This window comes from Sitophilus oryzae, unplaced genomic scaffold, assembly GCF_002938485.1.
Source record: "Sitophilus oryzae breed Bouriz unplaced genomic scaffold, Soryzae_2.0 scaffold_578_pilon_pilon, whole genome shotgun sequence".
Taxonomy (NCBI): domain Eukaryota; kingdom Metazoa; phylum Arthropoda; class Insecta; order Coleoptera; family Curculionidae; genus Sitophilus; species Sitophilus oryzae.
The window spans coordinates 470085-542173 of record NW_022147171.1 but is presented as its reverse complement, the minus strand read 5'-3'; the positions used below and the strand labels follow the sequence as shown (position 1 = coordinate 542173).

General features: G+C 31.4%; 2 protein-coding genes across 8 annotated transcripts; one reads left to right on the top strand and one right to left on the bottom strand.

Annotated features, from left to right (window-relative positions):
- Positions 1 to 43732: 43732 nt before the first annotated feature.
- On the bottom strand, positions 43733 to 63374 carry LOC115887587 (MAGUK p55 subfamily member 7). Of its 7 annotated transcripts, none has more exons than XM_030907048.1 (13): positions 63243 to 63374; positions 62862 to 62935; positions 62619 to 62772; positions 62412 to 62550; positions 59627 to 59758; positions 59427 to 59456; positions 51467 to 51634; positions 51205 to 51401; positions 49654 to 49775; positions 48485 to 48784; positions 46933 to 47064; positions 46661 to 46872; positions 43733 to 44837 (listed from the first exon to the last, which is right to left on the bottom strand). In XM_030907048.1, the coding sequence occupies exons 2-13, from the start codon at positions 62923 to 62925 to the stop codon at positions 44661 to 44663; spliced, it is 1827 nt and encodes a 608-aa protein (XP_030762908.1). In that variant the 5' UTR covers positions 62926 to 62935; positions 63243 to 63374; the 3' UTR covers positions 43733 to 44660. The 7 variants fall into 7 exon arrangements, with proteins under 7 accessions (XP_030762908.1, XP_030762910.1, XP_030762911.1 ...); XM_030907050.1 differs by having other exon boundaries at positions 62412 to 62544; XM_030907051.1 differs by having other exon boundaries at positions 62880 to 62935.
- Positions 63243 to 70117, top strand: LOC115887586 (isoleucine--tRNA ligase, mitochondrial). Its single transcript, XM_030907047.1, has 15 exons — positions 63243 to 63318; positions 63398 to 63659; positions 63723 to 63845; positions 63906 to 64053; positions 64106 to 64304; positions 64358 to 64471; positions 64526 to 64725; positions 64793 to 64962; positions 66356 to 66592; positions 66648 to 66820; positions 66874 to 67000; positions 67057 to 67352; positions 67415 to 67628; positions 69379 to 69816; positions 69874 to 70117. The coding sequence occupies exons 2-15, from the start codon at positions 63507 to 63509 to the stop codon at positions 70111 to 70113; spliced, it is 2832 nt and encodes a 943-aa protein (XP_030762907.1). The 5' UTR covers positions 63243 to 63318; positions 63398 to 63506; the 3' UTR covers positions 70114 to 70117.
- The last annotated feature ends 1972 nt before the right edge of the window (positions 70118 to 72089 follow it).

Genomic DNA, 72089 nt, shown 5'->3' with positions numbered 1-72089 from the left:
GAATTAGACTATCGAATGGTTACTGAATGAATGATTTGAACTATCGAATGGTTTTATTCGAATAAAATCATTCATTCATTTGTATACTAAAGCATATGTGACAACCTCGCCGTGCGACTAAATGGTTATCGTTGAGGCACGACTATCGAATGTTTTTGATAAATGAAATATTTAGTATTCGTTTGATTTTGTTGCGTCAGTGCATTATTAGTTCTTCCAAATTTTTATAACTTCGCCTTATAAATACTGTGCTATTTTTGCGTTTATTAAAATATTTAAAATACTAAAATAGTAGTTTTTTTAATTGACGATTGTGTGCGTGTGCAGGTGGTCAAAATTTTTCCGAAAGTTTGTGTGATTTTCCGTAGCCCGATCTTTCAATTATTTAATTTTATATGGTATATGGTCTATTTTTTAATGGGAAATTTTGAGAAGTAGCAATTTTTAAGAGAGATGAGATGAACTTACAATTAATTTTAAAAATACATATTTGTATTTTAGATGTTTTAATAATATGAATTAGTTGAACTTAATAATTATATTAATTAATGTGGTTAAGTAAATGGTTATCGAACTCAGACTATGGGGTGAGAAAATTAAATTAAAAGTTTTACACGTGCCAATTTAAAAAAAAGTTAACGATGTTTGTATTTTGTTTATGCTAATTCTCTTACATGTAGTTTTTTGCGAAGAAATATTTCATTTATTTTTTAGTAAGTAAATACCAGTAAAAGTAAATATTATTATTATTAAATAGTAATATAAAGTACCGAATATAAATAATTTTGATTTCTAATTTTTATTTATATTTTCCTTGCATTACACTGCACGCTTAGAAAATTAATAAATGTTTATATTTCATGATTTTAAAATTTGTTGTTAATATAACAAATTAGTTCTGTAATTATTATTATTTAATAAACCAACGTTGCCACAAAAAATTGAGAGACTATATTATTTTTAAATAGGATCTAATATAAATAATTTTGACATCAAATTTGTTGTTTATATTTTGCTACTACTTAAAAAAAATGTTTATATTAAATGATTTCAAATTTTGTTGTTAATAGGTATAACAAATTATTACTGTTATTATTATTTATTAAACCAGTCTTTGCTTAAACACATTAAAAATAATTTTCCTACATCCAAAATAACAAGTATTATTGCAGTGTAACAACAGAATATTAATAAAAAAATATAAAATATATAGACATACTGTCCCTAACTAACTAAAAGCCAAACAATAATATTCTTGGCTAATATCAATTAATACCGAGACTAATACCAATATATGGCAACACCGCCCTTCATAATGTATTTTCTGTGTAAATACTAGCACCTCAATAAAAAAATAATGTCCTTATCATAGGTCCTTATCTTTATCTGACTCCACAAAAAAATCAAAGATGCCGGCTTCTTTCATAGCATTGCCACCGACCGGGTTTCTCGGAAAGAAACCTAAAATCCAGTTAATATTTTATTATAATCGATCCTGACGAATAAATGAATTTTCTAAATGAATGAATTTTATAAATGAATGGTTTTTGCTGCCGAATTACTAGAATACAAAATTAAGGCTGATGACGCATCTATTCGATAATTTTTATTCGAATAGTTTTCAACGAATGTTTTCTTACTAGCTATCGAATTATTCGAATGAATTGCAACTATCGAATGTTTCGATAGTATTCATTCCCACTACTACTTGAAATGAACTATTTTTATTATAATTTATATATTTTATTAAAATTTTTATTTGATTGAGATGTTCACACCAGTCGTATAAATTGATTGAAGATATACTGTGATATAGAAGGTATTTTGAATAAAAAAACTTTTCACACTAAAGTTATAATTTCATATTTAAAATTTAGTACATTTTTCTCAAGAGAATTTCCTACAAAATCTTCGTTCTATGAGTGTTACACTATAATGTATCACACTCTAAGTCGATTTTTAAATACCTATTTATAGACTAAATTTTCTGCAAATTTATAAATTCTCTATAATTATAAAATACATTTTTTCACATTTTTCAATCGGAAGTATTTTATAACTGTCCCTTTTAGAACTACTTATAGTAATATACACTATATTGCGTGGTATATGTACACAGGGTGAGTCAAAGTAAGAGAATTTGTATTTCGCTCAACTATTTCAAAAAGAACACCCTCTATTTTATAACATAAATGGACGTAGTTTTCATCTAACTTCGTGTTTTAATAAATAATAATTTTTATATAAAAAAATCAATGTTTTTCACTATTTTTTTTTATTTCAAGTGTAAAGAAGTTTCCTTATACAGGTCGCCCTCTGTTGTTAATTACATCCAATTTTTAAAATAAAATTTAAAAAAAAATGTGTTATTAGCGATCTAGCGAAAAAAATATTAATTTGAAAAACAAGACACTTTGAATTCCCTGACTTACAGTTTTAAATAGTTTGGATACTGTGAAGGGAAATTCGAAACAATAAGCCTACGCTCCATGAAAATGTGTTCTTTTCACTTTTCCAACTACATAGTCGGACAACTAAAAATTACAGTTAGTGGGTACCCTAATTATCCCAAAAAACTCACAAGAGAAAGGCAGAAAAATGCATGCTTCATTTAGAAATATGTAATAATAACCTTTATTCAAATATGCGATAATTGTTTTGAGTAGTGTATTTGAGAAAAGTGCATTCTTCAATTTTGGTTTTTCTAAGGTGGATAATCCCGTTTATATTTTTCCAAATATCCATACCATTTTACTGAAAAATAAAAAAATATATATACAACTATGGTTGATTTGTAAAGTTCTAAAGCCATATTTTTATATGTTTTCTGAAACGGTAGATAAATTTGTAAGAGTATAAACGAACTGAACCATTTTAGGACAAGCAAAAATTTTCATAAAAAATGCGCTATTCTCAAAAAGATAATAATAAAAAATGTTTCCTATTGTAAAGTCGATCCGCAAACATACTGCATTTATTTTAACATAACAAGTGAAACTTAACAAAACTTTTAAAAAAGAATCGACAAACACTTACCCTTTCTTCAACGCTCTAACCCCATCAAAGGCCAGTCAACGAGCTTTACCAAAAACCGCAAGAAGAAGCAAAAGCGGAAAGTTCGAGAAGTCAAGAGAAGAAAAAACGAATCTCGCGCGCTGCGGACCGCGGAAGACTGGAGGGAGTACGTCAGCGGATGCAATCTACTCGTCGCGACGCGCCTACCGCTACTGAAAACCGAAAAGCTGAAAACTTCGGTGCGAACTCCGCTCCTCGCTCGTTTTGCAGGTTGCTATGGAGTTGGACCGCGCGCCGAAGAAGTTGCGGTTTGGTCCATCACCTGGAGGAGGCTGGGAAAGTTTCAGCATAGTATAAGGAAACTAGTAGCTTTACTCCTTGTCAAATCCTTTGTTCATTTTCTGCCACTTTATACGACCTTATTCTCGCATCCCGTGACCACTGACGTAGCTGTATAGTCGTGGTCTATAACTAGGCAAAGTATAGTCGTGGCACTCGCCATAGTTTCACAGAGATGTATTTAGGAAAATATGAGTTATTACAGTTGAGGGCTGGAACCTTTGGTGTTACACAGCAAAATAAAACACTAAATCACCACAATGCAGATGATTATAAACTTTAAAAGTTTATAATCATCTGCTGATGATGCTAACATGATTAGCGAAACGCGCGTCCAGTGTAAAAGTAAAAGTGTTTTGGTGTATTGTGGTGATTTAGTGTTTAATTTTAAATATGAGTTCACAGTAAAATAAAATAAAAAAAATTGATCATCGAATAAAAATTTGTTTGAAAACAGAATATTTTCACATTTCGTGTAACTAACAATTTTTCTGTATCTTAAAATCTTCTGATGGGAAGAAATGCGGAAAAAACATATAATGACATATTTTTATATTATTATCTGTTTCAAAGATTTTCTACAACTTTTTTTTTAATTTAAAACAAGTTTAATTTTAACATTGTTTGTTTTGTAGTAATATATTGGTTAGGTGATTTTCATTGGATAACTAATACATTGAACAACACATTGTACTAAATAATAAAATAACATATTTAAACTTCAATAATTGCTAATAAAGATTACATAAATTTCAAAAGAGAAAAGAAGCAAAAACAATGAGAAAAGCATCACTACTTTCTCATGTAATAAAAGAATAATTTTTTTGTTATTGTTACCGAGTTCCGAAGGTACCGAAAGAACCGGCAATTAATAATTTCGAGTCCCGGTTCTTTGATATCTCAAAAGAACTGGGAATTTCCGGTTCTGAGCCCTAGCTACCATATTATCAAGAAATTATGTTTTTTAACTAAAAACAAAAAAAAATCCAGATTTTGTTTCAAAAAAAAATTGCGCAGAAAAATCCTCATATTTCTGGGGTCAAAATATACTACCCCTAAAAATATTTGCACTTATTTCAGATTCACCCTGTATAGGGCGATTCACGGTTACGGTACGTTATAGCGTTTCCGGAACTGGAGCTGTTTTTCGGAACCGGTAGTTTCGGTACCTAAGGAACCGGGATTTCCAGTTTTTTTTTCGGTACTTTCGGTACTAGCAAGTTTTTAATTACCTTGTTATACCTTCCTAAGAGTATTATTAATATTATAGCAGCGACTCTTCCCTTACTCGATACCCAATTTACCAAATTTTGACTCCAATGAATGAAAACTCGAAATATTCTCGTATAATGATAAAGAGGTTAGCTCTGCAATATAATTTTTTTTTAATTTGGAAATAATAAAAATCTAAATGAACCAGAGAAAGAAAGATTTAAACACTTCAAAGAACTTCTTACACTGATATTCGGTAAGTTATTGATGGATCAATATACAGATATGTTTAATATTCAATAATCAGTTTCATATAAAATTTAAGGGTGAGATTGTTAATCTGGAAATAAAATACAACAAAGTCCAACAGAGTGCTCGATGAATGAGTATGCTAACAAACCAACTGCTTGGAGGGAAAAGAGGAGAAAAAAATGACTAAACGAGGTCCACCAAATCGTGGCGATATATCAGTGTTTACTATTTTAGTATGTTGTTATACTAGGTACTTATATTTTTAATACATTTTGATACAAGTTCTGTTCTTTTACAGTGTTTTCTTACTTCTGGTTTCTGCAGTGTAAATAATAATTATTATTGTGTTATTTGCGCTATTGCGTTCCATGATATAAAGAAATATAAGAATTTTATTTTTTAACCACTTAGTCCATTTTATGGAAGAAAAATGGTACATTTAATACAAAATAAAAATGGAACAATTTTAAGGCTACTTCTCTTGAACTTACGATCGAGATACTTTTGGAAAATACAAAGTTTTGCCTTCCTAATTTTCGTTCTAAAAAGATATAATTGGTGTCATTGAATAAATATTTCTTAAAAAGAACGAAAAGTTAGGCATCAAAACTTGTATTATTTCCTAAATTCGTTCATAAGAAGTAGTTTTATCTAGCACAAGATGTATATACGAAGCAAAATATATACGTATACACGCGGTAGTCACAACTGTAATGTGTAAACAGAGTTTAAACGTAATACACAAGCACTGTGTATCCTACGGTACACTGTGTATCCCTTACTTTGTGTATACGTAAATGCTATACTGTGGCTACATTGTGAGGCGGACGTTTAACCTTTGTGCATACGTGTTGTACTACAATGTGTAAACGTAGCATATTTACATCGGGGGAATTGTGTCATCCTGTGTCTACGTCTAATAATGTAAACACATCGTAAATGTGATTTGATGTGCTGTATGGGACGACGATGGGGAAAAAGAAAATTGTGGTGTGAAGTAGGGTTTTCGCTCGAAAACATTTCAAAAATAAGTTACATCATTCTCAATCATCATCATCATCATCATTCTCTTAATCTTAATTATTTTCTGATGGTTGCTTGGGACAAAATAAAACTTCTATCATGGCAGCAGCTCTCTTTTACAGTGTGATTTTGAGTCTGTTTTTTTGCCAAAAACCATTGTTAGAACAAGCTAGACTCTGCACAAAGCTAGGTATGCAAAAGATTGTCCAAGAATAAATGGCCAAAGAAAAATTGATCGAAAGCAACAACAAAACGAAAATTGCCCTAATGGAAAAATTCCCGAAATTACAATTTCCCTAAGAACATTTTACCGAACCAAAAACTTGCCCGAAAAATACAATAATTTTTATCTCATTATCATTGTCAGGCCATTATGGCATTGTCATCCCTGTCAATTTTTGGAAAATTTTATTTATTGTGCCTATCATCATCCTGCATAAACACGTAGAATGGAAGTCGAATTTGTTATCATTGAACAGGGAAAACAGAAACTGTTAGTCCACAGTTATTTGTATCAAAAAGGCACGAATGAAGAAACATGTTTTGTTTTTGTTTAGTTTGGTTTTTATTAAATGGACCGTGAGTTTAAATGCCTTGTATTAATGCCCTCAATTAACTGAATAATTACTAAAAATATATTCGTTAAAAAAATGTATTTTTGTATAAAAACAATATTATTAAAATAAGCTAGATAAGTGTATTTTAATTGATTATTGTCTTTGCTTCTGGAATGAAAATTGTCTTTGTTTTCAGTTGATCTAATCCAACGCGAATAAAAGTATTTAAAAATATTTGTTTCTGATTTTTTGGTGATTTTCATATTTTTCTGTATGTATGTATTGTATTTTCTTGTATGTATTCCATAATGCGAATATTGTATTTTTTCCTTATTAAGAACACTTTACCATCATTTTTAAATTTATTTTACATGGGCGTATGTATACTATTCGTTCGGAAATAAATTTATTATTATTATAACAAAAAGACCTATCTCTATTAAACAACTAGAAAGAAATTATTTATTAGAATTTACGCACAATTTATCTTCAGAACGTTTCCTCAATGTCTCCGTTTAAGTGTTAATACAAAAAAACTATTAAAAAATTAAAGACTTTACATTTATTGGCCAAATAAAGTAAGTGATTTTCTTTAAATTGCTCTCCTGAAAAGTAGCAAAAATCGAGATACGCCTTTTCGTCATAAAGCCGGCGATATGTATATATTCTTCTACTATTTGTGTACTTCTACTTCAGTATTTTATTATTTATTAGAATATATTTTCTGTCTAATAGTTCGTTGGACATTACTTTAGTTTTTGCTAAATTTATTTTGAGACCCACTTTATTGCTGGCTGTATTTAGTTCATTAATTTGTGCTTTTAGTTCTTCAGGACTATTGTCAATTGGGACTATGTCATCAGCGAATTTTAAATGGTTAAGATATTTTCCATCTATTTTTAATCCTTATTGGTCCAGTCCAATTGACGGAAGATTTCTTCTAGTGTTGCTGTAAACAGTTTTGGGGATATCACGCCTCGTCTCCCTGTTGTACTCCTTTGCTATTTGGAAATTCTGGGGTTGTTTATATATCATTACCCTTGCTTTTTCTTTGTATACACGGTCTCCCACCCTGAGCGTGCATTAGAAATTTCTAGAGAGCTATAACATCTAGATCGGAGATTTTTTGCACATTATTGTTTCACAATGAGATCTATCGATTAAAAATATTTTCAATGTGGCGGCACTACCGGAAATACCGGAATTTGACAGAAATTTGCTTATTTTAAATGGGCACACCCATTCTTTATTACATACTTAAATTCTCTGTAAAATTCTATGAATATTGATATTACACTCTATACCTAACATTAACCGTTGTTGAGAAAAAAAAATATTTAAAATTTTTGGACGAAAAAGACTAGATGTCAAAAAAAAAATGTATAGCCTAAAAGTCAAATTTAGTGATTACCACAGATACTGTGACATAAAGAGAAAATATGTGACTATCTATTTCAAAAATTAAATTGTTAAAATGTTATATAATAATGACGGTAGCTTTCATGGAATTGAGCGATTAAAAAATTATCATAAATCATTTTTTTCAAATGGAAATTTACTTTTTTTACTTCACTAGTGAAAAGATTTTTAATTCGTTACTTTTTGATCATACATGTTCCTATACCTAAAATAAATAGTTTTTCAGTTACTTAAGATTTACTTTTAAAGAGTAAATTTTTCTTGATTTTATCTAGCTTCCTTAATGAACTTTAAACTATCCTCCTTCAAACTAACAATTAAAAAATCTAGTAAGGTTGCTGGCCACTCAAAAACTCCGTACACACGTCTTTAGAGTTTCAGTTAGTTTCGAAGTGAATAACTTTATTCCAGATTAGTTCACGTTGGCGGCGTCCTAGAGGGCGCTGCTACCACTGGGCGTAGTTTTAAAGTTTAATTAGTTATTTCTCAAATTAATCGAAGCTCGGCATTTCGGCGACCGACATGTGGAATTGTTGGAGAAAATTGACGTAGTAACTCAAGAGGGGGTTACAGGGGGATTGTACTATAAAGGGAATATATGATCGAAAATTGTGCGCAGTAATCGCTAGTACATCATATCTTACAGTAAAAGTTCAACTTCAAAAGTGATTGTCGTATTTTAAAGAAATGTGTCGACTTTTACTAGTAATTGTGAGCAATCCCTAGTGGGAGTAACATTTACTAGAAGTTGTCAGTAAAAGTCATTCTAGTGTACAGGGTGGGTCAAATTCGACCCTTTTAAATGGAAACACCCTTTTCTATAGGAGATAGACGAAAACCAATATCGATGTCTGGACCTCAATTTTCATCAAAAACATGATTGTGAAAACCGCACATCAATATCTTTTACTGTTTCGGAGTTACAGGGTGTTTTTCAAAAATGTGCATTTTTAACAAATCGCTGTAACTTTTTTGCTATGGAAAATTTTGTATTTCTATGAAAACATTTCCAAAGCACCTTTTTACGTAGAATTTAATGGTTTAAGTATAATTTTTTTAAAATTGATAATTTAATAGTTATCAACAGAAAAATTGATTTTTTATTTGGGACACCCTCTATATTTTTAATTAACTGTAAAGAATTTTAAATTACTTTTCCAAAAATATAGCACACTTTATATTTTGTTATAATCCCCTTCGAAATACAGAATTTTTAAAAGTTCGCCACTTTTAACTAGTAGGCTTTGGACCCCTTATTGATGATATGCCTTTAATGGAACTCGAAAACATATTTTTCCAGCAAGACGACGCACCGCCTTTGAACGCTGAAGCTATCAGCAAATTTTTGCAGCTTATTTCAAGAATAATTGAATAACTAACCAAGACTCAGCCGTTGGCCGTCGAGGCCGCCTGACTTAGTGCCCATGGACCTAATCCTATGGATATATTTGCGGAAGAATAAAGGTTCCTTATTCCGTATAATCTAGACAAGAATTAGAAATACTTAGCAGTTATGAGAGGGTATCTTTCACCCCTACTGAGTTTATGAATTCCGCGAGAAATGTTCAAAAACTGCCCCGTCTGTCCATAACAGAAGACGGTCGATATGTCGAACACCTGTAGCAAAATCTCATGACTTGGTTTGCTATTTATATTTATTGTTATTAGATATAGTTTAAATGTGTTGATGTTGGTTAAATATATTTTAAATTGTTATAAAATTCTGCATCTCTCATAACAAATATTATTTTCGTTTTAATTGATGCTCACAGCTTGAATTTTTTGCATTATAGCCGGTGCCTTTCAAAGCCTACTCATTTAAAGCGGGCAAATTTTTATATACTCTATATCTCGAAGAGGAATCGAGCAAAATATCAAGTGTGTTATATTTTTGTAAAGGTAATTTTAAATTATTTTCAATAAACTTAAAATATACAGGGTGTCCCGTATAAAAAATCAAATTTTCTGTTAATAATTCTTAAATCATTAATTTTAAAAAAATTATACTTAAACCATTAAATTCTACGTAAAAAGGTATTTTGGAAATGTTTTCATAAAAATACAAAATTTTCCATAGCAAAAAAGTTACAGCGATTTATTAAAAATGCATATTTTTGAAAAACCCGTAACTCCGAAACGGTAACAGATATCGATATGCGGTTTTCACCATCATGTTTTTGACAAAAATTGAGCTCCAGACACCGATATTAGTTTTTGTCTATCTCCTATAGAAAAGGGTGTTTCCATTTAAAAGCGTCGAATTTGACCCACCCTGTACAATAAGGTGTGAGTTAATAGAAGGCCCTCACACTCGACAGTAATTTTATAGAACTACAAATTTAATTTCTGTCGATAGAGTCTTATCCTGGCCGGTTAAAAGATGCCCAAATCGTACTTTTAATCATATCTCAATTTTTTCAAATGGAACGAAAATCAAATGGAATTTGGTACCACACACTTGGTTAGGTTCACCATCACATCTAAATCATATTTTTGCTCAGAGCGTGGTTTGAGCTCAAACCAAACCAACTGTTTAGAAGCTTAATACCCTGTGATCACAAAATCAAATTCTGAATGTGTGTATCTTCACGAAATAACATAATAAAATTTCTCTGAACGTGTTTTTCGAAAAAATAAAAAATAATTGAAACAGTCCTGCACAATCCCACTGAAAATACAGCTCGGAGAAAGAAGAATTCGAAAAATTCGCATTATATAGCCGAGTGTACAAGTTATGGCGACGGGCGTTGCCGAAATAATGAACAAATTAATGAGGAAAATTTGCAAATTATGTCTTCCAATTAACGGGACAAAGTTCGTACGTCAAACGCGACAATGTAGCCGAAATTGGTTTTTAAATAAGCGGGAAGTGACGGAAAATAACGAGGGTTGGATCCGCAAACGTAGTAAATTTCTACTTAATATATTGACTTCTTGGTTTTCTATTTAGTTATGTTTAGTTTATTTCTATTATTGTTGTTGGTTTCCTGTTCCGTGTCTAGTTTTTGTCGGAAATTTTTGAAGTGAATCTTCTTTACGCGCGTTAGGAGTAGAAATTCAAGGCCGTGATACACGGACTAGCGGGACGGCCGTGACTGGTACCAACCATGATGTGTACCAATAGTCTAATTGTGTGGGAGGATATAAATTTTCATGCACATTATCATCGATAGGTTTGTTTATCATCGATTGCTTATTATCATCAATGGTTGTTTGAATAACAGTCTAGATAAAGCATCTAGCTCATTTGCCAGCTCAGAATTAGAATTTAGAGTTAGTAACTCGCATTTTTCAAACCAATAATTAACGAGAATAATCGTATAATTTAATAAACTTACTGTAAATCACTATAAATAATGAATTGTTTGTAATTGAGCTGTAATTTCCGTATTATTAATCCGGTAAATGATGGAGAAAAACAATTGTGATTGATTAAAATTTTATTCTAAGATGAAACTTTTGTTAGCAGCATTTACTGTCCGCCATTCATGCAGTTGTGCAGCTCTGAACATTGAACATTCAATTCATAAAGTCATAAAGTTCAGAACTGTTCCGTGCCATATGAAGGCACCAAGCTATCGCGCACAGCTCCTTTCAGAACCGTTCTGAGTAGCCCAGGGTGTAAAGCTCTGGAACTTTAAATTCGCGAATGGAGGACAGCAATTCTGAGAATTCGAATAATGATAAGACAAGTGACATCTGTCTAAAAGAGATAGCAATTTAGAGTGACAATATGGTTATGCAAAAGAAATACTGGTTGCCTAACGATTAACATTAATTTAAAAATAATTTCTCAACATGAATAATAAACAAAACATTTAAACAAAAACAAACCACAGACTACACAAAAGAAATTGTTAGTTAGTAGTAGTTAATAGTAGTCAGAGTTATAGATGTAGTAGTATTTTGATTTAATAACCACAGCTGTTAGGACTATCCGGTCGGGTAAAAGAATTATCATTTTTTAATAAAAATTAAAAAAACATTATAAAATTATAAAGCTAGAATAGTATACGGTTTTATATTAACTCTATTTTTTAAAGTTTATAAAAAGCATTTATAAAAATATATTTTTTCTGCAGATCCTTCAATTTAATAGCTGTTAGTAAGAAGTTTTATTTCAAATATGCTCAGGTAGTGCACACACAATTTTTTTTATTATTACGAAACACAGTCCCTGAAAAATAACTATCATTATTGTCACCAAATTAACCAGCGCAAAATGATTGGATTCATTTGTCAATCATATCTCATTCAATCTCTATTTTGTTGCAAAAAAACTTTAAATGTCTGACTAGTTTAACAGTTCCCATTATATGAAAGAATGTATGAAAATAGCATATTACTACAGATGTAATACAATATGATCGAAAAAACCGCCTCAGGGATCGCTGTCATTTTATATGTAAAAATAATATAGGGAACGTCATCAATGTTCAGTTCCAAGCCAACTGTGGACGCCGTTTTTTTTTCGATCATACGGTACAACTTGTACCATATAGCAAAAACCTGGTGCAGTAAATTATAAATTATCTCATTTACCCATCCTTGAAAATGACTGTTTTGAAATCGGTAGGGTGCATACACGTGTTTAACCCGGTGTAAAATCATTAAACAATTCGACATAACAAATTTTGAAAGGCAAAAACAATTAAAACTTTTCTTATTTGGATCGCACGTGTCCCAATAAGGATTTGAAATCTAAAATTAACCTTTTTTTTGTTCGGTATTGTAAAATATTATTGATGGAACATCTGTACCTATTGGAGTAAAGTTGAAACTTTCAGAGTAATGCAATGAGTTTAACAGTGGGTTTATAATCAGGAAAAATAATTAACACTCTATATACAATAATATATTAAGTGAATTTGCCTATCGTTTGCCTCTATCTTTGTGTAATGCGGTAATTTTATTTTTTTTTAGTTTTTCTTATATTAATTATTCTGTTCTCCTTTTATTCTGTTTTATTTTAGTAGATAGAGAATAAACTTCCCCTAGAATACAGTCAATCAAGCCATGTTAATAAAACTTCTTTTCTGAATTTATTCCCACATTTTTCTTCTTCTGTATTATTCCTCTTTGTTTGGTGTTTTCCGAGGTATTTTTTTCATTTTTTTTCTTTTTTTTTAAATTCCTCACTTAAAATATGTAAGAGATTTCAGTACGGCAAGCGATCATCAATTCGAAGTTGGTCTAAGAATGCCTAGAGAAGCTCAACAAATTAGGTGAAGAAAATAAAGTACTCCTACTCTGGGTGCCTGCTTACCAAGAGATAGAAGACAATAAAAAGCAAATCACCTAGCTAGAAAAGGAGCGAATACTCCACTAATTGGACCAGAACCGTTCTGTTTCCCAAGCGGGAACCAACTGAAAGCAGAACTGAAGAATCTAGAAGACCCCATCCGTAACTTGGCACTCGGTGTCCTCCAACCGGTCTAAGACACTCGAAAAAGTTCCTCAGAACTTACGACCGAGAAAAATCAAAGATTTTCCTTGATTTAAGTAAAAACAATCTTCGAATTGTCACGGGGTTTCTAACAGGACACTGTCTCCTCTTAATCTAAGGTCTCCTCAACGAACACCTCAGTAGGCTCAAGCTGAGAAACAACGGCGAATGCAGATTCGGTGGGGAAAATGGGGAAACACCAGAACACCTTATCACTGAGTGCGCCGAGACGACGACCGTTCGTGCCATGAACTTTGGTACGACTGATGTCGAGGATGGAGAGCTGGCCTCTGTGGAGCCGTCTCAGATACTGGCTTTTGTTAAAGCCCTGAGACTGTATGATGAGTTATAACTCGTTATAACTCAAGAAAGGGACACGCAATAGATCTGTAAAGTCGCGGTGATTCACTCCCCTCCTAAACATTCTACATTCTACATCTACTCTACTTTTTGCGGTCTTTCTTGGTTATTCCCAGCATAATTTCGTTCCATTGAGCATTCTGCGACCAAGAAAGGGGAACACACAATAGATCTGTAAGGTCGCGGTGATTAACTCCCCTCCTAAACATTCTACATTCTACATCTACTCTATTTTTTGCGGTCTTTCTTGGTTATTCCCAGCATATTTCGTTCCATTTAGCATTGTGCGACCAAGAAAGGGGAACACGCAATAGATCTGTAAGGTCGCGGTGATTAACTCCCCTCCTAAACATTCTACATTCTACAAAGCAAGCAATATTTATAGATAAATTTTCCGTATTCTACCATTTTTGTGTTTTTGTGATCAACACCAATACTTTGTAGATAGTCCCTTACCATCTTCAAATGACCCTATAATTTTTATATTTAGTTTGTTTTTCTCTCATTTTTTTTTATTTTTTTTTCTTCTTGTTTTTTCTTTTTTTGTTCTTTATTTTTCATAAACACTCTGGGTAAGTAAAATATAATCGAAATGCTATGAAATAAAGATCGCTGTCATTTTATATGTAAAATTATATGAGGAATGTCATCGATAGTCATTTTCAAGCCAACTGGATGCCGTTTTTTTCGATCATACGGTATATACCTAATAGAATGTACTCACGGCAGCTATGTTAACAAGGATGCTGTCAGATCAAGAAATATTTAGGTATATTTGTGACGATTAAGACTAGAAACTTTGTCTCAATTTTTAAACGTCCCTATCCTTTTAATTTTTTATGTTTTTTATTTGTTTTTTAACCTTTATTTCACCATTTTATTTATTTTTTTATTTACAACCACATATGTAATACTGACATTACTGACTTTTAAAAAAATTGAAAGTGTCAAATTATCTACATTTCTTCCCTCTTTCCCATTTCCCTCGCCCATTTCCCTCACTCGGTTTTTCTTATTTCTCGCCTCATTTAATTAAGTAAAATATTCTTGTAATATCTTTATTAAATACTTATCTAACATCAACAAAAATAAACAAGAAGATTAACAATAATAATTGAAGGTTTTAATACATTTATTTGTTGAAAGTAAAAATTACTTCTTTGGTTTAAAACCTACATTCTGGCGTTTTAAAAAAGCGACGAGTTTGTGCTATTTTAATATGTCCGTCTTTTCTCTTAATTCTAGCATTTTCCGTATCATGCTGTACGTAGCCCAAAGAATAGATGTTTTTTTCTGCCTTGCCATGTCGCTAAAATATGCCATCAAGACTGTCACCATTTTTCGTATACTTTCAATGTTTTTTCATATCGCCCCTCTTTTCTCTTTTTGCAGCTTTTGTAAGTTCTGGTGGAGTACCAATATTAAAGTAGTCTTTATTATCAGAACTTTCCAACAACATTCTGGCTTTCTATATTATATAAATTCGAAAAAGCAAACGAGAAATCCAAAACTGTCACTTAGTTGTTTGTTTTGCTGTTGAAGGTTTGCGCCATAACAACCACTGGTACCGGTAACTATAGATATATGGAAATGCCAAAACAGAAAACGACAAATTTTTGCATATTTATATTTTTTTCAAAATAAAATACTGTCCCTATTTTTTAATTAATGATGTGGTTGTAAATAAAATAGTATACAAACCTCGGAGGAAAGTTTTCATTATTGTCTCGAGATTTAGTTAATTTCTCGACAGTAATGAAACACTTCACTCCTCGGTATATAATATACTATTATTGTTTTTCTTGGTTCTGATCTTGATTAGGGGATTAGCTACTAAAATACGGTCAAGCAAGCCAAGTTGACTTGGAACGCTACCCCAAAAAGAGCGCTGTCTGTTGTTGGTTGCATATTTTTTGTATGTTCCATCCACAATAATTATTCAGTTTGAGTATGATCGGTAACGGACCTAGATTATTTTTTCGGGAAGAACCCAATTTTACTACAAAATACGAAAAACAGTTTTATTTCTAATGTCAATCTCCTACAGATTTGGCATTCTCACAACGTATTATCTGTTTTACGATAGAGTATATAGAGTCACGTAAAACTAGACCGGACTTTTTATGTTTCTAGATAGAACATTCAAATAAAGCTAATGGCTGCTTGAACTAAATTCGTTTAATGTCGCCCGAATCTAACGCCCTTCTTACGATGTTATCTGGAATTTTATCGCTACCGCAAAGTTGTAGCCTACAATGTCCAATTTTCTGCCTCTTAAGAGTTGAGTAATTTAGTGAAATTTACTTTGTCGTCGAGATTTTCTTTTATAGCTTTAGTTTTGTTTTCTGTCGATTGTAAGTTTATTCGTTTGTTATTATAAAGCTAGTTGACCCGGCTAAGTTTTTAATTTTATTGTTATTTTTGTATTCAGTACTCCAAAATTAGCTAAGAAATACAGGGTGGCGCCTCTCTCAAAATCAAATGAAATTTTGTTGGCATATCTCGGTTAGTTTAGAGCATTTTTTAAAAATATAGAGTTCTAGAGGGTGTCCCCAAAAAAAAGTTACGCTTCAAAGTTATGTTTTTAGTAATGGAATACCTTATATATTAATTAATTTTTGGATTCTAGAGGGAAAATAAAGGTGAGTTTTATTAAAGAAGTATATGACTAAAATGTAAGGTTTTTGACACATCTAACATTTTCTAAAAATGAAGAACAAATTTCAAATTTCAATAGAAGCAACAGCCGTTGTATGTTAAAATTAAAATTTAACGCAAAAAGTTTTACAGGGTGGGACAAAATTAATATTAAACATTGGTCACTTTTATAAGCAAATTACTCCTTTATTTCAAATAGAACACCCAGTATATTATGCCGATATTCAATGGAAAATTCATATATCTTCAAAATATTCTTAAGGTTGCCTGCCCCTTAGTCAAAGGTTTTCCTAGATATTTTTATTTTTATGATTTTGCGTCAGTAGATCTTTATTATTTGATTAAATCTAGGTGGCTGGTGATATATCTTTCGTTAATTTAACAAAAATTAAAGGATCTTGATTAAAATATTCAACGGTAATAAAAAGATACACGTTTAAAATATATTTTAATTATTACAGAATTAAAACTAGATATAAGCGTATAATTATGTGACAAATTTTAGCTAGTTGAAATATAATGCTCAAAATGCTTCTTTTCCTGTTCACTGCATAAAATAATTCTCTTTTCAAAAGATCTTTTTATGTTAAGAGGCATATGTGCAGTTCTACTTCGAAAAGCAGCCTCATCCATTTCTCTCCTGTTGTCGATAATAGTTGTTTGAGGTTTGTAAGACTATTTGACAGCTATGTTGAAGTAACGTAGGGCATATCATATCCACCTAGATTTTATCAAATAATAAATATCTACTGACACTCAATCATCAAAATGAAAATATCAAAGAAAAATTGTTTGAGAGGTAGGCAACTTTTATAATATTTTGAAGAGACATGAATTCTCCATAAAATATCGGAAGAATAGACTAGGTGTTTCATTTAAAATAAAAGAGTAACTTGCTTATAAATGTGACCAATGTTCGATATTAATTTTGTCTCACCCTGTATAACTTTTAAGTTTTAATTTGGTTTAAAATACAATAGTAATTTTAACTACATATTAAAGCTATACCGGGTAAATTCCAATTTAGGAAGCTTTTATTGAAATTTAAAATGTGTTCTTCATTTTTAGAAAATGGTAAATATGTCAAAAACATTACATTTTAGTCATACACTTCTGTAATGAAACTCACCTTTATTTTTCTCCTAGAATCCGAAAATCAGTTAATATATAAGGTGTTTCATTACAAAAAACACACTTTTGATGTGCAACTTTTTTTGGAGACACCCTATAAAACTCTATATTTTTAAACAGTGCCCAAAATTTCATTTTGATATAAACTACCGTTCTCCTTGGAGCCTCCGCGTCGTATGAGAGGCGCCACCCTGTATACTTTCTATACAAGATACTACCAGCAAAATAAAAAAAATTGTCGAGTGTTATCAGTCAAATTATTATTGCGATTTGACAACGTAATAACAAAATTATCATTTAACAGGGAATTTACTAAATCATTATTTTCAAATATCCTCCATTTTCAACAAATAAAGCAAGATTAAAATTTTAACCAGCTCGAATAGTAATTTCCTACAAAACAACGCCAAAGAGAAGCCACATAAATCCCGAGCTGTTGGATCTCCGATATAAGAGGTCATAATAGTTAAGTGGTTTTTCATAGAAAGTGACCTATAACAAGCAAAGTTCACTACCCTTAGATTTAACTGGGAGTGGAAGAAAATTGATTTTTAAAATTTATCTTTTTCTTTATCTCAATCACAATATCTATCTGCTATTGGTGATTTTCGTGGTAAAAATTCTGATTTGTTAAAATTAAATTAGTAAATTTTAGGATTTATTCTATTTATTCTATTTCTACTCTTTTTTAGAATGTCTTTAATTATGATTAAACATTTGAAATAAAATCAATAAAAAAAAATTATATTACAGTTGGAGGCTCAAACCTTTGGTGTTACAACAGCGTAATAAAACACTAATTCACCACAACAAACCAAAACACTTTACTTTTATGTAAACCATCAGCAGCAGATGATTAAAATTAAACTAATATCTACAAATTAAGCGTTTATTAATTATTATATTATTAATTGAACGTAACAATTACTAATTACCGAAAGTAGAGCAATAGAAGCAGAGAACTGGAAGGAATTGGACCATTATCTCTGGTCATATTATCTTTACATTTATTAATTTTGACTCTTTGTCTGAAATATTTATGCATCTAATTGCCTGTAATTTGGGACTTGTCTAATTAATTTTAAATTATTAATATCTATACAATTATCTCTATCAACAATATGTTGAGTAACGCAAGATTTATCCGATCTTCTAGTTTATATACAAATATATTACAATATTTTTCACAACTTATCTGAATATGATGAACATTTTATATCGTATATTTTTAAATCAGATAGCATAGAGGCAACGATCGAGCCACATTGAAACATCATTGCCCGATCGTTCGCCAAAGTTAAGCGATATTAGACGATATGAGTATATGGACCGGTGAACGTCTGGAAGCTCTGTTGTACAGTTGTTCAATGGCAAACTGAGGTTAGAGGCCGGAAGAGATCAAAAAGATCGGAGTCGATTTAAACACTCATCAAATCAGTAGACTGTTATTATATAAAATTAGCATCAAGTTTTTTGAGAAAATCAAGACAATATTGTGATACAACAAGGCATTATCTTTCAAACCAAAAACAAAATCAACAAAATGTCGACGGTTAGTGAATTTGAATATACGAACCTGACTAGCGGAACTCACATCAACGTGATATCACTATATAAGCTACCTGTAATATACAGCGTGTTTCGAATTGTATTCAGGAAATTTGGTAACATATTCTGTAGATTAATAAATAATTAAAAAAAATGTATATTGTGTCTGGGTGTTTTTGACATAAAAAATTCGATTTTGATGTCAATATGACTCTTCTTACTAGTATGGGGCGCCACCTACATGTTTTTTCATCCATACCTGTATAATACACTATTGAGAAAAAACATACATTTTAGTCATTTTCTACGTCAAAAAGATTTCTTTATAAAAACCGCTATAGACAACTGTTATTAATAGATATTTGAAATAAAAAAAATCAATATATTTTTTCTTTTCAAATTAATCATATGTTTTTAAAAAATATAAGATTTTCTATTGAAACGTTTGCATAAAAAAAATTGAAATTTATTATTTCAGTCTAATAACTATCTAGTGAACATGTTTATCTTTTGTCAGTTATGACTTGTATTGATTATTTCGATTCAAAATATCTTTAAAAAAAATAAAAAAAACAATCGCTCGTAGAAAATTTTACCAAGAATTTCAGTAATTTCGTGTAAAAAATATTGGAAATATGTATTTTTTTACTCACTCGTGTAACACAGTTATGGACAAAAAAAGTTATTGCTCTTCAAAACAGTTAAAACCATATAAATGAATCTACATATAAGTAGAGTCATACTAATATTTAAATCGAATTTCGCATGTAAAAGCACACCCAGGCACCAATTTTCATTCAAATAGTGACGTTAGCTCAGGAATTATTTTAAAAAAACTAAATAAAAATAAAACTTCTACACCCTGTATCTCCAAAACGATGCATTTATGGACATAAACTTATACAAACTTTTTACGTAATTTTATCTGAAGAATATTTTGTCGAAGTTTTGTCGATTGCAATTCGGACCACCCTGTAGATTATTATTAAGAATATGGTTCTAGATATATTTAATTCTAAATCATAGTGCACTAAAACTTAAAAATGTATTTTTAAAAATATGGAATAATTTTTTGTATTTTAGATAGGTTAGGACATTTAAGAAACATATCTAATTTTTTTCACCACTTCAAAAAATCGGGTTTTTTTTTAAATATAACTAAATAATTATATTATTTGTCATATTCTTTAATTAAAAAATATTATATTTATCAAAACAGAACATAAGACCAAAAGAAAATAGCATTTATCTATCCATTCAATTCAAAGTTATAACAGAAGTAAATTTATTAAAAAATTAATAACTTTAAAATTATTGGTTAATACAAAACTATTATATTAGAAACTGAAATTGACATCTTAATTTGCAATGTATAATTAACGTTGCTTTGCCGTACTCCCACGCACAAACGTTAACTCAAAATTAATACAGATTTATTTATTATAACTTTCAATAGTACGCTTTAACATATCAAACTTTCGTAATTATCACGTGACACTTTAGGCTAAATTTTAAAATTATTAATTATAATAGAAAATTTTCTGATAAATAGCTATTAAAATAAAAATAAAGAAATCAAAATATACAGGGTGGTCCGAACTGTATTTAAGAAACTTCGGCAGCATATTCTGCAGATAAAAATAAGTAAACAAGTTCGTATAAACGTATGTCCTAAAATGCTTAGTTTTGGAGAAACTGGGTGTAGAAATTTCATTTTTATTTCGATTTTTTCCAAATAATTTCTGAAGTAACATCAATATTTGGATGAATAAATGGTGTCTGGGAGTTTTTTGACATGATAAATTTGATTTTGATGTCTATATGACTCCTACTTGTAAAGGGCACCACCTACATATTTTTTAACTATAGTTTAAGAGTAATAACTTTTCGTCCGTACCTGTATAAAATTACTGATAAAAAAATATACATTTACGGCGTTTTTTACGTAAAAAAGGTCTCTTGGTAAAAATCGCTACAAGTAATGGTTCTCGAGATATTTGGAATCGAAATTATCAACGCCTCATCATTGACATAAATTAAATATGTTGACTAAATAGTTATTAGACTGAAATCATAAATTTGAGATGTTTTTGTGTCAAAAGTTCAACAAAAACTGTTTTATCATCATTTTTTTGTAGGAAAAATTATGATCCTTTTAAAAAAATAAAAAGTTCTCAAATTTATCATTGCAGTCAAATAAGAGTATCTACAGGGTGTTCCAGGCTGAGCGTGCATTAGAAGTTTCTAGAGAACCACAATATATAGATCGAAGATTTTTTGCACATCACTATTTTACAACGAGACATATATTAAAAATATTTTCAATATGGCGGCACATCTGGGAATACCGAAAGTTGACAGCAACCAAGTGCCGCCATATTGAAGATATTTTTAATCGATAGATCTCGTTGTAAAACAATGATATGCAAAAAATCTCCGATCTAGATATTGTAGTTCTCTAGAAACTTCTAATGCACGCTTAGCCTGGGACACCCTGTATACTCAACATGTTTATTTTTTGTCAATAATGGCATGTATTGATTATTTCCATTCTAAATATCTTGAGAATAGTTGCTCCTAGCGATTTTACCAAGAGACATTTTTTACATAAAAAATCACTGAAATATATATTTTTTCACTCAGTAGTTTTATACAGGTACGGAAGAAAAGTTATTACTATTCAAAACAGTTAAAATTCATGTAGGTGGCGCCCCCCACAAATGGGAGTTAAATTGACAACAAAATCAAAATTCTTATGTTAAAAAACTTCCAGACACCAATTTTCATCCAAATATTGACGTTGCTTCAGAAATTATTTGGAAAAAATCGAAATAAAAATGAAATTTCTACACCCTGTAACTCCAAAACCAAGCATTTTAGGACATACATTTATGCGAACTTTTTTACTTAATTTTATCTGCAGAATATGCTTCCGAAGTTTCCGGAATACAGTTCGAACCACCCTGTATATTTTTTCACAGGTTTAAAAATTTACAGATACCAACGTTCCCAGGAATTTTACCTCGAGCTGATTTTTTTTATAAACCAATGTAAAAATTTAATCCAACAATATTTAAAATAAAAAATGATCTCCCTCAGAAGTCCCCCCCCCCCAATAAGTCACTTACAAAATATATTTCAACTAGCGTGTACCAGCGACTTCGTTCGCGTCGAATTAATCATTTTGTAATGGTGATGATAAAGCAAAGCAAGAATTTCCATTAACATACAAACTGTATAAAATTTTCTCACATTTATGTCAGCATGAGAAAAACAATATGGCGATATTATTATATAACTTGGTAATATTTGAGGGGTAGTTTCATCTCGTTGGAATTTGACTTTCGAAAAATCCGTTTGCCAGAAATAAGTTTTTTACGTCAAGCAGTTTAAGCAGAATCGTGGTTAAGACATTACCCAACTTTTTGGAACACCCTGTATGAATTTTTAAAAAAATTCAAAATATGTAAAAAAAACAAATAAATTATGCTTGTCCAAGCGTTTTCCCGAAAGACTAACCGTTTTTTAAATAACAAATATTGTAATATTTGAGGGGCGTTTTCACCCTCTTGGAATTTGAGATTCGAGAAACCCCTCCTTATCGAACCTCTACTACACCCCACAGTCAATCCCTTTGCCAAAAATCAGCTTTAAACGTCAAGCAGTTTAAGCACAATCGTGATTATTCAATGATCATATTTTATGAAACACCCTGTATAAATTTATAAAAAATCTTAAAATATGTAAAACAACAAAATAAAATATACGTGTTTAAGAGTTTTTCCGAAAAACTCACCGGTTTTTAAATAAAAAATATTTTAATATTTGAGCGATAGTTTCACCCCCTTAGAATTCGAGTTTCGAAAAATCCCTTTTTATCGAAACTCTACACCCTAAAGTCAATCTGTTTTCCAAAAATCAGCTTTTTACGTCAAGCGCTTTAAGCAGGATCGTGATTAATCAATAACCAGATTTTTCGAAACACCCTGTATACATTTTTAAAAAATCTTAAAATATGTAAAAAAACAAAATAAAATATACATGTTTAAGCGTTTTTTCGGAAACTTGACCTTTTTTTTGGAACTGGAATTTCGAAAAATCCCTTCTTATCGAACCACTACACCAATCAACCTGTATGCCAAAATTGAGCTTCTTACGTTGAGTGGTTTGAGCAGGATCGTGATTAATCAGTATGTCAGTCACTTAAGGATTTTATATATTAGTATAGATTTTAATTATATCTGCTAATGATGATAAAGCTCGACAAATACAGGGTGTCAAAAAATTGTCTATCTAACCCTTGTTCTGTGGGTGATTCTACAGATAAAAATAAGACAAAAAGTTCCTATGAATATATGCCCTAAAATTCTTCCCGAAGAAGTTACAGCCCTCGAAAGGGTAAATAAAATAACATATTTTGTTTATTTTTAAGAACAATCGTAAACCGTTTTTCTCGAAATTTGGTACTCTTACACACATTTTAATGCCGGAGCGAATGGCGGTAGTGTAAGATTATGTAACAGCCCTGAAAGGGTACTTTCCATTAGGGTAGAATGTAGAATGTAGAATGTTTAGGGAGGGGAGTTAATAACCGCGACCTTATAGATCTATGTTCCTCTTGTCCTTATATATAACGAGTATGATGAGTTATAACGAGTTATAACCCATCATACAGTCTCAGGGCTTTAACAAAAGCCAGTATCTGAGACGGCTCCACAGAGGCCAGCTCTACATCCTCCACATCAGACGTACCAAAGTTCATGGCAAGAATGGTCGTCGTCTCGGCGCACTCAGTGATAAGGTGTTCTGGTGTTTCCCCATTTTCCCCACAGAATCTGCATTCGCCGTTGTTTCTCAGCTTCAGCCTACTGAGGTGTTCGTTGAGGAGACAGTGTCCTGTTAGAAACCCCGTGACAATCCGAAGATTGTTTTTACTTAAATCAAGGAAAACCTTTGATTTTTCTCGGTCGTAAGTTCTGAGGAACTTTTTCGACTGTCTTAGACAGCCATTCCAAGTTACGGATGGAGTCTTCCCGATTCTTCAGTTCCGCTTTCAGTTGGTTCCCGTTTGGAAAACAGAACGTTTCTGGCCCAGTTAGTGGGAGTGTTCGCTCCTTTCCTAGCTAGATCATTTGCTTTTTCATAGCCTTCTATTCCTTGGTGAGCAGGCACCCAGAGTAGGAGGACTTTATTTTCTTTGCCTAATTTGTTGAGCTTCTCTAGGCATTCTTTGACCAACTTCGAATTGATGGTTACTGAGTTGATCGCGTTAAGTGCTGCTTGACTATCGGATAGGATGGCAATTTCCTGTTTTCGATAGTTCCTATCTAAGATAAATTGTACGCCATCTTTCGATAGCGTAAATTCCACTAGGGTAAAGATCTTCTCTCCTTAGAGATTCAGTAATTTCAGCAAATGATATAAAAAGCCAGGACTTGTTTACGTAAAAAAGGTGCTCTTCCTTTAGTTCAAACAATGACCCGTTTTCAAGATATTTGCGTTTTAAAGTTGCGATGCATCGATTTTAGTATTAGCGAAATCAAAGGATTAATTTATTTCTAATTTCTTTACATTTTATCATACTGCACTATAGTATTAAATTCTAATAGTTTTTTTATTATTAATTGATAATGCAGATAATATAGGCATATATTTTTAAAATTAAAAATAAAATAAAAATAAAGATAAATTTATTTTTAGTTATGTTTATCTCAATAATTTTAACAGCTTTATCTAAATAAGGATTTCTGTGTGACAGTGAAGAAGATTTATTATTGTATTTCTGTTATAGGTATACTATGTCAATATTATGCATCTAATCAGTTGTTTCTATAATTGTTGAGTATCTATAATTTTATTAAAAATAGCTAAACTGATATATTTATTTTTTATTAATAAATAATATTTTCTTGCCTTTAGCTGTGTATTTTTTCTAATTTCAAAAAATCGAAAGTAGAGAAAAAAAAATAAAAAGTAAAAAGAAAATGGTTTTGCTTGTCGTAAAGGGGGGAACCAAGCTCCACTCCCACAACTGGTTTCTGGGCCTACCCTTCATCAGGTGGGCTGCCCAGAGGCTGGTTCTCACCGATACGGCAAGTAGAACTTCTTCTATATCAACACACGATGTCGTAAAGTGTCGGTGAGAATATATATGAAATGAACGAAATTCTTACAGCTTTAGTGTATATTAATAAATAATATTTTCTTGCCTTTAGCTGTGTATTTTTTCTAATTTCGAAAAATCAAAAGTAGAGAAAAAAATAATAAAAACTAAAAAGAAAATTTTGCTTGTCGTAAAGGGGGGAACCAAGCTCCACTCCCACAACCGATGAGCGGGCCGAAAAACGCTCTTTACCATCTTTTGACGGAGATTTCTTGCACATCATTGTTATCCAATGTGATCAGTCGATTATAAATATTTTCAATATGGCGGCACTTTCGGAAATACCGGAAGTTGACAGCAACTTCCTTATTTTAAACGGGTGTCCCCATTTTAATTACATACTTAAATTCTTTGTTAACTTCTATGAATATTGATGTTAAACACTCTATACCTAACATTAACCGTTCCTGAGAAAAAAATATTTAAAATTTTTGGACGAAAAAGCTACCTGTCAAAAAAAATTGTATAGCCTAAACGTCAAATTTAGTGTTCACCACAGCCACTGTGACATAAAGAGAAGCCATGTCTGTGATAATCACTAAATTTTCAAAAAAATCCCTAAATTTGACGTTTAGGCGATATACATTTGTTTGACAGGCATTTTTTTTCGGCCAGAAATTCTAAATATTTTTTTTCTCAAAAACGCCGCCATATTGTAAATATTTTTAATCGATAAATCTCGTTGTAAAAGGTCTCGTTGTAAATAAAGTGCAAAAAGTCTCCGATCTAGATATTTAGTTCTTTAGAAACTTCTAATTCAGTCTAATGCTCCTGGAACACCCTGTATATCCATAAATGGAACACACGATTAACGTTTCCATGTATACCTATACTTAAAGAAAACTACAGTTTGCATATTTCAAGAATATTAATTTATTTTATAACAAATAAATTTTCGATTAATGCTATAATATCCCAGAAGTTTTGTTCACACACATGTTCTTATAATATACAGGACGTTTCAAAAAACATGAGCCATCTCTCGTGGGGAAATTCCTCAGGTAAAAATAAGATTTATTTTTTATATCAACATAGGTCCGATTCTGCTTTGTTTCGTAGCTACAGGGTGTAAAAGACTTAATATTTTTTAGATTTATTATAATTTTCTTCCAAGCACTTTTAGCGTTTCGAATGATATTTTGAGGGTAAAAGTTGCTATAGATGGGACATATTTTAAAGCTAAAAATGTGTCGATAAATTTATCAGGGACGTGCATATGGGTTATCACTGGAATAGTTTTCAAAAAAAAACATGTGCGCCACTGACTTTTTTCTCTTGTTAGCGAAATAGTGTAGGCAGTTTAATGCCGACAAAAAGTTGTCTCTTGATATTTTGTCGATTTCGGCCTCCTTTATGAGATAAACGCATTTGTATTAATTTGCCTCGAGAAAATTTTAATTATCATTAACTTAACCTAACCTAACTTGCAAAAGTTTTAAATAAGTACTCATTGATTCCTTATCAAAAAATATGAAAAAACTTCTCTTCTCGTTCTTATAAACATGGGTATGGAAATGCATAGTTTTAGAGTTACAGGATGTTAAAACATTTCAACATTGGGTTTTTTGTAATTATCTTAAATACCATTATTTTTTTATTTGAAATTGCTGTAGGGGTTGGCCTAATAGTAATAATAACTAATGGTAATAATATTTAATAAAAAATTTGGTAAAATATATAATTTATTAATTTTATTTTAATCTTAATTTTATTAATTGTGATTAATAAACTTGCGTTTATCTCATCAAGGAGGCCGAATTCGACAAAATGTCAAGAGATAACTCTTAATTGGCATTAAACGGTCTACATAATTTTGATATTAAAAGAAAAAAGTCAGTGGCGCACATGTTTTTTTTTGAAAAATATTCCAGTGATAACCCATATGCACGTCGCTGATGCATTTATCGACACATTTTTAGCAATAAAATATGTAGCACTTTAGTAATTTTTACCCTCAAAATTTCATTCGATTCACTAAAAGTATTTGGAAGAAAATTATAATAAATCGAAAAAATATTAAGACTTTAACACCATGTAGCTACGAAACAAAGCAGAATCGGACCTATGTTGATATGAAAAATAAATCTTATTTTTATGTGAGGAATCTCCCCACGAGAGATGGGACATGTTTTTTGAAACACCCTGTATAATTAATTAGTAGTAATAAGACAATTTAGAACATCGAATATAAAAGTTTACTTACAAAAATATGACAGATAATGAGCTAATGTCTTATTTGAATACAATATAACATAAGATTTTATTCTTGATTATACACAAATTAGCCGTTTAGTGTACATCTACCACCACTGTATCTTCCACAACACTTAACGATGCAGAATATGTCTTATTATCGCCACCTTTACGAAGTTGTGCCTCGCGTTCCCTATTCTGGAATTGTGTATATACAACATCACCAACACTAGCTACACCATTTACGACTCCACTTATCCCAACTATCTTATTAACAATATCAGCTAATCCTTGAGGCAAGTACTCTGCATATGTCTGTTTGCGACCCGATGCAATACCTTGATCTATTCTTAAAGTGATGCTTGTCAGATCTTCGAAAATTAAATCCAGAGTGAATAAATTTGCGCTTGCAAAAGTATTGATATCTTCTGGGTGTTTTGCTTCACCGTTTGCTTCGATCACTATATTGTGAAAATTGTTGTTTGGTCTATTGGCACTTACCCAGTCGAAATGATCAATATTGCTTACTTGTGTACGTATTTTACTTGGTGTATTATTTATCACTTTTAAATACGTTCTAGTTGAAGGCATATTGGTCTAATATACGATAGTAGGTATCATCTAATAAGTATAATCTCTTCGCAGATAAAATAGGAAATGCTGATATATTTATAACAAATATTGCACCTTCTGATGCATAAGACGCCATAGTAACCAATGAGATAAAAGGTAAAAGGTATTCACAAGCTGAAATAATACGAGATAAGATAAAATACAATAAATATTTCCAAATAAGATATATGAAAAGGGCCCTACACGTAACGATATCTAGGAGATTTGAATTGTACAGGGTGTTGTCCCATTTTGGTGGAAATCATAGGGTATCTCCATTATTAGTGAAGATAGAAGGGTGCGGTTTGCACAAACCTGTCCCATTTTTTTGTCAAACCGAAGGTGCTATTAGCAACATTTTAATAGCCCTCTTTGTTTCTAAGGTACAGGGTCTTTTCGAAAATTTTGCAGTTTGGGAGGGTCCCCCTATCTCCGTTATTGTGATAAGGTGAAAACTAATTTTTGTAGAACTTTTTAGGTAGAATACAGTGGCGTATAGTCTGTTTTTCTATGAATTATTAATTATATTTGTAAAAAATATTTTGTAAAAAAGTATGAAGTTATGTATAAAGTTATGTTTTTTCAAACGGAACACGGTGTATATTTATAAATCATATTTATGTACCGTCTTGCTATGAGCTTCTTAAAAATATACATATATCACTCTATATTTATTTTCACTATTTACTGCAATATTTAAAATATATCATTTTCTTATAAATAACCGTGATAAATAACAAAAAATAAAAATGGTATTTACTAAAATAGTCATACACATATTAAAATTTTATTTGGGATTGAAATATTTTACTGTTGACCACTATAAAAGGGCCCACAGACGATGCAATCGGTTGTACTACTGATCGTACGATAGGTTGGACGAAAAATCGTTCAGACAGACCGTATAGATACTTTTGGCCAGAAACGTAACGACATTTTAAAGCGACTTGAAGTACATACGATTAGTTAAACGTTTTAAATGAATTAGTTCAGTGACTCAGTGTATGTTTGACTATGCCACAAACCATGTCAAAAAAACTTAATTTTCGCAGTTCTAATGTTGCATCTGGATGTATTTCTTTCATTTTTCTCAGCAACACTTCGTAGCTGGAGTTGTGTTTGTGTTTATTGGAATATTCCCCACTTTTAACATTCCATAATCACGAATGGTATAAATTTCAATAAATTCTGTCCAAAACTGCCTATTTTTCTCCATGATGAAACACCACAATCTCACTACACGATGTATTTCTATATTAATATTAACATAGTAGCAACAAGTCGGTGAAAAAGCCACAGATCCAAGCAAGTTGTACGACAGATTTTTAAACATGCTGAACTACCAAACGTTCCAACCGCCAAAGTTTTTCAAATTTCAGACAATTCAAACAGTTGGATCAAACCAAATCATCCAACTTGTAGAACAGATTGGATCGTCTGTGAGCCGTTTAAATATCTAAATATATGTTTGTTTTGTATCGGAATTTTTTTTTGTATCGGAATTTATTATAACGGGATGGGTATATGCAAAAGCTTGCTTTATTAAAGCATTTTTCAGGTGTCCGACATTGTTATAGTTGCCACGATACATTTCATATTACAAAAATCCCCAAAATCAAAAATCGAGAACGGACAAATCCGGGAAGCAGGGAGGCCATCATATGTGTCTATTGGTTCTAATTCGTTGATTTGAGAAATAATAATTTAACAAAATTCTAATATTTTGTTAAATTGTAAGTTTAGTCCCCCATCTTCCTGAAAGTATATTTCATGTAAATTAGCTAAAGGAATATTTAAAAGTTCCGATACGATACCTTCCAAAATTTACAAATAGCGGTAGAGAGTTAAGTTTCCCTAATATATAAAGAATTTATTCCGTGGCTCTCAAAATAAAACAAGAGACAGATAGATAGATATATATATATATATATATATATATATATATATATATATATATATATATATATATATATATATATATATATATATATATATATATATATATATATATATATAAATTCGGGTCAGAACGTCCTACGACGTTGTCCGATGCCTAACTTCCACCCTGCATTTAATATGCAGAATATATTTAATATATTAAGGTGTTCCATTTGAAAAAATGGAATACTTGATTAACTTTAGTTCATATTTTCAAAATTTTTTTTTTCGTAGAAAAACAGATTACACCACTGTATTCTACGTAAAAAGTTCTACAAGAACCAGTTTTCACCTTCTCGATATCATCCACAATAACGGAGATTGCAAAACAAATTGCAAAATTTTAGAAAAGACCCTGTAGTTCAGAAACCAATAAGAGGGCTATAAAAATTTTGTTTACAGCATCTTCCGTTTGACAAAAAAGTGAGACAGGTTTGTGCAAACCGCATCCTCCTATCTTTACTAATAACGGAGATACCGTATTATTTCAACTAAAATGGGACACCCTGTACTGTTTCTGTTGAAACATTGGCACAAAACCATTGCCAAATTTGTTATATCAGTGTAATAACTATCTAGTCAACTTATTTAATGTTGGTCAATGATGAAATGCATTGATTATTTCGATTCCAAACATCTCGAGAACCATTAGATATTTCACAAGTTGGCGTAGAATCAACGAACGTTTTATTTCTGTTACAAATTTTAATACATATTATAAATGAGAAAAATAAAACGACTTTCTAAAATTAGATAATTTATTTAATAACTATACAAAAACGTTTTCAATACAACAATACGTAACAATCAGCAAGAAAGTAAAGGTACAATTAAATGCCAGAAGTGGAGATTCTAAACGAAGGCTCTAATCGCAACTCGTGTCGATATATTGATACATCGCTACGTTTGCAACAACTTTATAACAACTATAAAACTACAATATAACCGTCCGAAGGCGTTCTTTATTGCCACTTGAAACATACGTGCTCTATGTATTATGTGCCTCGAAGAAAATAAAACTGATCCTTTTCAAATTACCCAGTAATTTGGCCAATAGAAAACGCCTTTTTGCCACCGCTATGTACGAGGGGAGCAAGCAAAATACAGTAGTTCATCGGCATATTATACCGGGTGTCCCCGGGTTGTCTTTAAAGTTTTTGCTTGTTCTAAAATTGTTAATTCAGTTTTTCCATAAAGCTTTAAAGAAAAATCAAAAAAAATATATATTCGAATAATTTGCAGTTTTTGAAATCCCAAAAATCAAAACGCGTTTAAAATAAATTTACCCTAATACCATAGACACGCGTTTTATATATTCCATATTTTCATATTTTATTTTTATTTTTATTTAAAATGGTATGAAAATATAAAAAAGTATAATCGGGATTAACCATTTTAGAACAAGCAAAAGCTTTTATAAAGAATAATTATTCTTCAAGTTAATGATAAAATTTTATTCCTCTTGTAAGGACAGTCCGGGGACTGTAGAGAAAAATAACCTATATTAAAAAATAATGTTATGAAAATAAACACCGAGCATTTTTAACTTCCCCTGAAATAACAATTTTTGATGAACTACAGTATTATATGTCGTATCCAAGAATTTTGGACACATATGTAAAAATAAATTAATATTTTGTTCGTCTTTTGGGCTACATAACGGAGTCGGGGATTCAATTGAAAGACAACAGACTCGCTACGCACGCGTAACACGACAAATAATCAAAATCGATTCCGACAAACTAACATTTTATTTACTAGTGGTATTGATCATTGTTTTTTTTTATTCTGCTGCTAAGAGTTTAAAAAGAAATGCTGCTGTTAAAAATGTATCATAAAAATATACAAAAATCTGACTTAAGCTTTTTATAAAAAGACTTCAATATTTTTCTATTTCGGAAAAAAAGATTTAAATAACAAATGATTTTCAAAAAGACTTAAATTTTAAGTCTTTTAAGTCAGCTTACGAAAAATGACTTAAAATGCTTAAGTCATTAAAATGATTTAAATCAAAAAAAGACTTAAGTTTTCTGATCTCTTGAAGTGTGAGCTTGCCGCTCTGTTATTAAGTACCATAAGATCGAAAAAAACGGCGTCGTAGACGGCTAGGGAATGACAATCGATGATAAGTTTAGCGAGGTCAAACCCTAGATAGACGTCCATTCACTCGTATCGTTCTCTTCTTTATTTTTTAACGGCGCTTACTGCTAGTTGGCTCTAAGAAGATTGTGGTTTATTTTTATACTGAGTAAAAATGATTTTTAAATAGTGTTTAAAATTCGAGAAAAAATTGTTTTTTCTTAGATCCAGTTGTATATTTTTGAACGTCACCCGTATAAATGAAATACTTCAATATTGACTTGTTTATTAGGAGTTAGATATGATGCAGAAACTTTTTATCAAGAATAAAAATTTCTGACAATTTAGAAATAAAAAAATTATACATATGTATCGAAAATTGTTGGACACACTGTACAAATATTTTATATACCACTGTGCAATTTTCCACCTCGTAACATTCAAGTCTTCAGTGAGAGAAATGTATTAAGGCTACTTTACACAAGAAACCTCGCCATATTGGGTCTACAATAATAAACTGTCGATATCTTTCGAAATGACCAACACTAAACTCTAGATTTCTATGACGTAATATATTCGGGCGAATGGCATTGACTAGTTCGCAATTTCCTAAACGTCAAAAATCACAAAACGTCCAGTAAATGGGAAAGATTCGAGTACAAAGCGATAATCTACAAATGGCAGTGAAATTTTTGACTTGCTGATCAACAAAATGTCGGATTTTTTAACATACGGTAATCGCAAAACATTTTCCGATGCACGTCATCAATCATATCGAAATTAGAGGTGGGAATTCTAGTTCCTTGGCAGGAACTAGTTCCTTAGTTCTAGTTCCTCCCGAAAAATAGTTCCTTGAACTAGGTCTTTAGTTCGCAATAGTTCCCGACCAACATTGACATCCCCGTCGCTTGCTAATGGGTTTCGTTGTCAGTCAGAACTATTCACAGTATGATCAGTATAATTTTTATAATGTACGAAATATAACGAGACGTGTAATTGTGTATGTTAAAGACATATAGGTAAGTTTTATTGCAGATAAAAAAAATAAAAAAGAAACTCAAATCAGAGTTTAAAAAACTATATTACAAATCAATTAGAGCAAATAATACGAAAATTTTACGAAAAAATGCATTTTTCCGCACTTGAAACATTCCCATAAAATATTTAAAGAACAAACTAAAAATCAAAAACAGTATCCACGGCAATTTTCTGTGGTAATTACGCCGGCTACGAGTCGCAGTCTCGATCCCGGAATAGGTCCTGATGAACTAGTTCTTTGAGAAACCGGGAACTAGTTCCTTTCATTCCGGGGTCGGAATAGTTCATTGGAACTATTTTGTTCACGAACTACACACCTCTAATCGAAATTGACACTAAAGCCTATAAACCTGACTTAATGAAATTTTGGCAAAAATGGTTAAATTTGTTATATAGTTTAAGATACCGATCAGCTCTTCATTTTAGTCTATAGAGCAAATGATTGTAACAGATATTTTATTTAGATTAAAGCTGCAAAAATTAGTTTAAAGCAATTTTTACTATAGCCATGTTGGTCACATTGCGCCGCGATCAGCAACGTTGTCGTTTATTACTTTACAATTATATCATAATGTTAGTTATTATTTGGTATAATATCGTGTAGTTGCAATTTTCATAGTTCTTTTTGATTGTACTTTTAAGCATAAACAGTTCTTTTAAGAACTAAATTTTCGAGTTTTTGTATTGCTTTTCTTCAAATTGTGTATTGAAAATATGCCAAAGCATTTAAACAGTCGAAGCAAAGAATAGTAGCTTTTATGATAAACTATTTTGAACGAGAACGTGACAATAAAGGTCCTTTATTAGCCTTGACTGCAGTCAGAGAAGTAAGTTTGATTGATAAGCACATTATACCACTTTCAAAGTTATTTCTACTTATTTCGATTTGTAGCAAGTAGCTGCTGTCTTAAATTTACATATTTCTACTGTGAGTATTAGTAACTACTGTTAATAAATTAATTAATTACTAAAATATTAATTATTAAATTAAAAAAAAGTATATAATGAATATATTGTTTCCCAATTTTACATTAAGATTCATCTCATAAATCCATCACAATCTGGCAGCGCTGTCGCCATCGCTTGTCATTCAAAGTTGATCAGGTGCATCGGAAATAGTTTTGCGATTACTTTATCTGCGGTACTTAACAAATTACAGGTTAATATTATTAATTACATATTAATATTACTTCAAAGTATTTTAGTAGCCTCCGTACTATATAATACTGTTTATTTTTCTTGTACTTATACACACATTTAAAAATTAGATGGCATCAAATTAAAATATTTATGCAACGTATATCCTCAATTATTTTTTGATAGAAAAATGCAATTATTATTTACTCCAATTAAACAGTGTGTTCAGATATGAATGCGTTTAACATGTTTTATAGCTTATTTGTTTTAATTGATGCTCACTGCCAAACATTATGACATTATAGAATAAAAAATAGCACATTCAAACATAAAAATTACTGAATCAAACTTAAAAAATATTGAATTGAATATACAGGGTCTGGCAAAAGTGCGTCGGGCGTCTGTACCTCCTAGAATAAAAAGCTTGGGAGTTTTGTTTAAGTACAAACCTAATGTATGTACTAAGATGTATTTCAGTAAAACATTTTAACATCTATAGGGTGGCTCAAAAAAGTGTGACTGGATGGGGATGATTCTTTTTAAATGGCATATCCTGTATATTATTGCATTTTTGGCTTCCTTTCAGACCACTTTACGTAATCCTAAGATATGAGTAAATATATTTAGACAGTTTCAGAGATATTAATAAATAAATAAACAATACGTATTTTTCAGAGTTTCTTAAAAAAATTATTAAAAATACAAGAACTGTCCTGAAATCAAAACTATAATAGATATTTACCTTAGATGGTCTGTACTTACTTTAATATAAATACCGTAATCTTAAATCATACAGGATGTTCAAAATTCTACGCCAAACTTTCTAAAATATAAAAAAATTTTCTTTGTTTTTTTTAATGAAGGAGAATTAAAATTTATTAGAAGGAGAATTAAAAAATGAATTTATTCTGTATCATAGATGTACATTCTCTTCAAAATTCTGAATGTTCTTGTTCTGAATAAAGCTTAACAGTCAATTTAGATGTTTTTTTTTGTTTGTACACATTTTTTCATATAGATCAGTTAACAAGAAGAAAAATCAGTATGGGTATCCTATTACCACACGAACGAAAAAAAAATTGCTTAACGTAAACTTAAAGCTGTTGAAAGTAAAAAAAAACGGCGTCGAAGGCTGATGAATGACAATCAATAATAATTTTAGCGAGGTCAACCCCTAGACGTCATTAGTTAGCCCGGAGTATGCTTTATTTTTTAACGGCGCTTACTGCCAGTTGGTCTAAACAATGGTTGTAATTTATTTTTACATCGAGTAAAAATAATTAAACTAAAAATAAAGTAACATTCCCTAAATTTAAGCAATTTATCTGAGTCACACTGTATCTAAAAGACAAAACTTGATAATTACTTTAAGGACATACGCCAGCACATTTTAATTTAATTTTTTACGAGTTTATAGGTTTCAAAATTGCAAGTCTAATTAATTAACGAGATATAAAAACACTGTCCAAAATACACCAAAAATCATACGCAAATTTTCTTACACTGTATAAGATTGAAATACTAAATTATCTGACTGTTTTACCATGAAAGAAAAGCAACATTCTATATCTAAGAATTATTTCTAAAATTTCATTAAATAAATTAAATAAAATATAAGTGTATATTTATTATATATTGTCCTAGATAATAAATTTCTCTATTCTTAAATAGAACTCTTATTTATTACAACTATTTTTACAAGGTATTCAATGACTTTATATAAAAAATAAAAATAAAAATGGAAGTAAAGAGTTAAGTTAAAATCTCATTTTTTACGCCAGGACTACTCTGGACGGGACCTACCCCTTTTCGCGGACTCCGAACTGCGGTCCTCAGCCATATAATGCCTATTTAACAAATGTCTGAAGCAACTACCTTTGAACAAAATCACAACGGTTAAACGGAAACTCACCTTATTTAACGTTGCTGAATTTCGGCAATCAAGCGGGGACCGCCGTAAGAGCCTCTTTCAAAAGAAAATAAGATTGTTAATAATATTGAAAACTATCGTGAAATACCCCGGTCAAAATAAACAAAAAAAGGGGGTTAAATAACAATAATTCGCATAGAGCTGAAAATTGGTACAGGTCTTAAATACATTATTATAAATGATATCTGAAAAGTCCCCACCCCTCACACGTCTGCTAAAAAAATTATTCAAGGTCAAAAGTCAAAAATATGTTTTTTTTTGCTTTTATCGCAAAAGTACCTTAAACAAATGTTGTAGACCATTAAATTTTCTAAAATAATGGTTCTTATACTTTTTTCTTACGAACCACCATTTCTGAGATATGGCGATTTCAAAAGTTGACCAACTCGTATTTTTCATAATATGCATACATTTCCGCACCACCTGTGAGGTAGTGTACTTGGCGTGTTTTTTTAACGTGGTTTCCCCTGTAGTCCTAGTCCACGATCTATTATGGTTAAGTTTTATTACACATTATACTATTAATTTTAAAAAACGGTGCTCTTGGTAATGATTATAGTCGAACGAATTATTCTTGATTTTGGGAGAATTTTAATCTGAATGATGAATCTTCAAATGATATTTGAACAGTAATGTCTGTTCAAGTCATCATGTTTCTAAGTCATCATCACAAGTGGAATTCGGTTGCTTCTTGCTATATATGGTGCTCCAAGAAAAAATTGATTCTATAGACAAGTATAGATATTTGAGTTTTGTTAAAAATAAATCGGAACCTTTGAATAAGAAAACTAAGGAAGGAGCATATCAAAAATCTTAGGTACACCGCGATGGGCCTCAAATATGGCCGACTTAAATTCCGGTTTATCAGTGTCGTTCTAATTTTATTTAAAAAATGTAAAACTATGATGTAGGGTAGACCTGGGGTAGACTCAATAATTTGTTGTTTTATTTTACGTTGTGAATAAATGTTGGTAGTTATTAAAATTGTTATAAAAATATATAATTCTAATAAAAATAGATAAGTTATAATAAGTATTTATTAACACAAACATCCGATACGCTACTGAAGCAGGTAAGTCAAATTAACGTATCTAAATTCTTTGACATCTAATCTTTGACAAGTAATAAATAAAAGCTAAAATGCAAGAAAAATATATAATTTAGTTAATTTAAGTGAATTTCATAAATGATCGGTTTACTACACGTATGTATATTATATAGTCACTTACTAGCGAAAAGTTGTTCCATTATTTCCCTTTTTGCCGAGATCTACCGCACGCTACACAACCAACTATTTTAGAGTCTTTTTCGATAAATCACGATAGTGTCACTGTTAATTTAAGTTCTGCCACAATTTCCATCTAGATTTACCACCTTTATACAACTATCAGTAGTAGAATAAATAATAAATAACATAAAATAAGCTCCGTAAAGACTGACAAATCCACAAAATTTCAAATCAAATTCAAATGTGTCAAATGAATCGTCAAACAGAACTGTCATGGATCCCCACCCTAGAGAGCTTTTATGGTGGCTTTTCCGCCCACCATGCATGAATACATGGATAGCATTATGCTCCTTCCTTAGTCTTCTTATTCAAAGATCGGAAAAATAAATGGTATAACTTCCTTGTCTTCCTCCAACATCTGCTTCTGCCTGTCAACACTTATATCGTGTATACTATCAAGTTCAATTGTGGCTAGGTAATCAACTGAACCCAGAAGACTGGGGTTGGAAATTTATAGATAATACTTTCGAGCTGATTTAAACTTTACTTCCATCTGCTCCAGAAAAACTAATTTTTTGCAATTGCAAAAAGGGTTGTAGCGCAAACTGTGGTTGTAAAAGAGTCGGATTGTTTTGTACACCAATATGTACAGGGTGTCCCATTTTGGTTGAAATCATACGGTATCTCCGTTATTAATGAAGATAGAAGGATGCGGTTTGCACAAACCTGTCCCACTTTTTTGTCAAACGAAAGATGCTGTAAACAAAATTTTCATAGCTCTCTTTGTTTCTGAGCTACAGGGTCTTTTTGAACATTTTGCAATTTGGGACACCCCCCGTATCTCTGTTATTGCGAAAGGTATCGAGAAGGTGAAAACTGTTTGTTGTAGAACTTTTTACGGAGAATAAAGTGGCGTAGTCTGTTATTCTACGAAAATAATATTTTCGAAGATATGAACTAAAGTTATGTTTTTTTAAATGGAACACCCTGTATATTTATAAATGATATGATTTGGCTTGCCATAAGCTTCTCAAAAATATATATCACTCTATATTTGTTTTCACTATTTACTGCAATATTTAAAAGTTTTTATTAAAAGATCATATTTATTAGTAGGCCATGATTGATAATAAAAGAAAATAAAGAATTATTAAAAATATACTGCTATCTGTCTCTTGTGTTATTTTAAGGACCAGTAATAATTTTTTTATACATTAGGGAAACTTAACTCTCTACCGCTATTTGTAAATCTTAGAAGTTATCGTACCGGAGCTTTTAGATATTCCTTTAGCTAATTTACGTGAAATATACTTTCAGCAAGATGGGGTTTCCCTAACAACTTTGAAAATATTAGAATTTTGTTAAATTATTATTTCTCAAATCAATGAATTGGAACCAATGGACCCGTATGATGGCTTCCCTGATGATTCCCGGTTCTCGATTTCTGACTTTGGGGATTTTTAAAATATGAAATTATTGTGGCAACTACAACAATGTCGAATACCAGGAAAATTCTTTAATAATGCAAGCTTTTAGATATTTGTAGACCCATTCCGTTATAATAAATTCCGTTATAAAGAAAGAAAAATATATTCAGAGATTCAGTGATAACAGTTCAAAGTAAAATATGTCAATCCCAAATAAAATTTTAATGTGTGTATGACTATTTTTAGTAAATACCATTTTGATTTTTATGTTATTTATCATGGCCTACTAATAAAACAATGATATATTTTAAATATTGAAGTAAAAAGTGAAAATAAATATAAAGTGATATATATTTTTAAGAAGCTCATGGCAAGACGGATCATATGTGTTCCATTTAAAAAAACATAACTTTAGTTCATATTTTCAAAAATATTTTTTCCGTAGAGAAACAGACTACTCCACTGTATTCTACGTAAAAAGTTCTACAAGAATCAGTTTTCACCTTCTCGATATCATCCACAATAATGGAGATACGGGTGCTGTCCCAAATTGCAAAATTTTCAAAAAGACCCTGTAGCGCATAAACGAAGAGCGCTATGAAAATTTTGTTTACGGCATCTGCCGTTTGACAAAAAAGTGGGACAGGTTTGTGCAAACATCACCCTTCTAACTTCACTAATAACGGAGATACCCTATGATTTCAACCAAAATGGGACACCCTGTATAGTACGTCTGTTCGTTCTGAGGCTACGGGGTATCGGTGAGAGGGGAAACGATATTCTCTCGAGGTTTTTCGTAAAAAATTAGACGACGCGTCCCATCAATAAAAATTCGACAAATTTGGAAGTAGCCAATAAAATGAGTGGGCGGAGCGATTTGCGGTGACGTACTCGTCAAGTGGACGTATAAAATATATTGCTGTTTATTTAAATGTTTTTTGTCCGCATTCCTTTCATAGACACAGATCCAGCAAACGAACTGTACTAATTGCCAAGGTCAGTCTTGCTCCAATATTGACTTAAATACAGATGAGGATTTTAATGAGGAGACAACTGATGCATTTGTCATAGATGGATTTACAGATATTCCGCAAGAAGATGAGAAAGAAGAAAGCGAAGAAGACATTACTGTTGAAGTATCATTTGAAAATTACCACTCAGATTAAAATTCTCCCAAAATCAACAATCCGTTCGACTATAATCATTACCAAGAGCACCATGTTTTAAAATTAATAGTACCGTATGATCGAATAAAAACGGCGTCAGCGATGGCTATGAAAGATCGCTGTCATTTTATATGTAAATTTATATAGGAAATGCCATCGACCGTCATTTCCAAGACAAACTGGACGCCGTTTTTATTCGATCATACGGTATAATGTGTAATAAAACTTAGTTAAACCACAATAGATCGTGGACTAGGCCTACAGGGGAAACCACGTTAAAAAAACGCGCCAAGTACACTACCTCACAGGTGGTGCGGAAATGTGTGCATATCATGAAAAATACGAGTTTTTCAACTTTTGAAATCGCCATATCTCATTAATGGTGGTTCGTAAGAAAAAAGTATAAGAACCATTATTGTAGAAAATTTAATTGTCTACAACATTTGTTTAAGGTACTTTTGCGATAGCGCTTACCGTTTAGGAGAAAAAAGCAAAAAAACATATTTTTGACTTTTGGCCTTAAATTTTTTTAGCAGAGGTGTGAGGGGTGGGGACTTTTCAGATATCATTTATAATAGTGTATTTAAGACCTGTACCAATTTTCAGCTCTATGCGAATTATTGTTAATTAAAATGTCTATTTTGACTGGGGTAAAAAGCAATAATTATTTTCTTAAATGACTGATTCTAAATATTCTGATATATATTTTAGCGTTAAACTCTGTTTAAATCTAAAGATCCTAACTCTGAAATTTAATGTCAGTAAATACCCTGTATCAAAGACCATCGAGTAATACTTTCATTATTATTAAAACCAACAATTAGTGTAAAAATATTCGATAAACAACGGTTTTTATGGGTCCAGAAGCTTATTTTATGCTACAGATATTTTTAATGATAAATCGAAATAGTTTCTATCATTTTTACAATATCATTTTGGTTTAATTTGTTTTTTTTGTCATATATATCTGATTTTTGTATTTGTCATCCTAGAGAGAATCCATAACCTAATCCAGGAGAAGTACTTTTTACTACAGTACTGAGCAAAAATAAGATATATGCGACTGAACTTATCACTGGTTAATACTTCTAGATATCAACTCTAATCCTGAGAATATATATTTTCTAAAATATAGCCAACAGTTCATAATTTTAAAGATCAAATTATAAACTAGGATGGAGAAAAAACGCAACTGAAAAATGTTTCGTCAAGTTTAAAGTGTTATATTTTTTTTATTTTGAGCCCTATTTCCGTGATTTTTTTAGTAAACTGTATATAAATATATCAACTTTAATTCGTAAACTCAGTTTATTATAAACTAGAAAACAAATTTCTTGCAGTAGAGGTATATAATAAAATTATATAAGGGTTCTTGCCACTTAACTGCTAATATAGAAATTTAATTCTACGCTGTGTTTGTCATAATGCGGATCAACCTGCTCTCACTACCGGTTTCGGAGCCCTACTCCATCATCAGGTGAGCTTGGGAGATCGGAAAGTATTGGTTAGATATTAAGGCCCGAACGACAAGTCGGAATTAACTATATCTGCGCTGTGGTTGTCATTTTGTGGATCTCCCAAGCTCACCTGATGAGGGAGTAGGGCTCCGAAACCGGTAGTGAGAGCAGGTTGATCCGCATTATGACAAACACAGCGTAGAATTAAATTTCTATATTAGCAGTTAAGTGGCAAGAACCCTTATATAATTTTATTTATTATAAACTTTAGTACTTGACTATTATACAGTGTTAATCGAATAGTTGTTTTTTAGTCTATCTTTAAAACACCCTGTGCAATAATTTCGTCAGTAAATTTTCCTAAAACGTTATGTTTCGGTCAGAACCATGAATATTTCGTTTTTTGACTCATGACAACACATACCTTGGTTAATTTTTAATAGCAAAATATACTTGCCACAAACATTTTGCAATTTTTTTGATTATCGTCACTTTTTGATGTTATTCTTCACAATGACGAGGTGGCTTTGGTGACTATTGTTGTGTACGATTGAATATGGTTCTTAGTGTCGAAGATTGTGCAAAAATCATTGATCTTGTTGAAGATGAAGACGAAATTATGAATATTCTCTTGTCCTTTGAAAAAGAATAGGAAAACTTAACACAATATGATCGAATAAAATCGGCGTCAGCGATGGGTATGAAATGAAGATCGCTGTCATTTTATATGTAAAATTATATGGGAAATGTCATCGATCGTCATTTCCAAGCCAACTGGACGCCGTTTTTTTCGATCATACGGTATTTGCAGCCTCATTGGTAGTTATTACTGTTATCTTTTTTAATCTCCTTAGTTCTGTTAGTGTTACTAATATTTATTAAAACCAAGCCTGTATCGTTACTTTTTAAAGTTTATTAAATTTTAATATAGAGTTCTAATTAGAGGTGTGTAGTTCGTGAACGAACTAGTTCCAATGAACTATTCCGACCCCGGAATGAAAGGAACTAGTTCCTGGTTTCTCAAAGAACTAGTTCCTCAGGACCTATTCCGGGATCGAGACTGTGACCGATATATAATAATATGCAACGGCGACGGATCGGCCAGCACGCATAGCCTGATGGTAGGCAGGTGTGTGGAGTGCCAGCCGTAAGTTATCGGATCGGGACCTAGAGGAACTAAATAAAAGACTAGTTTACGTACGTACGGATCGGGCCAGCGCGATCGATGCTACGCAGGAGTGGGGAGTGCCAGTCGTATGTTATCGGATCCGGACCTAAAGGAACTAGAGGAACTAAATAAAAGACTAGTTTACGTATGGATCAGCCAGCGCGATTAATGCTAGGCAGGCGTGGGGAGTGCAAGCCGTATGTTATCGGATCCGGACATAGAGGAACTATTAAAAGACTAGTTCACGGGAATCTATTCAGTCGGCAGATCCGAGATATAATACAGGGCGACTACGATGGATTAGGCCTTGTCTATTGCCACAGCCGGCATAATTACCACAGAAAATCGTCGTGGATACTGTTTTTGATTTTTAGTTTGTTTTTAAATATTTTATGGGAATGTTTTACTTTAGGTCCCTAAAATTAAGAAATATCTTATAAAACGAAGTAGATATTCTGAATTTTTAGACAAAAACAAAAAGCTTGAAGTGAGGAAAAATGCAATTTTTCGTAAAATTTTTGTAATATTTGCTCCAATTGATTTGTGATATAATTTTTTAAACTCTGATTTGAGTTTCTTTTTTACTTTTTTTATCTGCAATAAAACTTACCTATATTTTTTTAACATACACAATTACACGTCTCGTTATATCTCCGTACATTATAAAAATTATACAGATCATACTGTGAATAGTTCTGACTGACAACAAAATGCATTAACAAGCAAGGGGGATGTCAATGTTAGTCGGCAACTATTGTGAACTAAAGACCTAGTTCAAAGAACTATTTCTCTGGAGGAACTAGAACTAAGGAACTAGTTCCTCCCAAGGAGAGAACTAGAATTCCCATCTCTAGTTCTAATACAGTGTCGATAAGGCAATAGTCATCAAAGTCACCTTCTGATATGAAAAAATAACATCATAAAGTAATGATAGTTGAAAAAATTGCAAATTGTTGGAGGCAAGTTCATTTCTTCCTTAAAAATTAACCAAGACATGTGTTGATATGAGTCAAAACACAAAATGCCCAAGAGAGGTGGTTCTGGTCGAAAAATAATGTTTTAAGAAAAGTGACTCACGAAACTATTTCACAAGGTGTTTTAAAGTTAAGGTAAAAAGCAAACCTTCAATTAACCCTGTATAATCAGCCAAATACTAAAGTTTATACAAAACTGAGTTTATGAATTAGAGTTGATATTTTTACATACACAGTTATCATTAAAAAAATCATGAAAATAAAGCTAAAAATATAAAATATAACACTTTAAACTTGACGAAAAAAAAAATTCCGTTGCGTTTTTTTGCATCTGAATGTTATATTGTCACAAACCAGTCAGCTGACTAACAATCTGGCTTTCTTACTCGCACAGAATAAGTCCAATCGTCCTTAAAGTAAACAAAGTAGATAAGACCTACTGTGTTTAGTTGGATTACCAACAACTGCTGTCTACCGACACACTTAACTAGTGTCTAAATTTACTCTTAAGAGAACTACGATCTCTCCTGATAGTGGTTCAATATTAATTTTGTTTATCACATCAAGTTTTATCATGAGCCACCACTTTGTGAAAATGAACAGACTCCATAATTATATGATCTCATTCAGCTTGACACTTAGCTGTCACACACAGCCCATTAGACACCAAAGAGACCATTATATTCAAAGTTATAAGCTAATATCAGAAGCAGAAACCAGTCATATCTCATGTTACTCATTTGGAATATTGGCCACCAGCGCTAAAACGGCTAAAATCTTAACTAATTACCCTAGATAACAGTCTGAAAAAATACATAGCAATTTAAGGCCTATTTACAATAATTCTCGAAAGCGGTAACTTTGGGAATAACGAAAGTACTGATGACAGACCACCAGTATGATAAGAGTATTCTAAAAACGGTTTTACACTACAAATATTATTTATATTTACAACTTTTTAGATTGTACAATTTTATTGATTTAGAACTGAAATTATACGATCGAAAAAATTGAAAAATATAAAATGTGTTTTGAAATTATAGTGTTTTTACTACTAAACAACACTTATATATAAATTGACGCATCCCTTTTTAGGAACATGTCAATTTTTGATATAATTTAATTTGTACTAAACTAAAACATTTTTAAATAAAAGATTGTATAGTGTAAAACAGCCTGAAAAGAGTAATTTACTGGACCCATGCCGCCGGTACCCATAAAGGTTCTGTTTCTACACGATTTACTGCTGCTAATAGTTTACCGAAAGCGGTAACTAAGTCATCGTTTACAATGGTCTCGTCGAAGAAGTGATCGTAAAGGAACTCGATCCTTTCTGCGTGTTTGATCATGTCCTTGAATTCATCCTCCTGTAAAATACGCAAAGTAAAATGTCAATTTATGTGGCCTACTCCCTCCACAGCTCTACTATCAGTTACTCAACATATTTCTCAATTTTGAATGCCATCTACACTATACAGGGTAATCCGAACTATTTTCCGGAAACTTCGGCAGCATATTCTGTAGATAAAAATAAGTAAAAAAGTTCGTATAAATGTATGTCCTAAAATGCTTAGTTTCGGAGATACACGGTGTAGAAGTTTCATTTTTATTTCGATTTTTTCAAATAATTTCTGAAGTAACGTCAATATTTTGATTAAAATTGGTGTCTGGGAGTTTTTTGACATGAGCAATTTGGCTTTTGATGTCAATATAACTCCTATTTGTAGGGGGCGCTACCTACATGCGTTTTGACTGTTTTGAAGAGTAATAACTTTTCGTCCGTACTTGTATAAAACTACTGAGTAAAAAAATAAACATTTTCGTGATTTTTTACACAAAAAATGTCTTTGGGTAAAAATCGCGACGAACAACCGATCTCAAGATATTTAGAATGGAAATAGTCAATACATGTCATTATTGACAAAAAAATAAACATGTTGAGTAGATAGTTATTTGACTGAAATGATAAATTTGATAAATTTTTATTTTTTTAAAATTAATCATAAATTTTTCTTCGAAAAAATGATAATAAAACAGTTTCTGATGAACTTTTACCACAAAAACAGTTCAAATTTATGATTTCAATCTAATAACTATTTAGTCAACATGTTTATGTTTAATTTATGTCAATTATGACAGGTATTGATAATTTCGATTCCAAATATCTCAAGAACCATTACTCGTAGCGAGTTTTACCAAGAGACCTTTTTTACGAGGAAAACGTCGTAAATGCATATTTTTTACTCAGTAGTTTTATACAGGTACGGACAAAAAGTTATTACTCTTTAAACCAGTTAAAAAATATGTAGGTGGCGCCCTCTACAAGTAGAAGACATATATCATACATCAAAATCAAGTCTCTCATGTCAAAAAACTCCCAGACACTAATTTTCATCCAAATGTTGACGTTACTTCAGAAATTATTTGAAAAAAATCGAAATAAAAATGAAACATTTAGGAAATACATTAATACGAACTTTTTTACTTATTTTTATCTGCAGAATATGCTGCCGAAGTTTCCGGAATACAGTTCGGACCACCCTGTATAATTTAAAAGGGTTTTTTCCAACTTATGGCCAGTCGCCTTTCAGCATTTAGCCAGATTATTATTATTATTATTATGAGCGTTTTTCAATTATTATCTACACGTTTCTATATTCTTAAACCTAAACTTAAATACTAAATCAGACAAACACAGACACACGCACACATTAATATGCGACCTCATTTCGACCACAAGGCCAACTTAAAACAGGGCTTGAAACAAGTGTTTTATACATAACCCTAACTTTAGGATTAAAGTCGAGTTTAAAACAATAACAACTGCTATAAACAACACATGTTAAAGATAAATATATAAAAGATTGATAAAACATAAAAGATTTAATAAAAAACTATAATACAATATAGAATAGAAAAAAATACCTAACTCTGATAACAGAACTAATAAAAAACATGGTACTTAAGCCCTCAAACCTACTATTCTGTGCTACAATTCGGAGGACACCATTATGTTCTCTAAAAATTGAATTTCGCCGCTTTATCGTTGCTCAACCTATAGCCTACTTGTTAATGTCAAATGCAATTTACATTATATGTAGTTTAGAACAAGTATTAAGTAGTTAAATAATATTAATATTAAACATAATCCCGACAAAAAAACCCGACTGATACTATTAAAAAAAGTTACCGTAAAGCCTCTGGAATTGTTGACATCAAAGGTACTTCTTGCGTGACTGGCCATCCGCGTATCTTTTAGCACCTCCAAACTAGGAGGTTTGATGTAAATTATATAGGGTTTAAGTTGAGGAGTGCGCAGAATCTTCAGAGCTTGATAATGAGGGTTGAGAACGCACACGTGACCGGCACTTACAATGTCTTTGACGTTCTCAGCGCTGGTACCTATTATTTTTTTTGATTAGTTAAAAAAAAGGTAGTAAAAATCCAGCCTAGAATCTTTACCATATAAATTTCCTTTATATTCTCCATACTCTATGAATTTTCCTTTATCTATATCTTCCTCCATTTGTTCTCTGGTGACAAAGAAATATTCTTTACCGTCTACTTCGCCTGGTTTTATTGGTCTGCTAGTAACTATAACAAATTGAATAAAAAGTCTTACTTTTTTTATAAATGATGAATGAATGTTAACTGAAAATAAATACTACAATCAATAAGTAAGTACCAACTTATTTCTTTGTAAAATAAGTACCAACTTATTTTTTTGTAAAATAAAATCAACTGCTTTTTAAAAAAAATAAAAAATGACAGACTCATCTATCCAAGGTATAGGCTGCATTCAGCAGACGCCACCGATTAGTAATCGATAACTAATCATATTCTGAACGCACCTAAAAATTTCCGATGAATAATCTCCGATTGGTAATCCGACGCCATTTTTACAATCGTTCTCAAAGAGCGATTTGAGATTAGCGATTACCTATGTAATGTAATTCTAATAAAAACAGATAAGTTATAATAATTGTTTATTAACACAAACATCCGAAACGCTACTGAAGCAGGTAATTCAAATTGACGTATCTAAATTCTTTGACAAGTAGTAAATAAAATCAAAAATGCAAGAAAAAATATATAATTATAGTTAATTTTAAGCGAATTTCATAAATGATCGGTTTACTACACGTATGTATATAGTCACTTACTAACAAAAAGTTATTCCATTATTTTCATTGATTTTTGCCCGAGATCTACCGCACGCTACACAACCAACTATTTTACAGTCTTTTTTAATAAATTGCAATAGGGTCATTTTTAATTTAAGTTCTGCCGTAATTTCCTTCTAGATTTACTGCCTTTAAACAACTATCAGTAGTAGAATAAATAATATATATCATAAAATAAGCTCAGTAAAGACTGACAAATCCACAAAATTTCAAATCAAATTCAACTGTGTCAAATGAATCGTCAAACAGAACTGTCAAGGATCCCCACCCTAGGGCCCTTTGTCCGTCTACCTTGCATGAATCCATGGATAACATTATACTCCTTCCTTAATCTAATCTTTTTATTCAAAGAGTTTTATACATATTTTTTATAGTATTTTAACGTAATCATTGTCAAAATAAAAACACTAAATCACCACAATACAATATATAATCATCTGCTGATGATGCTAACATGGTTAGCGAAACGCGCGTCCAGTGTAAAAGTAAAAGTGTTTTCGTGTATTGTGGTGATTTATTGTTTTTATTTTGCTGTGTAACACCGAAGGTTCCAAACCTCAACTGTAATTGTAATCATTGTCACTAAAATTTTAAATATTTATCTATTAATTTCCATTTTGCATTCCCATTGTACCAATTTATTTCTTTGTAAAATAAAATAAACTACTTTAAAATTGAAATAACAGACACATCTATAACTGTCAATGATTTTGTCGTTTGTCAGACTATAGAGTGTACTAATAAATAAATAAATAAGTGTCCTAAGTACACAGGAACCGTGTAAGAATACCTTGTACTACTATTATATTATTAGAATAAACAATACTTACATGGCGTAGGCGTTCGGTACTTCTCCGGATCCGTATCGATCAGCCGCCTCTTGAGCTCGTTCCTGCCTACCCCCGGCGGACCGATCAGCGCCACCGGCCGGTACAGGCCCGGCCTGGGGTACAGCTTGGCCACCTCCTCGTAGGTGGCGATCAGCTCCCGGTCGAAGTCGTCGTTCTCCGCCGTCTCGTAAATGATCTTCTTGGTTTTGTTTTTGGCGGTGTCGGCCACGATCAGGCAGGGTGTAGGTTTGGGGCTGCAGGTGAGGCCGTCCTCGGGCACTACTGAAACAGGACACAGCCCTGCGAGCAGGCCGTATAGTTCTTTTAGCAAGGTGAGAGGTTGTACAGTCAATTCACGAAAGACTACTACAGTGTCAGAATATTTTTATTCGGAAAAGAAATGCGTAATCAATATTTATAAATAATGTTAAGGTCTCCACAAACGCTCAGTTTTATCCCTGAAGCCGCCTGTGGAATTAAGTAAAAATATACCGAGGGTGCCATTTAAAAATCAAAAGTTGTAGTCATTTCCGGTGAAACAGGAAGTGACCAAAACACAACTGAATTCGTCAATCAATCCTAATTAATGTCATATAGTAACATACCAAATCTCGTTTTTGTATTTGAAAAAATAAAAAAAGTTACAGGGGTGAGCCACTTTTGAGACGCATCTAGTGACCAGTATACACATTTTTTTTCAAACGTCACAAAAGTATTAATTTTTGCGACGTTATTGACAATATAAAAAAGTCATTTTAACGCTTAGATATAAAAGTAGAGCACTTTTACGCCTAAGCATAAAAGTACGAAAATCTGTTATTAAACTGACATAAAGTGTCAAATTCAACGAGCGTAACCATAGTTTCTCGACATATAATTACACAAAAGGTATGACTTTTTTTTATATTATTTGGAACGTTTGAAATTGTTTAAAAAATTATTTGTGGCATTTGAAAAAAATGACATTCTAATCGGAGTAAAAATAACTTTTTGTGCCACGGCTGTATGTCCTGGATGTCAAACGTAAGCCTCGCCACGAAAAGTGTCATTTTTACTCCTAATAAAACAATATACTATTATTCTGAATGTTTTGGGCACCACCTTGATATATCAGAAATAATATTTCTCTAATTACAAAAATGTTATAAATTACGAATATAAATATTTACCGTTCTCTTCCTCCTCGCTGCCAACCAACGACCTCTCGTGGACGATACGTTTTTCCTGCAACGCCCTGCTAGGTATAAGACCTGCTCTCATATGCCTATCTCCCTCTTTTCTAGCTTGCCACCTATAATACACATGATAAACGTTAGTTTCAATCTTTAAATGAAAAAATTAAGAAGCACATCAAAAAACTTAGGTGGTGCGCAATGGGGGATTGATATAGGTTTTACTTAAACTCCGATTCATCAGAGCTGCTTTAATTTTATTTAAAAAATGTACAAATATAATGCAGGGCAAGTTCACTTTAAAATTGTTAAAAAATATATTTCCAATTAATATAGATAAGTTATAATTATTATTTTATAATAAAAATATCGGATACGCTACTGAAACAAATAAGTCAAACGTATCCTAATTATTTTTGACAAATTGCAAACAAAGAAGATCTAAATAGAAACGAGAGCAGATCGAGAACAATCTAAAAGCAACTATAGTAATCGCAAAACATTTTCCGATGCACGTCATCAATCGTATCGACATTGACACTAAAGTCTACAAACCTGACTGAATGAAATTTTGGCAAAAATATTTAAATTTGTTGAATAATTTAAGATACCGAGCAACTCTTCATTTGACTTTATAGAGCAAATGATTGTAACAGATATTTCATTTAGATTAAAACTGCAAATTTTTGCCGATGCAAATTTTTTAGTTTAAACCGAATTTTATTATCGCTATGTTGGTCACATTGCGCCGTTTTCAGCAACGTTGCCATTTATTATTTGACAACTATCCTAATGTCAGTCATTATTTTGTATAATATCGTGTTGTTGTTAAATCTTTGTGAGTAATTCTCGTTTTTTGCCTATTTTCATAGTCTTTTTTTAAAAATTACTTTTAAGCACAAACGGTTTTTTAAAAACTAAATTTTCGAGTTTTTGTATTGCATTTCTTGAAATTGTGTGTTGAAAATATGCCAAGGCATTTAAACAGTCGAAGCAAAGAGCTTGTAGCTTCCCTGATAAACTATTTTGAACGAGAACGTGACAATAAAGGCCCTTTACGACTGCAATCAGAGAAGTAAGTTTGATTGATAAGCACATTACACCACTTTCAAAGATATTTCTACGTTAGTTTTTATTCAATTCTGTGATTATTAGTCTGTGCTTTAATAGCACCCTCTTACTTGTTATTACCACTTATGGCGTTGTAAGATGAACATCAATAAATAAATAAATAACCCTCAATAACGCTTAGAATAATCTTCATAATGGACTTTTGCCAATATGTAAATATAGTAATAGTAAAATAAGCTATAAAACAAATAAATCAATTAATTACTAAAATACTACTTATTAAATTAGAAATAAAACGTAAAAATCTTTAAAAATGATATAATAACTATATTGTTTGTCACATTTAAATTAAGATTCAATCCATCACAATCTGGCAGTGCTGTCGCCATCGCTTGTCACTCAAAGTTGATCAGGTGCATCGGAAATTGTTTTGCGGTTACCATAGATATTGTCGGTCATGTTTTAGTTCCTACTTACCAGTATTGATCATCCTGGCACACGACATGCAGCACATCTCCTTTCTTAAAATCCAAACCTGCCTCCTTACAAGGTATATACGGATCGTTACAGCTGTTGTAATCGAAATGCGCCCTAACGCGAACCTTACTCTCCCTCACATTGCCCTTACTTTCAGCAGGAATCAGTTTAAAAGTAATCGTGCCTTCGGAGTTTTGCTAAAAGATTATTAAAAACATATTTCCTTAAATGTTCTCCAGGATTTAAAATCACCACCACCCACCAGAATAGTTAGAACGTCGTTGGGTGTCTTACCCTCTACGCTGATGGCGTTCACTTCCACCACCTCGTCACCCACGTGGATCAGTCCTGATCTATCTGCGGCTCCTCCGTGCATCACCCTAGCTATGACGATCTTTCCTGTTTGCTCGTCGGTTTTTATTGTCGCACCCTGTATAAATTGTTCGTCAATAAAATAAAATAGGTCGCTATAATGCGCTAATACTGGTTTGCATTACTGGAAACATAAAACGGAGACAGTCAAGACAAAGCTCATTTTGGAATCCGCTCAAACTGTTTTTTTTTTCATTTTGTGCAAAAAATAAAACAAGTAAATTATACAGAATAGGGTGTAATATAATATAAAGATATGTGACAGAGGTAGTAAGCGTTCAAGACTGAGATGATAAGTTATTCAAACTGTTGTCATTTATTATCATCCCCATTGTCATACTTATCATCCCATTCTTGTAAAGGCCGTAAGCTCGCCGAAAACAATTTTATATTAAGCATGATAACAAAATAAATTAAAATAAAGTAAAATGACCAATCAAATGCTTTATGGTCCTAATGAGGGGTCGTGCGTCAAAAATATTTATTTAAATGAAAATACCACGATCATTATAAAGGCCCTGATTCTCAATCTCTCGACAATCAAAAATTTTCGATTAAAGTGTTAAGCTTGATTTTCATGCATCCGTTATCCATTGATACGAAGGTCCGAAGGCACTCTGATTGGTCCTAGCGTATTCGCACCACTTTTCATCCATAATTTTTTTACGTCAGCTATGTCAACGGAGAAAGATCGTACGATAACGGACGTTTTGACACTTTTTTGACAAATTTAATCTAAACTTAATAAAAACATAATAGTACAAGAGCTAGCAACGTTGGGAAAACGGGAATTTTAAGAAAGCTGGTTCTTAATATATCTTTTGCTATGCTCTTCTGACCAAAGTACGGGCCGTCTGACTGCCGGTAGACTACTGCGCATCACATGTGTACAGGGTATCCCATTTTCGTGTGTTTTATGTGATTTCTCGTTTACAGTGAGTAGAGATACATTTTTTTATGAAACTAGATATGCTACACATGTTTGTCCTAGCCTCCTGAGTTCCTGAAATACCGGGCGAATTTGTGATGCGCAGTATTGAACAGATGTTGAATACAGATATGGATGCGTAGTAGTGAACGCAACGTCTACCGGCAGCCAGACGGTCCGCACTCTGTTCAGGAGAGCACAACAAAATATATATTAAAGAACCAGCTGTCTTAAAATTCTCTCTCGAAAACGTTGCTATATAGCTCTTAGACAATAAGTAGAACAGCGAAATCGCTATGGAAATGAAAATATAAAATGACACCAATCACAAGCAAAGCATACATCCAATGAGGAGGCACGAAAACGCAATAAATTTAAAAACTGCGTAGTATTCTAACTTAAATTCAACCAATAAAATTAATATCGTATCATCGGATAAGGCAATCTGTTCAAAGATTTCATCCAATTTCGATTGCATAGTAGTTGCCTAGGTAATACAATATAGTCCAGTCGAAAGTCTAGTCTTAGTTGCTTAGGTAATACAATATAGTCCAGTCAATATAGTCTAGTCTTAGTCGAAATAGGGTAGGAATCTCGGAATTTAGGATAACCTGTCAGGCTGTAAACTCGTACAAACCTTTATTTTAACATCCTAAAACATGTCTCAAAACCTACATATGATAGCGTGTGCGCGACTTATAGATAGCTGAGGTCAAAGGTCAAAAAATCGATTTTTGCGCATTTTTTGCAAATATCTCGTTCCCTTTCACATTTACGCTATTTGCATTTAATACAAATATTGTAGAGGATGACATTCTCTATAACTTTTGTTTCAAAAATTTGTTTGTACCTCAAACCGTTTTTGAGATAGAGGGCGGTGAGCGCGCACTCTTTCATTATATACGGTATCATTCAAGTTCAACCTGTAGTCTCGGTCAAAAACACGCCGTATAAAGTCCATTAATTATTGAAAAATATATAATTATAAATAATTTACATTTTTTCATAAAATATCATATTGAATATAATATTTTTTTTTCATAAATTGTATATCTAATTTATCTATCGATCTAATAAAAAGTATATCTTCATTTAATAACACTTACCTCTTTGTACCATTAGAAAATTATTAATAGAAATACTTTAATTACATTTTAAATAAATAAAGAGACAAGAAATACATTTTTAATTTATATGTCTATTAAAAAATACGATTTCATACATTTCTCATGGTTGAGATTAAAAAATGGAATAAAATTAAAAAGAACTCCATGTTCTTATTTTTAGTTTTCTTCTTCTTCTTCATCATCGTCGTCTGGTCGTTGTGGAATTTCAAATTCTTCTTCATTTTCATCTTCAACGACATTTGTCTCCAAGCCTTCTTGGATTTCGGGGTCAAATGTACCATCTTCATTGACATCACTCTGATAGGGTGAAGCATTAAGACAAGCTTGCCCATTACACTGGCCGCAAGCTAAAGAGCACGGCAACCCTGATTTCCTGCATCCACATCGCGAACCACAACCATTCTTGCAGTTGCAGAATATTGTGTTCAGCAAATTTTCTGGAGCTGGAGGTAGAATAGTAGTGGTAGGTTCCAGGAATTCATTACGCATTATCCAACCCCAGTCCTGGAATTCTAAGTCATACCCTAACCAAGTCTGAACTTGGTAGTAAACACGATTAAAATGTTGGTGAGCTGCTGCACTTGTTGGTGAAAGATTTGATAATTACACAGATTTATTCAGTTTGGTTGATTTGATGAATTGTGTATAACGAAGATGATCGATGCTGTTCTCAGATTTTGGAGCATTATTAAGCTAACAAAGTTCGCACTCCATTCTCAAATAATATTTGAACCGGACAGTTTTCATCTTGAAATGCTGCAGCAAGTTGATCCAAATCCGGAAGTTTTTCAAGTGGTCTTTATAAACTAAAGTACAATCTACAAGTTGAGCGTTTATATACTCGCTCAGTGGGCATCGAGTGGGCGTGGCAAAATCTAGCCAACCGAGTCAGAGCCCACTGAGCGTAACAGTTAGATTTCCGCCACTAGAATAGTAGGAACAAAGAACTTGAAGGAATTGGACCGTTGTCTTTGTTCATACTATCTTTACATTTACGAATTCTGATGCGTTCATATGCATCTAATTGTCTGTAATTTGAGACTTGTTTAATTAATTTTAAATTATTAATTAATTAAAATTCATAAACCGGACAAGTCTATGCTATTGTTTCGGCTGTAGGTTCTCCGACTTATAATTTGGCAAAATGGTTCTCAAGGGAGTTCGAAAATTTACCTGACCATGAACCTTCTTTCTCAGTTAAAAATAATATTGAATTCATTAACAAAATTAAAGATATAACATTGCATGAAGGTGAAATTTTGGTCTCCTTTGATGTATCTTCGTTGTTCCAAGTGTTCCAATTCCACATACTTTAGGCTACTTGAAGGAATTACTGAACGCAAATGGTCTCGACAACAAAGCTGTGATTGAATATATTGAGCTTACATCGTTATGTATGAAACAAAATTGTTTTCAATTTAATAACAACTTTTTTGAACAGCGGGAAAGTACAGCAATGGGTAATCCATTGTCTCCATTTTTGGCTAATTTATTCATGAGCAGGTTTGAAGTGGAGGCTAAGAATTAGTTTGAGTATTTTCCAAGCGTATGGTTTAGGTATGTGGATGATATTTTTGCTGTTTTTGACACACATTCAGACACCATAGATAATTTTATTTCTAAGTTAACTAATCGTTTTCCTTCCATTAAATTTACGCATGACATTGAGAACAACGATAGATTACCATTTCTAGATGTATTAGTTATTAGAAATACTAATAATTGCCTGGAATTTGATATCTATAGGAAAAATACGACCACACACAGATATATTCCTAATGAATCACATCATAGTGTTGAACATAAAATGGCTAGTTTAAATTTCTTAGTTCATAGATTACTTAGTTTCCCACTTTCCAACGAAAGATATGAAATAGAAAGAGATTACATTAGGAATGTAGCTGAGTGTAATGGATATTCACCTTCACTAGTTGATAAATTAATTAGAAAACGTAGGTATAGGTTAATAAATTCGACTTTTCAAATGGAGAAAGATACGTCTAAATATTTTTCGATACCGTTTGATAGAAAGTTATCCCGTGGTCTAAAAGGAATTTTTAAGAATGTCAATTATAAACTTGTGTATAGTGCTAATAATAAATTACAACAATTATTAGGTAATCCAAAGGATAAAACACCTCCACTGGAAAGGTCGGGTATTTATGAAATTTCTTGTAAAGATTGTAATCAGAAATATGTTGGGCAAACTAGAAGATCAATATTAACTAGATTTAAAGAACATTTAGCTCAGATAAGATATGGTAGACCGTATAAATCTTGCGTTGCCGAACATATTGTTGATAAAGAACATTGAACAAGAATAATTTAAAATTAATTAAACAAGTCTCAAATTACAGGCAATTAGATGCATATGAAAGCATCAGAATTAGGAAATGTAAAGATAGTATGAACAGAGACAACGGTCCAATTCCTTCAAGTTCTTTGTTCCTACTACCCCAAGTAGCAAAAAGAAATTCTAAAAGGATTGAATTATTTTATAACAGTCGAATAGCGTTGTCTTAAGGACTGCTTGATTTTAATAAGCGTTTGGTTTCGACCTTTCTGTTTTTTAATTAAAGTTGTCATATTAAACTATTTTCTAGTGGTTTTTACAACGTATCCTATAACGCATTAAACGATAATTTCATTTAGTATGATATAACACTCAATAAGACAATGCTATATGATAACAAACATATTATTTTATATTAGACTTTTATACCCACCATGTAAGAGTTCTATAATATTCATATAACTAGTAGTCACAAGATCATATAATAGTTACTTAAACTTGTCTTATTAAAGTTGTATTACGTTGTATGATATAATGTTTTATTGCGTTAAACTACGGTTCTGTATACAACACCAGTTATATAGCCTTACATGATAAAATTGTGATTAACAAAATAAATTCGCTGTAATATCTGCAATATAAAACTGGTAATGTATAATATAACCTCATTTTAAATTAAATAGTATACCTAGTTATTTATTTTGTTATTGTTGTTGTTGCAAAAGTAATATCTACGTACGAGTATAATCAATCACAGCTATTATGAATTCTGGACAAAGTTGGAAAAAAGTTAAAAAACGCAGTGGTAGTTATAAAGAGCATGTAAGGAAAAACTCCTCGAAATTACGGCAAATAATCCCGAGAATTCCCTGGGTTCCCAAAAGCCAAAATCTCTCGAGTTGTCTGGCTTCTTCAAAGCATTGTTTCCACGTTGATGTAAAAGTTTTATTGTAGTAATGTTTGTATTGTTTTATTGTTGTTTTTCCAAGTCCTTAGGTTGCCGCTCAGTCGTCAGGCACGCATGAAATGCATTGCGTGCACGAATGCATGAAAATCTGATCATGTTTGTTAGTTTAAATACTAATCAAATGAGATTTGGTAACATCTATTTGTCACAAATCTCAATATGTCCAAAATAGTTCTATAGTGCCTGAAAATTCTGCGTAATGATAGATATTTATCCTATACCGTTTTATTTTACAGCAAAGACTTATTTAAGGGATTCGTTTATAATAAAATGCTTGCATCATAATTCGCCATGTTTAAGGCAGAATTTTTGTATGGCCTATAGCCGCCATTATATGAAGCAAAATTAAAAACATCAAAATAAATTGTAAAATGTTATTTTTGAGAACTATTTTGAGATAAGATTCGCACATACAGTAATAAAGTGTTTAATTAAATTAAAAACAAGAATTTTTGAAAATTTTATTTTATTTTATTGTTTAAATTTATACGTAAACCTTAATCGAAATTAAAGCGCTTTAATTTTTTGCCAAATACATACCTATAATCTACCAGTAAAATTTTCGGCGCAACAAAAATTGTCCCTACTTTTCAAACCCTATTAATGATTTTTTATATTACATATTTGTTGTACCTTCTGGCTCTACCCGCCATTTTCATTATCGAGTAAAGTCTCCTTTTTAACAATCCACATCCTCTAGATTCATTTTACGACACGCTTAAAATATAATTTGCTCCTAATATTCTTCGGTAAAAATTAAAATACTCTTTTACCTCGCTAAATGATCAAACGTTTTTATTGTTCTGTTTCTTAGATGTGACCACGTAATACACAATAAAACAAGTTCTATAATAATTATATAACGCTGTGTAAAATAGTTGCATAAGAGTTGTATACCCTTTTTATAGAACTTCTATACTACTAAACGGTTGTATAAAAATGAGCCTTTTTTGGTTGTAAAGCTATCATATTACGGTCTTATAGCACGTTATATGAATTGAGGTATCCTATAAAAATTATCACATAGCTGTTTATACAGCCTTTATAAAATAAACTTTGCTACTTGGGACTCTTGGGACTCTAGATTATTAGATTTTGCCACGCCCACTCGATGCCCACTGAGCGAGTATATAAACGCTCAACTTGTAGATTGTACTTTAGTTTATAATCATCTGCTGATGATGCTAACATGGTTAGCGAAACGCGCGTCCAGTATAAAAGTAAAAGTGTTTTGGTGTATTGTAGTGATTTAGTGTTTTTATTTTGCTGTGTAACACCAAAGGTTCCAACCCTCAACTGTAATAAGTGTTCTTACAAAAGTTTTTTTTTTCTTTTTTGAAGACCACAGAACTCGTGTCACAGCGACTCACTGCGTGCAGAAACAAAATGTGTTTTTTCAAACGAGGATATTTATCAAAACTTTTGAAAGAATATATTTCAGTTTTTACATTTCCTTTTCCAACTTTTTTTAAGAAAATTTTATGGAAAATGTACTAAATTATTTTCTACTTAAAATGTAATTGGTATAAATCTAACTATAATTAAAATGTAATTAAAGTATTTCTGTTAATAATTTTCTAATTGTACAAAGAGGTAAGTGTTCTTAAATGAAGATATACTTAATTTATGAAAAAAATTATTATTCAATATGATCTTTTATGAAAAAATGTAAATTATTTATAATTATATATTTTTTAATGATTAACAGACTTTATACGGCGTGTTTTTGACCGAGACTACAGGTTGAATTTGAATGATACCGTACATAATGAAAGACTGCGCGCTCACCGCCCTCTATCTCAAAAACGGTGTGAGGTACAAACAAATTTTTGAAACAAAAATTGTAGAGGATTTTATCCTCTACAATATTTATAATGAATACAAATAGCGTAAATGTGAAAGGGAACGAGATATTTGCAAAAAATGCGCAAAAAATCGATTTTTTGACCTTTGACCTCAGTTATCTACAAGTCGCGCACACGCTATCATATATGTAGGTTTTGAGACATGTTTTAGAATGTTAAAATAAAGGTTTATATGAGTTTACAGCCGGTTATCTCTAATTCCGAGGTGAAACCCCTAAGATGACTGGACTAATTAATATATTGTTTCAATTTTGTATCTTCCTTGTGAGTTGATTTTAACAATCTATATATTTTACTTGGAATACTAAAAATCTGTTCAGTTTTATTATCCAATTTCTAAGGCATATGCGGTCGTGTAAGAGCCCAACAGACTCTCAGTGCTTTAGCACAGCCTCTGTAGACTTACATAGGTAAGCCATTATATGACCGATGACCGTGCTTCGGACTACTCGTGAACAAAATAAGCCCTGTCCAGACTAGCTCTGGCAAAAATAAAAGCGATGACGTCACAAGGATCATATTCAATTCTAATTTCGATTTTAATGTCGATTTCGACGGTCGCAAAGATTTAGAATCAGGGCCCAGGCAGACAAGAATAGCGAAGATAGTTGGCGTGTGTGAAAACAAATACATGAAATGATTTGATGTTTGTTCAGGAGCGAATACTTACAACGATGGGTTCTGCGCTTTGAGCACCAGTCTTTGCAAAAAAGAAAAATTGCGATTTAAGCAAAAAAACACTGACTTCTGCATTTATTAGTTGATTGTATAATATGTATTACCATAGTTTCTGTGTCAGTATTGAATCATGTATGAAGTTATTTGCCGATAAAAAGTGTGGATATAATGTAAATAATATAAATCACTCACCAAAGGTTCGTTACTTTTTACAAGCTGTACAATTTTGACGGTTTCTTCACTGTCGTCCTCTTCAACCGGTATGTCAGGTAAATGTGGATAGTAATCTTTTTGCGCTACAGAATCATGGGCACATAATAAACCCTACGAATGGAAACATAATAAATAAAAGTAGAATTCTTAAATAGCATAATAATATATGATTATTTATAATTAAAGCAAACCCGTAAACCCATTTTTCTCAAAAAATTAATAATAAAAACGTTTTCTGCTTGTATATACAATCCGGGGACATACTGTATAACTATAATTATATTAAACTCAATGAATTGTCAATAAAAAAATGCAATTTGTTGCAGACTTTTTGCCACACCCTGTATATGTCTTATAAGACCTCTAGCTATTTCAAACAAAACCTATTATTCTGATTAACACAAACACTTCAATAGATCTTGTTAAGATCTCAGGCCTTTATGTTTAAAAATAGTTTTGGATCAATACCCAGACCAAATAGCATAAGATCAAAAAAAACTGCATCACGGTAACCTTTAAAATGACAATTAATAATAATTCCTAATAGCCCGACTGCTATATGTAAATTATTAAAAATTGGTAATAAGAATTAATTGTAATGGATAAGAACTAATAAAAAATTTTAAAAAAATACAAATATATTTTAAAAGAATAATTTTTGCTCTATATATTTGCTTGTAAAAATTAGCGGTACCAAAAAAGTTTTACTTTTTTCATTTAAATATTTTAATTTCTAACAAATTTTTAATAATAATAAGGTTGACCCAACAGAAATTTTCTATTGTCATTTCAAAGGATACTATGACACTGTTTTTTTTTTCGATTGTGAGGTACTATTGGTATTCATTGTTAGTTAACTGTTAACCAAAGCCGACTTGCTCAAAAAACGTTTACACTGTTACATTGTATACAGGGTTGTTCACCACATACGACACGGAATATTGTAGCTAAACGATTAGATTTTTGCAAATTGTAATTTTTGGGTTTGTTGAAGGACTATTAGAGCTACGATTTAAAAATATTTTTACAAAATACAGAGTGTCCAAAATAAATAAAAAATATCAAAGTTGTATTTTTTTTTAAATGGAACACCCTGTATATTATTACATTTTTAGTTTCTACTAGTAAAATAAAGGTAAATTTGATTAAGGTTTACCGCATTTTAATCTTACCGTTTTTGAAATATTTAGGTTTTTGTCAAAATACAGTAATAATTTTAATGCTTCATTTCTCTAGGCGTATTTAAGTTTTTAAAACCAAATATTGTACTGAAGTATTTCTTTTACTAAATTTTGTGGTGCAATAATAAAAATTATACTACCATATACAGAGTGTCTAAAAATTTATTTTAAATAATTACTAGCTTTAAACGACAATAACTTGTTTAATTTAAATGGAACACCTTGTGTATTTTATGAGAATCAAATGCACAATTTAATTGTCTATCAAATTGTATTAAACCATTTTTTACCTACCTCTTCAAGTTTTCGTAGAAAGTGCATTTTCTTATAATTGAGAACCTCATTTATCAATATACCCATGGAACATAGACATTTTAGATTACTTTTAAAGATGTAACAAATTTTTAAAGATACAGATACTAATATTGTCGATATAGTTCGTTTATTTCATTAAAAAATAAAAAAAAAACTGTTTAATTAAAAATATTGGTCCTTTTTTTAACGATTCCAGTACTCAAACTACATTAACTGACTATTTGCGTTGATTAATAAGATAATAATTGCTCCAAATACTAAAAAACTAAATTTTATATATATTAGACTGTAGTAAAAAGTAACACCTTAAAAATTTTATTTCACTTTTTGACGAATGCTTATTTTTATTATTATATTAATTTCTGATTCAAATCCATTTTTATTTAGAATAATTTATTAACTAACACAATTAAGTATGTAGTTAATTAATATTTGGGCGAAAATAATGGTGGTATATTATATGAAATAATTAATGGTATACTTTATAAAGATTTAAATAGTTTTCTTTTTGTATACAAATGGGTTAGTAATATTTTCGTTTTTAGCACCTGTACATTTTGTACATTTGTTGCTTTAAAAACAATCTAAAATGTCAATATTCCATGGGTATATTTATAAATGAGGTCTAAATTATAAGAAAATACATTTTCTATGAAAACTTGAAGGGATAGGTAAAAAAAGGCATTATACAATTTGATAGACAATTAATTTGTGCATCCGATTCTCCTAAAATATACAGAGTGTTCCATTTAAATGAAAAAAAAGTTATGGCGGTTTAAAGCTAGAAATTATTTAAAATAAATGTTTAGACACTCTGTATGAGGTAGTATTATTTTTATTATTGCAACACAATAACTGATCGATAAATAAACCTCAGTAAATATTTAGTATTAAAAACTTTGAAACCCTTGGAGAAATGAAGCTTTAAAATTTTCACTGCAATTTCACAAAATTGAAAATATTTCAAAAACCTAAGGTTTAAGCATAAATAAAAGAAAATAATCTTCTATGGTTTAAGTGTGATAAACCTTAATCAAATTTACCTTCCATTTAAAAAAATGCAACTTGGATATTTTTTATTTATTTGGGACACTCTGTATCTTGTAAAAATATTTTTAGATTGCAGCTCTAATAGTCTTTCAACGAACCCAAAATTTAAAATTTGTAAAAATCTAATTGTTTAGCTACAATACTCCATGTCGTATGTGAACAAGCCTGTATAAGTATTTTGTTTTTTCAATTTCCTTTTTTAAGTTGAAGGTACATACCTGCAAATGGGGCCTCTGTAACATCAGAAACAATTCTTTGCAATCGGGACTCATGGCGGGTCGACTAAGAAGTACTTCAAGCACATCAGATAGCACTTGCATGCTATCAGACAGTATTGGTATTGGAAAAAATCTACAACTGGAATTAGTAAAAGTTCTGTCAAAAGAAATACCATGTATAACTAAATTATTTTGTGAAAGACAAACCTTTTGCGGTCGACATTGGTTAATATTTTATTATGTATGTTTACTAAGGCATTTAGTTCCTTCGATTGCAAGAGATCATTAAGGAAAGCTAGTTCTTCATCGGTAGTAGGCAAATTTGAGGCTCTTTGAAGATTACTAAATAGATCTGTCAGTGCTGAAATAATACAATTCTCATTAATACCTCGTACGTATGTAATAATAAAAAAAAATTAAAAATATAATAAAATAAAAAGGAAAACATACTAGGACCTGTCGTCCTACCTGGGTCCAGTTTTTTCTTGCCATTTGTCATCACCTCCGATGTCATTCTGGAAGAACTGGAAAAAGAAAATTTAAACTAAATTTTCTGTTTAAAATTACGATGTGAAGCCCCAGATATTCCGTAAACAGATTAAAAACATGAAGCCAGTTAAATATAACTCGAAGGTTACAACCAAAAAACAATTTGGCACACATAAAAAGTGTATTTTTAAACTGGTCTAGCAAAATTTGTGTAACTAGATATTAGTTCAAAAGGTGAATAACCTTGGAAAAAATGCAGATTTTTCACTTTTCGCCGTGCAAGGGAAAATCGCTTACAAAATAGAGGAAATTTGATCAATTACGATAATTACAAGTACGCACCTTTGTTATTGCAATATCCTTTAATTCTCATGCCGTTTTATAAGGGATAGGTCAACAATTCTCCACTGGAAATGAGGTAAACATGGCGTTCGTGAGTGAAAATTGATGCGGGCAGCTGATTTTCCGATTTTCCACTTTATTCTCGAATATTTTAGGCAACCAGGTATACATCTCTGGTTTATTTGATCTACGAAAGCCTGTGGAGAAAAGACCTACTTACCATAACCTAACTTACAAACTTTAAAGTTTAAAAGGCTTTATAATATGTTAAAAATATATATTAAAATTAATAAAATAAGTAAAGTTAAGTACTCTACTAAGAATTCTTTCAGTCATACAGTATTACTGCCTAAAACACAATTTCCACTAAAGTTAGAACGAAATAAATTAACAGACAGAGACGAAAAAATAGAAAAGGTAATTTCATCAATATCTAGTTTGTTATATTCTAAATAAACCTTCACTACTTTTTCATTGTAGTCAGAACCCTTTAATCAGTTATATAATTGGCAAGATCAACACCTGGATAATCCAAAATTCATACTACATGATGGCCCTCCTTATGCTAACGGGAAAACTCATATGGGACATGCCATCAATAAAGTAATTTATTAGATTACAGGAATAGTATAGTAGGTAACTAATTAATATATGTTTTTGTAGATTCTCAAAGATGTTATTTTAAGATACAAAGTTTTAAGTAAAACAAAAGTAAATTACATACCTGGTTGGGATTGTCATGGTCTTCCGATTGAATTAAAAGCTTTATCAAACAATTCAAAGCTGGATGCACTTGAAATTAGAACAAAAGGTTTGTTTTTAAACAATGTATAATTAAGTAGTTATCTTTAATTCTGGTTTAGCTAGACAATTTGCTGATAAAACTATTAAGCAACAAAAGCAATCCTTTATATCATGGGGTGTCATGGGAGACTGGAACAATCACTATGAAACAAAAAACGTAAATTACGTTAAGAACCAGCTAAATCAGTTTTATAAATTGTATGAAAATAATTTTATATATAGGGCTATTAAACCAATATACTGGAGCCCATCTTCTAGGTAGTATTTTATTTATAAAGTTTTTACATAAGTATATTGTAGCTCATTTTTAGAACAGCATTGGCAGAGGCAGAACTCGAATATAATGAAAAACATGTTAGCCCTAGTGCCTATGTTAGATTTGAAATAAATAATATTCCTAAGGTTCCCAATTTAAATGATAAAAGGTAATTTAAATATTTTTCCAATAATTGAACAACATTCTGTAGCATTATATACAGGGTGTATGCGGTTATATGGACGACAACTCCGTGGACACTGCCCAGCAATCAGGCAATTTGTTATAACAATTCTTTATCATATTGCCTAATTAAAAAGCCTGATCCAGATGATAAAGATTTATACATTATAGCAACTGAACTGTTTGAATCTTTTTCTAAAGAAACCAATTGTGAATATGAACTTTTAGGAGTACATTCAGGTATTTTTTTACTATTTGAGTCTAATATAATATTTAAGTCAGTAATAATGTATACTGTGATTTCTAGGAGAGATGTTACATGAAGCTTCATATTTTCATCCTATATATAAAGAGAAAGTATGTAATTTTTTACATTCTGATCATGCTACTAGTGCTAAAGGTACAGGTTTGGTTCACACTGCTCCTGCTCATGGCCCTGAGGACTTTCTTGTTGCTCACAGAAATAATATGACAATTGTAAGTATAAATTTCTTACTGATTATTGATAAGTTAATATTTATTTTTATTTGATCTTGTTTTTGGGTACATGTTCATTTAACATGTAATATACAATGGAATTGTGCATTGTGCAGTGAACAAATTACCAGAAAGTGTGTTTTTGCATAACAGTAATGCTTCCATAAAATTTCATTAGTGTATCGCTTTTCGTTTTCAAGATAATAAATAAATACATTATTTTTCCGCCATCTTTGTACCGCGATATCTCCCTAATGGTTGACTTTTGACCCAACGTTTATAAAGCAACCTACCCTTTATTTTGAACAAGGAATCACCCCCTGAAGTTTTTCGCATTTGTTTTGAAACACCCTGTATAGAGTATTTTAACGCCCACTCTTTTAGCTCTTGTTTTATATTGTTGTTGGTTCTCAAATTAGTTCTCCTCTGAGATTCAGTTTCAAATGAACTAACACTACACTCATCATCAGAAACAGTTTCAAAAATGTCTCAGTCACTACCTGATTTATGATGTTCATCAGTAGGATTATAGAAAGATGTAGTTTTTGTTTCTGATGTTGATGCATCGGCTCGCAGTGATTCTTTTTGTTTAATTCTTCGGTAGAAAGTACTAGAATATCTAAATTTCTTTTTATTCATCTTAGGCATTTTACAAAATTTCAATAAAGCTTAAAAGCAAGTAAAAGAAAACACTTAAACAGAGCAGCACATGATGTAATCTGAGGCAATTACATTTATTAGGGTATATTAAGTTACAGTCACTATAAAGTAGCCGTTTTTTTTGACCCCCGTGACTTTTAAGTGGCAATGGATGAACGACGGCTACTTTATAGTAACCTAGGAAGGTAGCAGTAACCATTTTGCTACTTTCAATGCTACTATAAATTAGAAGTAACTAGGTGTCGTGGCCGCGACAACCCCGTAATTTAAATTAAAGAAACAAAAACTTAATGGAGGCATTATGGTAGCACTTGTTAGTAACCCCTACTTTGAAAAGTTACTATAAAGTTTTTGGTCTTTTATCGTATCATATTCGAAGATTCGGGTAGTTCCAGCCACTTCTTTAAATTACATGTTTGTCACTTGCAATCAGGGTGTTTATTTTCCACTTTTATGGTAGGTAGACACTAACCGGTCACTCTCGAAATATACTTCAAAGTGACTAGTCCTTATAGAGTAACATTTTAAGTGGCAGAGTCAGCCTAGGAACTATACTTTAGGGGCAGTGACATTTTAAAAAGGACTGGGAACTATATTTGCTAGTTGGGAATATTTATTTTTAGAATAATTTAATTATTGAAGTACCTTTAATTAATGTAACTATTCATTTGACAAACTACATTTAGTTTGTATAAGTTACTCATATGACTCATATCTTAACACTTATTTTTAGATTGATTTAGTTAATGATGAAGGACATTATTCTACAGAGGCCGGAGAACATTTCGTAAACAAATTCGTCTTAACAGAAGGTAACGACATAGTATTGAACTTCTTAGGTGATAACTTGTTGCACAAAAGCACCATTGAACACAGCTATCCTTATGATTGGAGAACCAAAAAACCTGTGATAATTAAAGCTAGTAAACAGTGGTTTCTTGACACTGAAAGAGTAAAACATAGAGCCACTGTAAGCGTTTTATAAAAAATATAATTATAAATAATTATATTAGTGAATATTTTAGGAACTATTAAGTGATGTAAAAATTATACCAGAACACAAGAGTGAAATGTATAGAAAAGTTCTGATTAATCAGATTCAAAAGAGGTCTTACTGGTGTATATCAAGGCAAAGGAAGTGGGGTGTGCCAATACCTGTTTTTTATGATAAAAATTCTGGAGAAGTTTTACTAAATCAGTAATAAAAAAAGAATGTAAAAAAAATGTTTCTCTCAAAAAAAAATGTTTCAGGAATACATTTAATCATATTACTGACCAGTTGAGCAGACATGGAACTGATTTTTGGTGGACGTTACCTACTAGTGATCTTTTACCAAAGGAATATACAGAAAATGGTTTAGACTATGAAAAGGGCCAGGTACTAACTATATCAGATTTACATAAAATAACATTGAGATAATTTGATTTCTATAGGATATTTTAGACATTTGGTTTGACAGTGGAATTTCGTGGTCAAGTGTTTTGGAAGAACCTCAAATAGCTGACTTGTACTTAGAAGGTGTTGATCAGTTTACAGGATGGTTTCAGGCTAGTTTACTGACATCTGTAGCCTTAAGAGACAAGGCACCATATAAGGCGATATTTGTACATGGATTTGCTGTGGACAAAAACGGTGTGAAAATGTCAAAATCTTTGGGAAATGTCGTTGATCCGGAGGAAGTTATAAGGGGTAAAAAAGGAAACAATGCTTATGGAGTTGATACTCTCAGGTATGTGGATCTTAAGAAATGTAAAATTATCTAAAATAGTTTAATTTTAAATAATATTTTAGATGGTGGGTGGCATGTCATGCAAATCAAGTGTCATTAGCGTCAATTAGTGACAACATCTTAACCCGATCTAAAGATGAAGTACAAAAAATTCGTAATACAATGAGGTTTTGTTTGGGAGGTCTGAATGGGTATGAATATGATGGCACAGATGAGGAAAATTTGTTGCTTATTGATAGATACATGTTACACTTGCTGTCTGAATATTCTGAAGAGGTAGGTAATTTTTTAAGTAACGTTTATAAGACAAAACATACAAACATTTACATAACAAAATGTATTTTCAGGATTTCAATATTGGTTGAATTTTAATTTATTAACCCATAATCTTTAATTTTTGTAAAGTGCATCATCTTAAGAGATGTAAGTCTGGTTGTTAACAACGGATATTTTAGAAACGTCTAGGTTAACTTATTTCATTGGGATTTATGAAAAAAAGTCCTTTGCCTCGGGTACAGATACCGCCATGTTTTGGAAATAGTTCAAAACAAATTTCAACGAGGCAACAGTTAGTTTTTTTTAGTTTTTTTCATTAAAAGAATCTAAAATAGGCCGAGACAAACCGAAGTAGGTCAAAACAACTGGCCAAACCGAAATGCGACAAAGTTGGGCGACGAAACGTGACCTTAACCTGCTTCGAAGAGTTCTCCTCGTAGTGTAGAGCGTGTTTTACACTTTTAGAATAATTATGTAATAAATTTTTCGAATACTCCCTATTTAAATGCGTGTGTTCGCATATGCCGGTTGTTTACGATATTCTCCGATGGTGGTACATCAGGCGGAGAATGCACCAAGCCTACAGAAAATACCGTTTGATCGAAAAAAAACGCCGTCCAGTTGGCTTGGAAATGAATACATAAATAAATAAATGCCTTTATTGTCAAAAAATGTTACAATTTGTAGACAAAGGTAAAGTAAACAAACAAAAGAGAATACAAAACATGTACACAAATTACATTATCAGTCTTATTGTTTAAAATAAACATTTATAAATGTTTACAATGTCAAAGAATAAAAAAATAAAAATAAGATTCAAAAATATTTTAAAAAAATATATTCAAAGATATATTTAGTAAGTTTATAGTAAATATAGTAATAGCATAGTATAAATATTAGACCAGTGTTTACAAGATCAAATTAGATTATCAAAATATTCAAAATAGACAAAAAGTCATTTACGGCGTAGAAAGCCTTGTCTAGTGAATAAGATTTCAATGCTTTGCGAAATGAAGAAAATGATGTTATAGATTTGATTTCAAATGGCAGGTGATTGTCATTTTTTTCGAATTGTATAATATTGAACTTTTAACTAACTCTGAGCGTGGGGTGCGTAGATAAAAATCTTGCTCTGCGTTCCTGAGTGGATAAGTGTGAGATGATCTTTCTTGAGAAGCTGAATCATGCTTACGTATTAGGCAAACAGATTCAAATATAAATAAGGAAGGAAGAGTTAATATTTTTAATTTTTTAAAAAAGTCCTGGCAATGAGTTCTGGTGTTTAGTCCCAGTGAATATCGAACAGCTCTCTTCTGGAGCTTGAAAATGCAGTCAAATTGAGTCGCACAACACGTACCCCAGAATGGAAGGGCATATCTGAGGTGTGACTCAAAAAGTGCATAATAAACAGTTCTAGCCACTGACAAGTTAAGATGAACATCAATGGCAATCCCCATATAAAATGACAGCGATCTTCATTTCATAGCCATCGCTAACGCCGTTTCTTTTGTCGATCATACGGTACTTTGATATAGTAATTTTCTGTTTACATCTGGTTCGTATATTTTTGGGACCTTCATTTTATATCCTAAGGTTTGTCTATTTTGATTATAAGTAAGAGTTTAATCTAAATCCTTTCATTAAAAAAGACTTATACTATGCGGACTTTTTTTATGACACTATTTTAATCAAAAAACACTAAGAACTGCTTCGTTCTCTAAGACACACTCTATTTTATTTTTTATTTCAGATTAAAGAACACGTAGAATCATACAATTTCCATCGTATCAACACTTCTTTGCTCCCGTTTCTAACCAATCAAATATCTGCCCTATACTTCACGGCAATCAAGGACAGACTATATTGTGACCCTGAAAAAGGCTCAGCCAGAAAATCGGCTCAGTACACTTTACTACAGATATTTCATACAATTACCCGAAGCGTAGCTGGTATCGTTCCATATTTAGCTGAGGAATTGTATGCTCATTTGCCTCAGAAAAGTTCTGAGTCATATTTTACCAGTCCTAAATACGAGCCAAGCGAAAGCTGGAAGAATCCTGAGTTAGAAGAAGCTATGAATTTGATTTTAGATATCAGAACGGAAATAAATAAAACGTACAGTAATGCTAATACGCTTCATTTGGATGTTTTGGTGGAGTTAGAAGATAAAAAATATCAAACACTTACGGTAAGTTAGATAGACTTTAGTTTTGTAAGGTTATACTTAAACAAAAATATTTTTTAGAACTTAAATGAAAAAGTTAAGTTAGAGGAGCAGCTTAAGGATATTTTTCAAGTGTCACACGTTACTATACAGGGTGGTTTGGATGACCAAGTAGGACTTAAAGTGACAGGATACCAAAGCAAGCTTCATAGTTGTCCCAGATGTAGATTATTACAGTCTAGCATAGAGAACGACTTGTGTGGAAGATGTCAATTTGTGCTGAATGAACTGATCGTTAATAAAAAGTTTGTTGCTAGTTAAACAAGTCTCTTATTTTAAGGAATATCACAGTAATACAGTGATTATAGTTTAACTAGTTGGAGTCTGGCGCATCCGCCACTACATACTTACGGAAAAAAATACTTTTTATTTTTTTTAATTAAATGAAAAACAAAAAATCCGGGGACGACAGTTTTTAGAAGAGCCAATTAGCCATCTTTTAGTATAAAAAGCAACTTTCTAGAGCAAGTCGTTACTTCAGTAGAGACGACACAGATAAACATTAGCATTTTATATATTTAGATTTTGGTGTGATCAGTTTTGAAGATATTTTTATTACAAAATACTTTGAGATAAAAAGCATTAAGAATTTAGCATTTTATAATTTCGAAACAAATTAAAATATGTAAAAAATTTAATCTAAAGATGGCTGTATTAAAAAAAAACTCAATGTAGATTATAGTATAATTATGGCATTTTTACAATGACTAATCAACAGTACAAAAACATAGTCCTTTAAATATGAATTGTTTCGTTAAATAAATTTAAATTACCATGCATGTTTAGGGTTTTTAGAGATAGTAAAAACGTTAAATGGAGGACATGTAAGGTTTTATATAAACTGTCAGAAAATGAAATAAAAATAAAGAAAAGACGATCGGAGAGTTTTTAAGAAAAGTTTATAACGATTTCAAGGTTATACAGGGTGAGTCTTTAATAAGTGCAAATATTTTTAGGGCTGGTAGATCTCGATAAGAGAAACATATTTTCTCTTTACCATTTTTCAGATAAGTCCAAAATAACCGAGTTATTTCAGTTTGAAATTTAAAAAAAAATTAATTTTTTTTTGAAAAAATTTTGAGAGCCACCGGATTTTTTCTGTATTTGCATCCCTATTATTGCCGTAACCATAGAGTAAAGCCGTAACGATGGTAATATCTGAGATTAAGAAATTATACCCTGGTAAAATTCGCGGTGAACAGGCAGTTCTAAAAATTTTTCGAAAAATATACAGGGAAATTTAAAAGGAAATGCACCATTTTCAACATCTTTTTCTAGCGAAAAAACCTCATAGACGTGTTCCTGGGGTCGAAATATACCACCCCTGAAAATATTTGCACTTATTTAAGACTCACCCTGTATATTGAGATTTTTATGGAACACATGAGTTACCCTGTATATTTAAAAGTTTGCCAAAAATTGCAAAATTACGCATAAATAATTATTTCCTAACTATATACTAAGGTATATTTTTCTAAGAAACAATACTAAAAAACGTCATAAAAATCGCCATTCTTTTGAATATGCGCTTGTGAGTCTACGTCTAGAAAGTTTTCAAAAAATTCACACACAAATCTTCAAACCAGAAATATACCAGACAAAATAAAATGTAACAAAATTATAACTCTGAGGTTTAAGCACGTACTCTGCGTACGTACTTATGGTACTTATCATAAAAAATGTATTTTTTGAAAAATGCTTCAATTATGGTCGACGTTTTCAGAAATTTAATGAACAATAACATTTTTATACTCCAGTAAATGTATTTTAAGTATTATACAGAGTGACAGTAGAGGGTGCAGATTTTTTATAAATCTATACGTTATGAAATTAGGCCTAATTATCAGTGGCGTAACCATAATAGTTTTTCAAGTATTATTTTATTATTGAAAAAGATTATTATTAATTAATTAAACAGACTTTATAATAATAATACAGATATATAATATATAATATCTAACATATATATACAGGCTGAGTTTCCTACGATGTTCTCTATGGGTATCTCGGAAACTATTGGAGATAGAGAGTCGGTTAAATGGGGAAAGAATTGCAGTTTTGTGGGGTCATAAATATGCGCCTTTCAGATTTTTGAAAAAGTTCATGGCTTACTAGATATTTCGAAAAAAACAAATTTCGGCTATTTTAAAAATTGTCCCTAACTCCATTATAAGCTATTTTAGACAAAAAGTTTTCAGATAAAAGTTGTAGATAATCACATCCTTTATGAGACTGTG

Coding starts and splice junctions, on each gene's coding strand:
- LOC115887586 (XM_030907047.1), top strand. CDS start 63,507: ATGTTAAAAATATATATTAAAATTAATAAAATAAGTAAAGTTAAGTAC. Junction 63,660..63,722: donor GAGACGAAAAAATAGAAAAG/GTAATTTCATCA, acceptor TTTTCATTGTAG/TCAGAACCCTTTAATCAGTT. Junction 67,001..67,056: donor TAGACTATGAAAAGGGCCAG/GTACTAACTATA, acceptor TGATTTCTATAG/GATATTTTAGACATTTGGTT.
- LOC115887587 (XM_030907048.1), bottom strand. CDS start 62,925: ATGACATCGGAGGTGATGACAAATGGCAAGAAAAAACTGGACCCAGGT. Junction 59,457..59,626: donor TAAAAAGTAACGAACCTTTG/GTGAGTGATTTA, acceptor TTTTTTGCAAAG/ACTGGTGCTCAAAGCGCAGA. Junction 51,402..51,466: donor ACGACGTTCTAACTATTCTG/GTGGGTGGTGGT, acceptor ATAATCTTTTAG/CAAAACTCCGAAGGCACGAT.